Source organism: Corapipo altera, unplaced genomic scaffold (assembly GCF_003945725.1).
Source record: "Corapipo altera isolate COAL_440 unplaced genomic scaffold, ASM394572v1 2b, whole genome shotgun sequence".
NCBI classification, from domain to species: Eukaryota; Metazoa; Chordata; class Aves; order Passeriformes; family Pipridae; genus Corapipo; species Corapipo altera.
Window position 1 is genome coordinate 19007140 of NW_020884874.1, and position 72089 is coordinate 19079228.

General features: G+C 38.7%; 1 protein-coding gene across 3 annotated transcripts; it reads left to right on the forward strand.

Annotated features, from left to right (window-relative positions):
• Positions 1-5105: 5105 nt before the first annotated feature.
• ENPP1 (ectonucleotide pyrophosphatase/phosphodiesterase 1) lies at positions 5106-59536 on the forward strand. Of its 3 annotated transcripts, XM_027632335.1 has the most exons (26): positions 5916-5953; positions 18213-18243; positions 21839-21911; positions 23510-23626; positions 25607-25732; positions 25891-25951; positions 31064-31161; positions 33991-34070; positions 35413-35532; positions 36690-36799; positions 37932-37997; positions 38264-38336; positions 40026-40134; positions 41275-41406; positions 42983-43014; positions 44383-44510; positions 45562-45631; positions 48718-48805; positions 50659-50834; positions 51341-51392; positions 52421-52575; positions 53876-54011; positions 54980-55060; positions 56048-56180; positions 56899-57055; positions 57876-59536. In XM_027632335.1, exons 1-26 carry the CDS (start codon positions 5931-5933, stop codon positions 58041-58043), a joined length of 2595 nt encoding a protein of 864 aa, XP_027488136.1. In that variant the 5' UTR covers positions 5916-5930; the 3' UTR covers positions 58044-59536. The 3 variants fall into 3 exon arrangements, with proteins under 3 accessions (XP_027488131.1, XP_027488136.1, XP_027488143.1); XM_027632330.1 differs by lacking the exons at positions 5916-5953; positions 18213-18243 and adding an exon at positions 5106-5306; XM_027632342.1 differs by lacking the exons at positions 5916-5953; positions 18213-18243 and adding an exon at positions 16140-16175.
• Positions 59537-72089: the final 12553 nt, after the last annotated feature.

Below are 72089 nucleotides of genomic sequence, written 5' to 3' on the forward strand. Positions count from 1 at the left end.
CAACCAGAGTGCAACCACCACCCTCAACCGGACTGCAGTCACCACTCTTGACCAGACTGCAACAGCACTCTTACCAACAGGTTTTTCCCCTCTCTTTTTACTTTGGACTCAGGGGGCCCAATGAACACCACTCTGTTCATGCCCCAGGGTGCTGGGTTATACATTTGGGTTTTGTGGATTAAAACCAATTGTTTGTCTGCATAATCACACTTATTGTATTATTTTATTAAATTGTTATTCTGATTTATAATCTCTCCTTTGAATTGGGTTCATTTCCCCCACCGGTTTACCTTTAAACCAGCACAGCTATTAAAATTGTGTTTGCTAGAGAGATTACACTGATAACAGCATAATGAATTTCTGCTTGGGTAGCATTAAAGTATCCAAACATCTTATAATGTGTATCCCAACAAATACTACCTATATGTTATCATGTCAGGATTTAAAGTTCAAAGGTGCATAGGCATTTTTTTGAAAATCAAATAAAGGCATAAGCTAGGGAGACAGGCAATCACTGTCCAGCAATTATTTCCTGTTGCTAAAAGACTTCTCATATTTTGCTTGTACTGTTGCCAGCAATCTAACAACTGTTAGGTTAACAGTTATTAAACTTGCAATAATATATGCCAAACTAAAACTGAAAGCAGGCACAAGTATGTCACTTTTCAATGACAGGAAAAATATTAGGTGATAGGTTTATTATCCCTACTTTTTTTTTTCTTTTGGAGACCAGTAAAACAGCCTAAAAAATGGGTAATTCTTTGCAAAAACAATTTTCTTTGCATACTTATTAAAAGGGGCATGTTGAGGAGCAAATAAACAGATTATGAAACAAGTAGTTATAAAGCACAAAGTAGTTTTTCCTCACAAAAAGACATTGTCATGGAAAGTTCAGAACCTGACACTTACAACGTGTGTTGAAACTCTAACTTGCCCTTGTATCTTGGATCTTTGCTCAGTTGTGTATCATCCCTTGATGCTGGTTTTGTAGATGCAAATCTGAAAAACACAGTTCAGTCCACACAGTTTAATATGGCCATAAATGATAGGGGATTTCTGACTTCATCTTAGGCATTACTTCCAGACATAATATAACAGTTTTGAGATATACCTCCAGCTTCATTTGTTTCTTTCACTAAGGATTCCTTGCTTTTTTTAAAGTTTGAGACATACTTTGAGTGTTAAATAGAACTCCCCATAAGGATATTTCAGAAACTAAGATAATTACCAGTTTTTCAGTGATTTTTAGAGTAGTTTACAATGCAGATCTCATGCAACAATGCCAGAGAAGTCCTCATAGCAGAAGTTAAGAAACAGAGCTTCAAGTAGGTAAAGAGTCCAGTGTTAACACTAGGCAACAATGGTCTTTAACAAGCAGCTTCAGGCTTTTCTGGGACTCCTGGTCTTTTTATGGCTACAGAAATTTTACTGAGGATTACAGATAATGCAACATGAAATAGTTCCCACAACTACTGGGAGAAGGTTAATATTGCAGTTTAAGGGTCAAGACTCAGCCAGCCTGGAGTTATCACAGGCAACCTCGCAGGATGATACTCCTCTGCCTACAAGCTCAGTCTGTGCCCCCCCACGAACTGCGACAGCAAAGGTCTCCCCACTCCATCTGGAGTGAGTGGATAGTCCACTCACGCAACCTGGTGCAATTTATAAGCCCTGTCACTAGCCCATAGTTCCCATTTGGGCCATAGCCACTTCACATCTGGGGCCAGATGAGAGTACTTGGTATTTGCTCCAGAAGAAACAGATATTTGGTGGAGATTTTGTCGAGGTAAAAAATGCAAGTAGAAAGCATTACAAGCTCTAACATGCAGCAGCATGGAAAACTTCCTATGTTTACCTTTTTCTCCTACTACCTCATTTACATTCATTTGTCTTCACTGTAGTTTCTATCTTGTATTGGCCTTTTTAGCCACCAACGCGCTCTATCTCGAATTGGGCTTTTTGGCCTTTTTAGCCACCAACGTGCTTGCAACAAACGTGGGTAGAGCCCTTCCCAAATCTTCGTTTGCGAAGCCTAGCCATGATGAGCCACTAACAACTGAACAACAAATTAAAATTGACAATCTCTTATGACCCCCTTTACAGATAAGGCCTGGAAACATGAAGCTGGTGTTACTTCTGTTCTCCTTTGACATTTGGTTAGGCAGCTTGATTCAGTCACAGCTGAAGCTGGCAGCTGTGCTGGCAGAAGCCCTGGCTTCCTCAAAAGCTTCCTCAGTCTCTGTTGAAATGGCCACAGCCAATTCTTTGGAATTTGGATTTGCAACCTCAGTAATCCCTGCAGTTAATTCATTGCACAATGATGTCTTTTGTCACGGATTTCTTCAAATGGTATTGGACTGCTATTTAACAACTTCACCCCAAAGCAGCTGTGGATTTCTGAAGATTTAACATTGGAAATGTTTTGTCTCTTCCCCCAGTATTCAATAGATTTCTTTAGATTCATCTGCTATATTCAGCATCAATTATTGCTTTTTAGTTTTCCATTCTCTTCTTGTCTAGAGCACTTTGACACCCTGTCGGTCAGTTGAAATGAGCTTACTTCTCACCAGTAGGTTAATTATTTTCCATGCTGGTTAATTATTATAAGCCTGAAGCACCTTAACTATTTGTACTGTCATAGAAAGAAATTATAGAATCAAGGGTGTCTCATGAACATTTGTACACAGGAAAGTAACTGTTGACGAAAGAACAACTCAGAAGTTAGCTCCAGCTGCAGAATACCCTTTCCTTCTGTGGAAAAACCTCATACATATTTGTCTGCAATGTAGTTATACATAATTTCCATTGGATCATCAGTATGCAACCTATACTATTCAAATTTTTGAGTGGATGAGTTACACGGGACAAGAAATATTTACATTTGACTTAGTCTTACAATTAATCAGAAAATATCTTTCTACATACAAAAACATGAAAATGAAAAATGAAGTTTTCATTATTTGTATAAAAACACCTCTAAACTTCTAATTTTATCAGACTTTTTTTTTTTTGGAAGGGGAAGGCATTTTCTTTATTTTTATAAAGAATTTATATTTTTAATATTTTAACTTAAAACCATGTGATTACAGTATCTTTTCATTTTTATGAAGAAAAAAATAGTGAGGCTCTTATTGTCACTTGTGCTAATTCTTAAAGCCCCATTCACCAAAAAAACTCCAGACCCAAACAATTTGGCTATCTCAGTTTTCATGAGAGTTTTAAAATTCTCAAGCAACCAGTACTCAATTTACAATTTTTAAGAGTTCATATTTCAAAGGCCTTGAAGACATAATAAGTCAGCTGCTTAGTTGGACAGTTGTTCGAAATGCCACACTGACAGACTAAAAGAGCTTCTTAATACAGACTCAAGAGCTCAATTCTCACAGTTTCTGTTGTGTTTTTCTTTCCTCTGCAACCAAGTGAACTATCAGTGTAGAAATTCTCAAGACTGCACCTATGGAACCTCCTAAGATGTCAACAGGCATATGGAGGCAGCTGAGTAGTAATCTTCAACATGCTGTGAGCTGCAGTAGCACTCCAGACCTGCAGTTATGTAAATGCTGTACCTCTGAAATTATTTTTAAAGGAAAGTTGTATTGACAGCTTGATCTTGAAACTCAACTGAAACAGAAAACAGAGCAACAATACCGTGACAGGGATCAAAGTAATTTCCAAAGGAAATTTTCATTTCACTTAGCTATTATTGAGAAAATATAGATTTTTGTCAGAAACTATGGAAGTGCCACTCTCTTGTGAGTACACTAACAGTTAAATCTCACATAGACTCCTCAAGCCCTAGGCAATCAAAACCACCATCACACTAGAAGTGAAAGAGGAAGCCTAATGTCAATATACATACCTGTATATAATAACACTGCAATCGGATATGTCTATCTCGTATTGGCCTCATAAGCCACCAGCGTGCTTGTAACAAACGTGGATAGAGACTTCCTAAATCTTCGTTCCCGAAGCCTAGCCATAATATAATAACATAGTATATTGAAAAATGAGATACTTTTAGCAATTTCAAGCTTAAGCATACTTCGCAAGTCTTGATGCTACTGAACACTACTACATTTCTTAGAGGAAGGAAAAATAACCCACCCCTGGAGCCAGCCCCTGCAGTCACTACCTACACACGTAGGGTGAACTGTCTTTCCCCACGGGCAGTCAGCATAGGTACAAACGCCCGTGGTGCATATTTCTCTTGCCAAACAAGTAGGGGTGAATTTAGTGGGAGTGAGTGGGAAGTAACTCCCTGGAACCAGGTGGTGCTTGAAGGGCACCCAACATGAATTTCACCCCGACAACGCTGCCTCTCCGAGCACGGCCCGGCCTGGGGGCGTTACGCCCAAGTCACCCCAAAGGAGAAGCAATGTCCCCTGGGCGGGTGATGAAGCCGCCTGCCGAGCTGCGCCCCGGTGTGCGGGCACCCAGCTGGCCCGATGCCCTGCGTGGGGGATTTCCGTGGGCGCCCCGCGTTTACTTGTGGACGGGAGAAGAAAACCTCCTCGGGAAAGGGCGATAACTGCAGGGAGCAAAGCACCGTCAGCCTGCGAAGGGGACCAGAACCTGGCAGCGCTCTGGGTGCAAACGCGCACCGGGGGCTGGCTGCGTGCCTCCGGCAGCACCGGAATCGGGATCAGGAGCAGCGCCGGGAGCGGCACCCCCGCCCCCGCGCACACCTGTGCCACCACCACTGGGCGGCTGCGGGGAAAGCTCCGCCACCGCCTCCACCCGCTTCCCGCGCCGGGGGTCGGGCAGCGGAAACTTGCTCCGCGCTCCCTCGTAAACACGGCCCAGCGCCCTCCCCCGGACGCTATTTCGGAACAGCGTGATGTCCTCCGGACCTGCACCGCCTCCTTGCCCTGCCCTGCCCGCAGGGAGGGGCGGCCGCGGCCCGCCCTCACCTGCAGGGAGGGGGGAGAAAGGCCGAGCGGGAGTGACCGAGCGGGGCGGGAAGACAGGGAAGGAAGTAGGGGAGCATCCCGCTCCCTCTGCGCTGCGGCTGGCGGAGGAGCGGGGGCCGCCGACGGCCGCGCTCCCAGGCGGGGTGGGGCGGGACCGAGCCGCTATTAATAGCCGTGTCCGGGCTGGCGGAGGGCAGAGCTGCGGGGACCATGCAGGGGAACGGGCAGCAGGTGGGGAAGAGCCACGAAGACCACCTGGGCGGGAACGCGGCGGCTGACGGCGGGCTGCAGGCTGCGGCTGTGCCCATGCTGCCGGCCATGGAGGTGGCCGAGGAGCCGGACAGAGCTCCGGGCGGCAAGAGCAAGGACCCCAACACCTACAAAGTGCTCTCTCTGGTAGGGGCCGGGGCGCCGCGGGGCCGGGCGGGCGGGCGGGCGGCGGTGCCCGGTCTGACCACGCCAGCGGGTGCGTGAAGAGCGGCGCGGCTGGGACAGGTGTTTCGCCCCGCTCCGAGCTTCAGGAGATGTCGGGGCCTTCAGAGCCTCCCGGCGGTGTCGAAAGAGGGAGACCGCCTTCGGCAGCACGGGCTCCTCGGGATGCCCCGGGCAGCAGAGCTGCGGGACGGTTCCTTTCCTCCCGCTTCGGGAGTAAGCCTCGGCAGGAGCGTGGCACTTGCGTATAGACAGCGACCTACCTGAAAGAGGGATTTGTAACTCTTCACTTGATATATTTTACTCTTTTGACTCAGCGTTCGAATATTTCCAATTCTTTTGTGCTGTTAATGGTTGTCCTGTCTTCCATCACGTGGTTTTCACTGTTTGCTGTAGGGGGGACGCCAGGGAAGACAAAACCAGGTTAAAATAGGAAAACATGGCTAGAAAAACTAAAAAGAGTTGAAGAGCCTAAAGGACGGAGGAAGTGTAAAAACTTGCCTTTCACTGAATTTGAGGTACCATGGGTTGAAAGTTTCTATCCAAATACTGCTTGAAGACACTTCTGGCCCTTGTTTGGAGGCCCCAATGGCCAAAGCCTTTGTTAGCAGGTAGGTCACTTTCCCGTTTTAGCCACGCTGCTGTATTATAATTATCTTCCCTGCAGAGCTGAGAAAATAAGACCTTCCAGTGGAAGGTCTGGAGTGATCATTATGAGGCTAAAATCATTATCAAGGTGAAGGAACTGTAGTGTTCTTGGAAGTAAGCTTTAGTGGAACTGCAGCAGACTTTATTACCCATATATATATATGTATATATACACCCATAAGTAGTCCTCTTTCAATACATTAAAGCATAAGGATCAAAGTGCCTTTCCAGATTTACCTATAGCTTTGTAGTCTGGTTACTCTTTCAAATGAACCATCCACCCATGTCATAGTGATTACATGTTGGTCATAATTCCTGATGTAGTGAGTGATAACTCAGAATGTCATAATAAAAATATAAAAATCTATGGTAGTTTCTTTACAGAATTTTTTTTGGAAACTTTTCATCAGAAAAGCCCCCTTAAATAAAGCTTGTGTTTTGAAGCTTGTTTCATTACTTTGTTGTCTTCTGGGCAGGTTAAGGTTGTGCCATAAAAGCCATTGTGGTTGGATGGTAAAAACAGCTCAACTTTTTTCAGGCTTAGAAATAGATACTAATAGTGGAAAATAATGATATACTATTCAAAATGTAATGTTGTTGCTCTGAGCGTTTTAGGCTCTAATACAACAAAATGACTAGAGATACACAGCCACTTAAAGACTGGAGTTGAGCACAAGTTAAAATGTTTGCAGGTACTTTTCTGAATTAAGTTCTTATTTTCCAAATTGCAGCCATTGCCTGAGAACTGGCAAAAGATTCATCCTATGCTGATTAAAGTGTCACCTAATAAGAAATAATTTAAAACTTGTAAATGTAAATGACCATGCAGTATTCTTTTTGGTGATTGTAAACACTGAGATAATGTAGAGTATTCAGAGCGAAGTTGAAAACCTTTCTAAATACTGCAGGGAATATTGGATTAAGGAATATATTTAACCTAAATGTGTTAGAAAGCAGAAAACAGGAGTTGGAAATACAAGTTTGTTCTTTCTCACAAGCCAATGCATTTAGAAAACAGTGATGATATTCCAATGTATGAAAAAAGTCAATAGCCTTATCTGTTTGCTGTTTATAGTTTCGCATAGTAACGTGGAACTATTAAAGTGTCTAGGTGTAGGTAAACCCCCTTTGCTTGCATTTACCCTAGTTGTATGCACCATTGCTTCCTTTATTTGGGTAGATAAAAAAAATCTGGTTTCAGGTAAGTTTATGTTGAAATTTTTGTAAAAACTGATGAATGTATTTTTGCTCATTAGGGAATACTTGAATTACTCTTTCCATTTTTCTGGAAAGCACAGACTGGCCTACATTCTGCTCTACCTTTACCTGTGCCTGTCACCTGTAGATGTCTGTGCAATTTGTGAACACCACCTCAATGTTCCCAGCATCTGTCTATAAGCCAATCTTACCCTATTACAGAACAACTGCAGAGTTCCCATGTGCAAAAGGTTATAGTCCCCTTTGCACTCTACAGATATGTTTTGTTGGTTGCTCCAGAAGCCTCTGTGTTACATGGCAGTGCTTAGTTGTTTACTGAATGGACGTTGGTTGAGGGAGGGTATAGGTAGGTAAGGAGGTGGTATAGAATCACCCTCACTTCTGGCAATGTTTGTTGTGGCAGGCATAACTTTAAGTTCAGTGGCAGGTTTTCATACCATGCAGGTCACTCTTCTGTTGCTGTTGCATAGGGAGGATTTCACGAATGGTGGGACAGGCTTGGAGGGATTTACTAATCCATGGTGCTTTCCTAAACACCTGAAGCACACCTTTTCATTTACTATCTTGCAGATTTTTGAGCTCAAACCTTTTCTCATCAAAGTCCAGTGAGCTGTCTGTAGTCTCTCCAGTCTCACTCACTGCTGTTGTGTGACTGAGCAGCATGTTGCTGCCCAAGAGCAGCGTAGCCTTTGCTTAGGTTTAAGGGCTTTTTATCCCCACTTGCCAGTAACTCTCAGGCATTGCATTTTGGTCTGATTCATTCATTCCATTAAAATAAAATTTTCCATGCCTGTATAACAGCTGAGATGTTGAGAGGAAAGAAAAGTAATAACATAGAGAACATTTCTTTTTTACAGTTTCAGACTTCCTTTGTCAGAACTGGAAAGCTCATTTAAACTGGCACTGTGGTTAGAAAAATTTTTAAAGAGTTTTTGCAGCTTGAGAGTTCCTGAGGACAAAAAAATTACCAAAAAAAGTTCAAGTAAGGTCCAAACTGAGACATAGATACTTACTCTAAAGAGTAACTTAAGCATTTCAGAATGCTTAAAGATAATAAAGTGTGAAGTTTTAAAAAAATGCTGTGGGAATACACTTAAAATAGTTTGTAAGTCTGTAAATTTTTTCTTTGTACTTTTCTCATTAAGGCAGTCCAGTCTTTTTTCTTTTTCCTAAGGCTAGTGTTTTATGCACATCCCGAACACTAAATAGTCTTCTGAAGTCTTTTGTTGAATTGCTTTCTGCAATTCAATGAGAGGATAGCTAAACTTCATATAACACCTGTGAATTAATATGGTTTTATTTAACAGATTGACAGAGCAACTCTTGGTGCCTACTCCCAGAAAGCTGCTATGTTTTATTGCTGGTTGCAGATGCAGTGAGAAGCAATCCAGGATATTTGGCTGCACTCCTGTGGATTTAGTTACTTTTTCATTTGGACAGCTATTGAATCCTTTATCAGCCTGAAAATCAGACTAAAGTGGTGGGTAGCACAAGGTCTTGTAATCATCTGCAAAGTGAAACCAGTGAAGGATACCATGATACAGATGACATCCTTAGGAGACTCTGCACTGATTTCAGTTAAGTATGCTGGGCAATATCTGAGGACTGGTAAACTAAGAAAGTTTTTTCTTTCCCTGTACTAGCATTTGTTAGATACCACATCAAATACTGTGTCCAGCCTGGGGCCCTCCACACAGGAAATACAGGAAAGATCAATTCAACTGGAGGACCTTCAGTGGATTGCCACCAAGGTGGTCTGAGGTTGGAGCTCATGTCACGTGAGGAGGAGGGGCTGATAGATCAGGGCTTGTTCAGCCTGGGGAGGAGATGACTTGGGTAAGGACATCTAACTGCAGTTTCATTATATCTCTGAGGATATCATCAAGAAGATGGAACCAGGCTCTATGTTGATATGCACAGTGGGAGTATGAGATGATATCTATAAATTGAAATGAGAGGTTCCTACAGGATATGGGGGAGGAGGGCAAAAATCACTATGAGGATAATTAACCATTGGAATGGATTGCACAGAGGGGTTATGTTGTCTTTGTCCATGGAAGTTTTGAATGCTCAACAGCATAAAGCCCTGAGCACCCAGGTCTGAATTCAGTTTTGACTCAACTTTGGGCAGGATATTGAACTGAAAACCTCTTAAGGTCCCTTATCATATCATAGAATGGTTTAGGTCCGAAGGAACCTTAAAGATCATCTGGTTTCAACCCTTCTATCATGGACAGGGACACCTTTACTAGACTAGGTTGCTCAAAACCCCATCCAACCTGGCCTTGAATGCTGTCAGGGATAGGGCATCCACAACTTCTCTGGACAATCGGTTTGTCTTTGCATCCTCACAATAAAGAATTTCTTCTTACTATCTAATCTAAACATACCCTCTTTCAGTTTAAAGTCATTCTATCACTATGTGACCTTGTAAGAAAGGCATCTTTCTTGCAGGCCCCTTTAGGTACTGGAAGGCTGCTGTAAGAGCCTTTTCTCCTCTAGAGTGAACAACCACAGCTCTCTCCACCTGTCTTCATAGAAGAGGTGATCCAATTTTCTGATTATTTTTGTGGCTCTCCTCTGGACCTGCTACAGCAGGTCAATGCCCTTCTTATGTTGAGGACCCCAGAACTGCATGCAGTGCTTCAGGTGGGATCTCACAAGAGTAGAGTAGAGGGACAGAACTGCCTCCCTTGACCTGCTGGTCATGCTTCTGTTGATACAGCGGTTTGCCTTCTGGGCTGCAGGCACACGTTGATACCTCATGTCCAGATTTTCATCTGTGAAAACCCCCAAGTCCTTATTTGCAGGCTGTTCTTAATGAGTCCTTCTTGCAGTCTGTACTCGTCTCTGGGATTGTCCTTACCCAGGTGTAGCACCTTGCACTTGTTGAACTTCATTAGGTTCTCATCAGCTCCCTTCTTAAGCTTGTCCAGGTCTCCTTGGATGGCAACCCTTCCTTCTGTTATGTCAACTGCACCAACTCAGCTACATGTCGTCTGCAGACTAGCTGAGGGTGCCAGGTCACTTTGAGCTTCTCATCCACTAATGCCCCCAAGTCTCTCTTGTCAAGGCTTCTCTTCATCTATTCTCTGCCCAGCCTATACTGGTTCTGGGATTGTCCTGACCCATGTGCAGGACCTCACAGTTGACCTTTGTATGGGCCTACCTCTCAAGACTGTACAGGTCCCTCTGGATGGCATCCCTTCACTTCAATGTGTTGACCTCATCACACAGTGTGGTGTCCTTGATGAACTTACTGGGAGTGCACTCAGACCCACTTGTCTATGCCACTGACAAAGATGTTAACACTAGTCCCACTACAGACCCTGCAGAAGGCCACTTCTCACTGATCTCCACTTGGACATCAAACCCTGGAGCATAACTCATGAGCATGACCATCCAACCAATTCCTTATCCACTGACTGGTCCTGCTGTCAAATCTGTGTCTCTCCAGTTTAGAGACAAGGATGTCATGTAGAACAGTACCAAATGCTTTGCACAAGTCCTGGTAGATGATATAAGTTGCTGTTCCCTCATCCACCAGCACTGTGACCCCATGGTAGAAGGTCACCATATTTGTCAAGCATGATTTGCCCTTAGTGAAGCCATGTTGGCTGTCACCACATCTGTATTTTCCATGTACCTTAGCATAGTTTCAAGAAGTATCTGCTTCATGATTCTGTAAATATGTTTTCAGTTGTCTGTTGGTTGCTATGTTAAGCCTAATGTGTAAGATCTAAATCATAAACCTCATTTATCATAAATGAGGCAGTTTCTGCTGTCTCAGTTGATATCTACCATTGCTGCAGTCAGGAGAGAGTCTAACTATAGAAAAGAGATCTGTTGGATGTCAAGATATTCTATGTGAGTCCTGAAAGTTTTTCACCACTTTCTTCTAAAATAACCCATATCTGCTGACTTTCTACTCATACAGGGAAAGATGGGTCAGGATGCCAGGACTTTGTAGACAGCTGTAGGTTTGTTTGATTTGTTTTTAATTCCTCCGTAGAGATGAAGGTGTGGAAACAACCTTTTCTTACATAGATATCTGGAAGATTACATGCCTCTTTGGTTGTTTTCATATTGATGGTTTTTCTCCTAAATATGTTTGAAGATGCTCAAACCTTTGTATAGGTTAGTACTTTTTTTTTTTTTTAATAATACATTTCTGTACTCTTTCTCCAGAAAAAAAAAAAAAGCAAAGTATGTATTATTTGATATATTTGACAAATTTATCTTATTTTCACTTCTGCACATGCTATTGGAGAAGGAAAGATGGAGAACAGTTAGAGCAGGTGGGAAATTACTTGGGTTTGTTGAGAAGTAGTGCATTGGCCCAGACCCTTCAAAAGCCTGTTCTGCTCTCAGGTTCAGGCTCCTGAGAAGGGTGTGATTATCAGATGAACTATTACTATTGCTGCAATGTGGTCTTGTTTTCTGGTGGAAGGACTGTGTAGAAAGTTGGTTCCAGTCTCACAGATTTTCCTTTTTTGCTTGTCATACAGACTAAGGAATTAATGTAACTTATGTGAGGAGGGGAAAGAGTGACAGGGAAGTCTTCTTGCTGAAACCTTGTGATTTGGAACACGGCTATTCACTTCAACCAACTTTAGTGTGGGTACTTCTATGGGTATCAGTCAGTTCTTAAGCACTGGATTGAAGGACTGATTGTTGTCTGCGTTTGGGAGACCTGTGTGACATGTTCAGTCTTTCCTCTAATCTTCTTTTGACCCTCAGCAAATCATTCGATTTCAACCTTTTTTGTATTGTTTTACTTTATGTGACTTTTTTTTTTTTTTTAATTTTTAAGTAGGGAAAAGTGGTCCTTGCTGAAATTTACTTGCTCCTATGAGAGTGATGAATTGAGCTTAAATGGGATTTGTGTGTTCCAAGAAACACCACACATCTTAGAAGTAGTATTAAAGTGACTGACTGTTAGGTGACTTAATTTTTTTGTCATCAAGCATCCTTTGGTGAAATATGAAGTAAAAAATGACAGTGACAGGATGGCCATATTTTAAATAGACTTTGAGGCGCTTTCAGTTTAGAAATATTAAAACAGTTCTTGGCCAATCTCCAATATTTTAAAATTTTGTAGGAAAGTATTCCAATGTTTGTAAACAAGAGCATCTTACAGCTGTCTTCTGTCAATGTTACAGCTCTCTGGCTCCAGTGGTGACTTGGTTTTAAGCCTGAAGACACAGTAAAAACTGACATTTAACAAAACTTTTTTTATTGCACTTGCTGTTAATATTGCTTAAATGCATTAATTAGAATGCAGTTGTAACTATAAAACAAAAAGACATTGTTATTCAATTTAAGCCATCAAAAGAAAGTTTGGGGTTTGGTGAATTTTAAAATCATTGTAACTTTTAATGTTCCTCTTCAGTCAATGAATTTTTCAAGGAAGACTTTGTAAATAATTCTCATTATACAAAGGTAACTGTAAACCCACAATTTCTTTATTGTTCTTCAAGTGGGTAGCTTCATTCTGGGTAGTGAAGACAAAAATCATAATCTTGCTCTGCTGCTTGCTTGGACAGCAAAAAATAAAGAAATATTTACACATTTAACTCTGAAGGGCTTCCAGGGTTAATTTGTATTCTTGCTTTATTTACACTTTACTTCACAGAGCTACTTGGTGTATCCTATCCTAGATGAAAGAAGCTGATATGAAGTAAAAAATCTTGTCCAAAGAAACACTTGCAAAAATTGAGCCTTTCTGTTTGATTGGTTTTTTTTAAGTATAGAAAACCCCCCCCAAACTAAAACAACAGCAGACCCAACCAACCAAACAAAAACCAACCCCAGCTGAACAACAACAAAACCCCCACATCTTCCCCAAATTCCACTTCTATAAAAATCTTCACAAAGGAGAGTAGAGACCACCTTTGTTTATGCCTTTACTCAGAACTCAGTTTAAATTTTATTGCTGAACTAGGTTGAATTTGGGTGCACAGTCAAAGGGGTGATTGTGAATTGGCTAAGCACACCTCAGCTCACTTTAAGTTTAGGTATGGCTTTCTGCACAGACTAAACAGTGTGCAGGTTAGGTAAACCTCCTCTTGGAGTGCAGTGTGTGTGTGTGTGTGTGTGTGAGAATGCCTTTGGCTGTCTGGACTCCAGCTGGAGTGTAAAGCTTGCAACAGGCTGAAGTACACCCAGATGGGTGACTGGTTCTTCTATCAACGCTGTTGGCTGGTTGCCTGCCTGAAAACAACCACGTTGTGCCTAGGAATTTAATGTGGAATACCTCCTGGTAGGTCAGCCTGTAGTGTGCTAGGATCAACCCTTTGGTCCATTCAGGCAAAACAAGTGAGTGACTGGGGTCATGACTGGTGTCATGCTCAGACTTCCTGCTCCAACGTTCAGAGCTCTTACTCAATTCGCACCTTAGGGTTTCTGTTACCATTCTTTAATTTTGCAGTAATAATCTTCGTCTACCTGTCAGGCATCAGATTGAGGGCAGGTCACACTGGAAGGGAAGGAAAAACTGTATCCAGTAGTGACAACAAGGCAGACACATTGTGGCCTCATTGTAAAGGGACAATCTCACTGTACGTGAGCAAGGTGAGCACAGCAAGTTTGAGGATGCTAACCAAGTTCAACCAATAGTCTAAATTGCCAGATGAGTATATAGTGATGAGACAGATCAAAGTAAAGAAAGGAAGGCCTGTGAATTACGGTCAATAGAATGCTTGGGCAGGATGGACTTGACTGCTGTGTGGCTCTAACACAGTTCAGACAGGGACAAAGGCGCAACAGGCTAAAACAAGGGTGAATGACTCTTCTGGGGCTTCCTCTAGCTTTTTGTTGAACTGTCTTCAAGGCTGGTTGGGGTTTCCCAAACAGTTCTATCAATTGCTCAACCAGTATCGGAGAACTGGCCCCAAGCACACACAGCCAAACTTCTGGGAGAAGGGAGTGTGCTTTTGTTCTGAACACACTTCCATGTACTTCTACAAGGCTCTTGGATACTAAAATAATAAGGAACATGTTAATTCAAGTGGATAGGCTTTCTCTAGGTTTAATTATTGACTTAAACTCAGAACAACTTAGTTACTGTGCTAAAACTTAGATTTCAAGCAAGACCAAAGATACAAGAATTATGCAAAGCTTCCTTTCAACTCCTGCTCTTTAAAAATTTTCCTTTGCTTCCTTCCACTAATATCAGTAGAATTACACAGTGATTTGTTTTGAATCAACTTGCTGTCGAAGCTATGTTTCTGTTGCTTCCAACTGAAAGAAGGAACAGAGCAAAATAAAGGCTTTGAAAACATGAAAGGTATAAGGAGTTTCTCATATTGGAGACAGTATTAAAAATTATTAAGAAAAAAAATGAAATATTTGCATTTATGAAGAAACTCAGGTGAGCATGAACCTTGTTCCAGTTCTGCTGTTCAACGGCACATAGGCAAATCTATGTATATAAATTCTTTCTAATATGTGGTAGTATTGGGGTACAAGTTTGTGTTAAAGATTGTTTGTTTGTTGTTCATAGAATAATAAAAACTATAATGTTGTTATAAGCTGCTTCAACAAAAGTCAATAATCAAGCGTGGCCATGCATGTTCCATTGTGCTGTTTATCTCTGGTAAGTGGGCCAGTTCTTGAATCCTCTTCTGGCTCAAATATGTTTCCATGTTGTGAAGCATCAAAATTTTTGTTTTTTGAGAGGCTGTATTCAAAAGGTGCAGAGATAAATAATGGCTTCTTTGTCAACCCTGCTCTTCATTTTGGGAAAATTGCCAAAGGACTCAAGGCTGAAGATGTGTTTGTGATTGATATCAGTGTGCTTAGTAAAAACCTATCGTGAATAACTGAAACAGTCGAACTTGATGATGTTAAAGGTTTTTTCCAACCCAAATGATTCTATTAAACCTAATTTGTCTCAACTTCTTCCCATACTGCTTTGTGGTTCTGCAATTTTTTGACACTCCTTATATTCTTACAGTGTTTTACAGAATTTCTTCACTTGCTCTTTGAGGCCGCTGTGTCTTCCCGTGGAGGTTAATGTTGCTGTCATAACAGTAACAACAGCATATGCCTTGGAAAAATGGAGTTGAATATAGGTTTACTTGGTATATTTGGTGTTATTATCCATACCCAGTAGAAGCAGCTCCCTTTTTACACTGTTCTTGTTACAACTCTCGTGACAGTACTCTAAACTGAAGCAGCTTTAGCTTTATTCTTGAAAAGGGATTTTTGGAATAGGAAGGGCATGAAGATGGCTCAAGGCCATATTTTCATAATCAGTTTTGCTTTTATTCATGGGTCAAGTGCAGCTTGTTTGGAAAACAGTTTTTAGTTGGCGTAATTACTGGCAGTTTTTTCTCTTTCTATGCAACCATGCATTCATATCTGGTTGCCAATATGCAATTCATATCACATCTGAATGACACGTGGTAGTCTTTGATCTGTGTTCTTATTCTGCTGTGCTGAATTAACGAATCATATTTGAAAGTGCAATATTTACTTTTTTCTCGTAAGATCAGTTTTCAATCCTGTTTATCCTTAGGATTTTTACAAAAATCTGCCTGGTGATTAAATAGCAGAGTCAGCTGCTCTCTGGTTTCTGGGAATTCAGTTTCAATTTGTATTTTCCCTTGTTTTTGGCTAGCATACAGTTGCACTTTAGTTTCTCTCTAAATTCTCCCATGATGTAAAATGCACTGAAAAACATAACAGATACAGTAAAATATGTGTGCTTTGATAGCAGCTTTTGTGCTAATGACTTCCAGGAGAATATGTACCCATACAGTTGAGCAAGCACCAAGTGAGAAAAATATTTTAGATTCCAGCTGACAGATGCTAACTCTGTTCTATCTTTTTGTATCTTCCCCTTCCTCCCCCCCCCCCCCCAAACCAGATGCTTGAATAGTGTTGGAAGGTATTTAGAGAACTATAATATGATGATGTCTTCTGCTGATAATTCTCTGCTGAATGAAGAGTTATTACTCTTTGGTAAGCTCAGTGAAGACTTTTTATAATATCTTACAGTGGCTTGATCTACCTTTAAAACATTCTTGTCCTTTGAATGACCTCGAGTTGTAGTAATATATAATAATAGTCTTGAAAACATTAAATAGAAAGAATGAGAGTAGACCTTCTGTGTGCTGCTTTGAGAAGGAAAACAATAATGCTTATATATTTTTAGAATAAAACTTTTTAGCTCTGAAAAGGTTTTGGGTGTAAGCTCCAGCTTTTTTATCCACTGACTTCAGAATAGTTTAGTCGCTTTTAGTGTTTTAGGACAGCCAGGACCTCAGAGCCTCAGTGGTTCTCCTCCTGCAGGCCTCTAGGTGTGGAATGTGGATAAACAGAAACAAGTCTTTGAAGATCATAAAAATATTTACAAATGTGGAAAGAAATATGAGTGGTGCAAGAAGGAGGTGAGGAGGTGGTCCACTTGGTTCAGTGCTGGTAACTTTTTTTTAGGTGATTTACTTAAGTATGTAGTAGTGCTGGTTGAGTAAAGTATTCACCTCCTTTCCGTTTGGGGAACTTCATTAAGTATGTGCAGCTTTTGAATGAAACTGAGCTGTTGACAGGGGGGTTATGCTTGTTTAAAAATCGTTTTTACAAGCGAGTGTTCCACTGTCCCTGGCAAGCGTAGATAAGGGGTTTTTTTTCTTTATACAGTACGCTTTCTGCGTTTTTAACAGTGTTCTTTTAGAGACAGAAGGTGACCCTTTTTTGCTTGAAATTCATTACTTGTTACTGCATTCTTTACACTTTTGAAGCTGAAATTCTTTCTCAAAGATATTTCAGTTTTAAGGTCCAGGTCATTAGTCACCTATTCTAGGAGCACAAAACAGTGAAAACATAGTATGCCTTTCACTGGTCCCCCAGTGGTTTTGGAAAATTCCATGGTTTTTTGTAATTACTGGCATTACAGATCCAGTCTAGACATCCTCCCTTCATGGATAGATGTGACACAACTGTGAGAACCAATCATGAAGGTTAGACTGGAAAACCATTACTTTGCATTGTTTCTTTGATAATTGCATAGTTTTTAATGGATGTGTCTTAAATCTTGGAGTGACAAGTTTTGTTGGCCATGGAATACCAAGGATGAAGAAAGGGAGATGGGAAGCAACTGAGTACATGGCAGGCAGAGTGAGAAAAATCAACACAGAAAGAAACTTAATTCAGAATGAATATTCCTTAAAAGAAGTATCAATGTATTCTTTGCCAGAGAAAATACAGAATAGAAGAAGGGAGTGGGGGAGATGGACTCAGCTAAGGAAGAGCAAAGAGAAAGGGACAGTAGTATTAACTGTGTAAAGAACAGTAAAATACGGTAACAAAGGGAAGGGGACAGTAGCTAAGGCTGGTGAGAGATTTCTTGGTAGGTCACTAAGACCTGTACAGTTGATGGATCTCTTTGGGATGTGGTGTATACAGCCTACATGCTTGCTGACTTGCTGGCCCTTCCACCCCCCCCTGAAATCACTGCTGAGAAATTCTATTCAGCTGCAGTTCTAGAGATGAGTGATGGAAATGATTCTCCTCTCTAACCATGTTATCATATTTCCATCTACCCAGCTTAAAATAAAAGGCTTTTAAAATGTTTTCAGGATTGCAGTTTTCCAGATGCTCAACCACCTATTCCCAACCACTATAATGTTTACAAAGCAAAGTTTTTATTGCTTCCTCCCACATAAAGGAAGCAGTGATGGGACAGAGATTTATCCCTAGATGACAATGTTTTTGTGATTCCAAAACAAACTTTCTAAAAATTATTTTTAAAACAAAAAAGGACACGTTCTTCTCTGCAGTTGTTACTGTGTTGTTTTAAAACCTTTTCTCAGATACTATATTAAAACTGAATATGACATTATGTCCTAGCAATCTCTCAAGACACAGATCATCAAAATGTTCATTTTCTACTTTTGTGTATTACAATGCCAGATTCTTTAATTTTATTTGCCGTCCTACTTAATGTTGGATTCCCATATTCCTTCTTAATTGCACCTCTTTCTTACTTTCTCTTTTGAGTGGAAGAGTATGGATGAGAGAGAAAGAACAGGTAAGATTTTCTTCTTTTGTTTAAAAAAGACAGATTAAACCTTCAAGGCTGGTGTTAGGATGACAATGTGGTAGTAGCTGGAGATTTGAATTTGGTGCTCGCAGCAGAATGCTAAACAAAGTTCTGGTAAACAAGAACGCATGCAGCTACTTCTCTTTCTGTGTTTTGAAAAAATATGTGATCTTTATGCAGCAGACTGCAGCATCCCAAACCTGAGTTACCTGTATGTAAAATAGTTCAGGTAATATTGGTAACCTACCTGCTGCAGTGAGATCCCATATAGAATCATAGAATGATTTGAGTTGGAAGGAACCTCAATGATCATAGAGTTCCAACTCCTCTGCTGTGGACAGGGACTCTTTCCACTAGACCAGGTTGCTCAAAGCCCCCTCCAACTTGGCCTGGAGCACTTCCAGGGATGGGACATGCACAATTCTCTAGGCAACAGAGATATGTTGCAACACAGAAAGAAATAAAGTAAATTAGTTTGGGCTGCAGCAGTGAGATGTTTTTCTGTATCTAGGCAACCTTTCCAATTGTATTGAATATTCCTCATCATCTGCAGAGCTGACAATAGGTCAACTACTCGTGTAACGCCTCTTACTGCACCTAGTTAGGACTACTGCTGCTGTTGACCAGTGTTAGCTGCTCCTCATTGTTCCAGCAGAACATTTGTCATTTGTGTGGATAATATGCATGTGACCAAAGTCATTCAGGCTCAAGATAAAGCTTCAATTCAAGGCCTTAAACACTAAACTGCAATTGCATGGTATAGTCCACTGGATTAGAGTTGGCTGTCCTAGAACATTGTCAAATGCTTTACCTCTAAGCTTCCCATTTGCATAAAACTTCCTCATTAAGCACTGAAGAAAGAAAGAAAAAAGAAGGGGAAGCTTTAGTGTTTTGCAGTAAGATATCTTTAGGACTAAAATTTAAGCTATTGGGACTAATGTTAAGAAAACAGAGGTTTTAATGTAGTGAGTCAATAGAGTTTCAAAATCTTCATTTATTATTGCATTTAGTATTGCATTTTGTAGTATTTCCTACCCAAAACAGCACTCATGTGCCTCAGTGAACATAATCCTTTTGTTTTGGCCTATTAGAATTATGTTCATAGAAGTGTAAAACTGAAAATCTGGAATACAACACAAAACTGTGATTTTTGTAACATTTGGTGCCAAAATCTCGGGAATTGTTTGGGAGAAATTTTGTGAGGTTTTACCAGTTATATGTTGAGAAGTATTAATGCTATCACTTTGGAGTGGGTTTTATTTAGATTTTATTTTTACATTAATTTGGTGTCACGAATCCATTCCTGCATTAACTACACTGAAATTCCATAAGGGAATATTAATTGTCCATTTAATGGCACTGCAATGTGTTTACCATTCAAGGATGCCTTAGGTGGCTTAAGTCCCATAGGTCATGTAGCTATTTGAAGATATGAGAATAAAGCTGTTGCAGACAGAGTAGCTGTAGGGTTTTTTTGTTTTAAAGCATGTCTGTGCTTACATATCAGAGGACATTCTACTCCTTGATTTTAGTACCAGCTCCTGGTGGGAGCAGAGAAGCAATATATCATTATCCTGAAATAAAATGTGCTCAACTTGGCTTTTTAAAAGCAAATGAATCAATTTGTAATTTTCAAATAACAACAACTACAATAATAATATATAATAGAAGTTAAAAGAACAATAACAGGCTTTACTCTCTCCTCTGATTTTGCTGGGCTTTGACAACTTGCATTTGACATGTTACATACCTGCCTGTGCGCCTGCTCTTATCTGGGTGATGTTTTGTATGGAAGACTTCAAAGGTCCAGAACAATTTACATTAAAGATAATGTTGTTGATATTGACTTAACAGAAAATGTTGTTGATACCGCATGTGTTAGTATGCTGATTTAAAAAAAAAAAAAAGACAAGTACAGAACTCTGCAGTTGTGTTTGTTCTTGACAGCTGAGTTAATGGAGATTCGCATCTTTCTGTAAGTTTTTGCATATCCGACTGCACTGATAATGCTAGATTTTTTCCACCTTATTCTTTTATGATTTTCCTTCTTTCCCTGTCAGTTCAAAGATAGATTTGAACTCAGTGTTTGTTTCTCTGCTATACATGGTGTTGAATAAGATTCCAAACTTGCCTGGTTCAGAATCCTAGGCCAAAGCTTCATGAGGTCCAGTCTGTCATTCCATTTTTTTCCTGAATGCTATATATGTAATATTGTTTATATTGATAATTTGTTTAATGATAATTTGTAGTTCAGAAATCCAGAATAATATCTGAATTTTGATGCTGCATATTCCATGCTTTCTTACTGTCTTTATTAACTTCTTAGTGAACAAAAATGCTCAGTGAACTGTATAGTTGTTAAAAACAACACAAATAGTTTTTAGGTACTGAAGTGCTCACAGTCTTTGAAAAAATTAAGCTTGATAAATAATTAGGTGCATTTTAAAATGGAATGAATTTTTGCCGCATCACAACATGATTCAGGCATCCTACTCAAGAGACTTGACTCAGCAGCTTTTACTGGTGGGAAAGAAGGAAAAAAGGGAGAGACTTCATATAGGGATGCAAGTAAAGTTATTGAAGTATTGCGTCAAAGCAATTCTTCCACAGAAAAAAGTGACTGGAGAAGTGACATGTACCTTCTCCCCTACCCAAAGTTCCCCAAATACTTTTGTATAAGAAAGTCTGCATTATTATAGTGCCTTCTGTTTCATGACTTTGGGCAAGCTACCTTAATGCCTTCTGCACCTGAATGGAATAGCCCTCATTACTGCATTGTTGACTTCTCTTTAATTACTGTATATGCACTGATAGTAAATACACTTTTTCCAAAGAGTTTATGGACCAAATCCAATACTCAATGAGGTTAAAAGAAATCTTTGTATTTGAGGCGGTGTTAAATCTTGCCCTGAAATGCTGGACAAGGATAATATGCTGCTTGTTTGATAACTTTAATGAATCCAGAATCCAAAATAAACATAGCCATATTTTGTGGACAGTGCAAGACACTGTGGTCAGCCTTAATGTGACATGTCACAGTTGCTTACCATGGTGTGGACCCACATCTAGTGTGAATTGGATACTAGGAAGTGGGAAAAGGTTTCCCTTTATTATAGATGTCACTTAAGGACCATGCCTTCTGTTTGAAATCTGTGGTTAACGGCAAAACTTTGTTAGAACAAACAAGGAGAAAGGAAAGATTGGAGCAAGAAAAGTTTTCGGTAAAATGGATATATGTGTAAGAAATATAGAAAGAAATATATCAACATGAAAGCATAATATAAAAGAAATCAAGAAAGAAATGAGAAAGAACTATATCATCATATCTGTGTTAAATGGCTTGATAAGAAATTATATACATAGGCCCAGTTGTGACAATATTCATGTTCATGCACTAGTAATTAATGGCAAATAACAACTACCTGTGGGAGTGAAAACTGCTGGTGAAAACAGTGAAATCAACCTCCTAATCTGCATGTTTATAAATTTCTGTACAATTGCATAGCATTATAGAGAAAATGAGGGATTTCAAAACCATTCAGTGGTAATTTAAGATTACTTTCTTTTCCTTCTTGTCCCACAGGTACTCTGTGTCTGCATGTTAACAACAATCCTAGGATGTATATTTGGCCTGAAGCCTAGCTGTTCAAAAGATGGTAACTAATATGCCTTTTATTTACTAATACTTGCTTTTTTTTTCTTTTTGTAAATTAATTTTTGTATTACCAGAATGCCACCCTTTCTTGCTGCAGAAGAGGATTGGATGCATTGCTTGAAGCAGTATCAGTTAGAGAGTACTGAAAATATCAGAAAATAAACCTCAGGTGTACTCAACACTTGTGTGTACTCACTTGAGCGGTAAACTGATCCTGGTACTCAGTGTCTGATCTGGCAGCTTCCATGTATCCCAGCTGTCACTGTGGTGGTGTCACATGGCTGGCTTTTCTCAGTTAACCATAAAAAAAAAAAACAACCAACAACTTGTATTTCATGTTGTCCTGGAACATTTGTTTTTCATCTTTTCCAGACAATTATGGGGGGAAAAAAAGTTATTTTTTTTACTGGTTAGAATTGTAGCCTGAAAACATTCCTTGTGGAATTCCTCTGTCTATTTTCTGTCCTGAAAAATATGTGGGTTTTTTTGATGGTGAAGTTTCTTCAGGTAGAAGGTTACGAAAGATTTTTTTTTTTTAAGAAATCAAGCTTCGCTTTGTGAACAACTATCAAGAATAATTTCAAAGTTGATCTGTTGAACAATGATTTTTAACTAAAATTCAGATTATTAATTTTCCCCTAGAATATATATAGTATTTTTCTCATTTTACTACAGCTTTATAGCATTGGCTGATTAGTATCTCCTTTTCCTAATATCACACACCTTAAGATTCTTGAGGAGCCAAATGATGAAGAATTTACGTCGCTCCTTTCTGGTGGTTGCACAGGATTAGACAGACTGACCAACTGTTTAAGTTTTGTTAATGCTTCACGTGACAAGTTTCTGGTCTGTTTTTTTTTTTTTCTTTTTTTAATTCCCCTGCCCCCAGCAACTCCAGTCTAGTGGAAGAATGCTATGTCTTTTTTTTCACATTAAAATGGGAGAAAAAATAAACTAGTGAGCAATACAACTCAAGTTTGTGTCTCTTGTATCTGCTTTGGAACAACCCTTTTTGTGTCTTGAGATAGCACCTTCATGGTATAGTGGGATGCAGAAGTGAGGCTTCTTCAGTTCCTCCTCCCCAGGGCATGGGCATGGGAGAGTTGCAAGCATAGGCAATTCAGTTTAGATTCTAATTAATGTTTGATTATTTATAACTGTCAGACATGAAAATGAAGATTAGTGTTCTCTGCAGAAGCATTTCATTGCCTAGGGCACCCACAGTGAAAACGTCCTCCAACAGATCTTCCATTTTCCGAATGGCTGTAGTCAAATATTCCGGTGAGACAGAAAGGCAAGGACAGTCAAAATGGGAATTGTAGTCTTTTGTTTCACGTGTTTCTGCCAGTAACGAAACACCATGTTCTTGCTAAAACAGAACAAAACCCTTTGTTCAATATGATGAAAAATATTTTTGTTCAGTAAGAGAAAATATTCAGTTGGGTCAAGACTTTCCTTTGACTGTCACTGTTTTTGCAGCCATCCTGTAAGTTTGGAATGACCAGCTGTGTCATCTCACAAAGTGACTGTATTAATTTCTTTTGCATGTTGACTGATTTGGGCTCAGCCACTGACATCTAACACTATCCAATATTACAGTGAAAACCTGCAAAGGTCGTTGCTTTGAAAGGACCTTTGGAAGCTGCCGTTGTGATAAAGATTGTGTCAAGCTTGGAAACTGCTGCTTAGATTACCAGGAAACATGTATACAACCAGGTAAGGATGAAAAGGTAGTCCAGGTTATGATTGTGGGAGCAATCTCTCCTGTTCTGTGACAAGAGACAGCTCAGCATATATGAATACTGCTGTGGTCAGGATTTCTTTCAGATGGGCTGTGAATGCAAAGGAGGGGCTACTGAACAGCGGAGTGGTTTTGATGCCAGTGGTCTCCCTCTCTTTGTACTCCTTCCATTGCATTCCTGAGTGGAGTTACAGTGGTGATGGGGTTACTGGGGACTCCTGTGGAAACATCAGGGCTTTGTACAGCTGCTGTTTTACACAAACAAAGCTTGTATTTCAGCCAACTGGACTACATAGGAACTGACATAGCCACTATAATGGCTTTCCCATAGCTCTCCTGTGAGGAGAGAGGCTAAAACAAACTGTGCTGCTGCCTTCCCCCTTGGAAAGCGGAGGAATAACTGCGACTCGAGATCTCAGCCAACTTTTTGTTCTTTGTCTGGGGGTAAGAGAACACTGACCTGCATTGTCCCGGACATCAGGGACAACTCCTACATTCTCAGGCAAGCCCAGAATAGAAATACATTCTGCATATTGTATTTTTCTGTCATTGCCTGAGTGAAAAAGAGAAAGGACAGAGCAGCTCTGTAAAAGCTGCCATCTCTCCTTACCCAGCTATTCAGGCCCTTTGCCATGTTACTTCCCAGCTTGAGTGTGAAGCAAGGGTCATGAGCATGAATCAAGGCAGAATGACAAAACAGATTGCACTGGTGGAGAACGATTGCAAAATGAGTAGCAGTTGTCATGAGTTGCCAGAAAGAAAAGGTCAGATAGGCAAAGGTGTGAAAAATACCTCAGAGAAATTTTACAGGGGAAGTTGTTAGTGCAGGTAGAACACTAAGGGCAAAACTTGACTGTTTTCTCTACTTTGATTTTGCCTTGATGCTTCAAATGCAGCATTCTTTTCAGGTAACTATTTTTCTTCTTGCTCCTCTTTACATGTATTTCATTAATTTCTGAGTGAGACAACAGTGATAAATTTAGAATTCCAATGTATACTTTGAAAACCAAATGATTAAACTAGGCACAAATCCCTGCTTCAACTGACTGCTATTGAAAGGTCATGTCATTTGCCTAAAACTTTTTGTTTGTATATATAAAGTTGCATATGTAGTTGAGATATATGTATATATATTTGTATGTATATATAGTTGCATAGAGTTTACTCTGCTGTCTGTTTCATTACATCATTTTCCCTCCATTAAAAAAATTCTTTAAAAACAAACTGGAGAGTCTATCTTAGCTCTAAGAATGGGAATGAATTGATCTGTGTTTTTTTTTTTAAATTAACCTTAACATCAGTGGAGAATCAAATTCTTGTTTCCCAATAGTATCATGTAACTAGAACCATAATAGATTCTTCTCCCTCTCTCACAGAAGTAAAGATCTATTGATATTAGTGGAGATACTTAAGTTCAGTATCCTGAAAGTGAGATTAACCTCTGACAGTGCTTTTAGGGATTTCTAATTGCTAGTCATGTATGAAAATGCATGAAAAAACATTGAGTGTCCTCTGTTCAAACATTTAGATTTGGCTTCCGTGTCTCTGTTAAGAGCTTCACGTAAATATTCACTCAACTGGTAAATTCATTCATGCTTATCCTCATTGAATGTAAAGGATCTACTTGTGTTTACAACTGATAACAGAATCATAGTATCATAGAATATGCTGAATTGGAAGGGACTTGTCAGGATCATCGAGTCCAACTCCTGGCCCTGCACAGGACACTCCAAGAATCACGCTATGTGCCTGAAAGCATTGTCCAAATGCTTCTTGAACTCAGGGTGTTTCTATTTTCCAAAGTGCCAAAGTTTGCAATACTATGCATGAATGAGAACTCAAGGCTTTTCAGTGAGTAAACATTTGAGACTTAACTTTACACTTGGTTTATTAGTTCTGCACTTACAACATTGTATAAGTCATTGTGCTGTCCTTCTCTCTCATCTGTTTTTTAGCCCACATATGGACCTGTAATAAATTCAGGTGTGGAGAAAAGAGGCGACCAGAATATCATTGTTCCTGTTCAGATGACTGTGTGGAAAACAAAGATTGCTGTGTCAATTATCAAGCTGTTTGTAAAGGTAAATATCCCCAACAAATTCCTATATCTTTCATATGTACCTGTAGTTTTATGAAAGGAGTAAGGACTTTAAAATCATCCAGTAAAATGAAAAAAATCTTACATTTATCAGTAAGAATGTACTGTCTTAAAAAATAAATTGCACTCATTTGTTTTAAGGAGAGGCAAGCTGGGTTGAAGAAGAGTGTGAGGACATTACTGAACCTCAGTGTCCAAAAGGGTGAGGAAATTGTATATTTGCATAGCTCTGCTCTTTGCTTGCATTTCATTTTTGTGATTATTTTCACTACTGTGCCTTCCTGGGATCTACTTGCCTTTCATACATACAGTAAGAGCAATTGCCAGACAGAAGGACACCTGTTCAGCCAGCATTTGGTATGCTTACTAACAGATCAAATTGCTCTATCCCAGCAACACTCGTGTATCCCGGCACTTGCTTGACCTGTAAGACATGCCTATTCCTCAACCCTCCTGTCTCTCACACATATGTGTGGTCTGGGCAACTTTGCTGTGCTGCCAACCTTATTGTTGACCTACATGTTCTCCAGTACCTACTATCGCGAATATTTTGGGACCCATCCAGCAATCTCGGGCTCCTAAGACTGCCTCCCTCCCTGGTCACTTCGAAAGACCTCTTCACTAGCTTGCATTTTACAGCCTTGGAGCTGCAAAATGTGCACAGGTCGCTGTTCCAGTTTCATCAGCAGTGGAACAGCATTACTTGCAAGCTGTCTGAACTACTTTCTTTAAAAGGTGTAAAATGCCATGGGATCCTTGTATTCTCTGTCTCAACTCCCCAGTGGGCCTGCTCCTGCTCCTGCAATTTCTGTATAAACTGTGTGAGGAATGACTTGTGGTTTATGGCATCAGCACTCAGGCTCAAATAATACAGCAAAACTCCCAGGCAGGAAAAAAGCGCCTGTATTTCTTGTACTGTTTTTGCTGTAGGATCTTTAAATTAACTCAATAGCTAAAGTTAACTACAAACTATGATTGTATGTCTAAGCTATTTATAGAAGTGACTTAAATGTTCTTGCTTGAAATGTGCTCTACTGGTAAATAGTTGGTAGGTATGTTGTGGGATAAGTTGAATTAAACTGTGTTCTTGACTGACAAGTATCAAAAAATCAGACCTATTTTCATTTTGAAATTATGCTGTGCTGGGGATATTTCTACTGAAGTAAAAACATCTTATTTTGTTATATCACTACTTTTTTGACTTAAGATATTTAAATAATACTGTATTTATTCACTGGAGTTATAATACTGTCAAAGTACATTTCCTTTTGAAATATTTTATACCAGTTGAGTACTCTTCATTCTGATTCAGAGTAGTAAACAAATGCTAACACTTCACAACCTTCACCAGGACAGAAAATGGAGCTTCTGTCCAGCTTGTAGTCCAAGTCCCCAGCAACCCCTTATGTAGAAAGGTGATAGCCAGGTGATTCTTGAAGCTTTTGTCATTAACTCTTGTTCTGAGCTCAGGAACCATTTGGGACTGCATGCTGGGAACTGACTCTAGGATACTGATTTCCCTAATACAAGGTTAGGAAGTCTTGCCCCTGAAAGGTTGGTAAACAAGCAAGAGCCTTCTACAGATCCACAGTCAAAGTTAATGACGCAAATGTAATAGAACAGCTCCTTTTGGTTAACTTGGTTTTTTTTCTTCTGTTCAGTGTATGAAAGAGTTACATAGTTACTCTACTAAAATTGTTTTAATCCTGGTAAACCCAAAATGTTGCAATAAGACCCAGCCCAGGAAAGGGTGATGTGTGGTCAAAGTGTTGACTGAAGGCTCATCTCGAACTATTAGCACACAAGCCTCTCCCAAAACTAACAGCTCTGTAAACAATCCACTTCTTCCTATGGTGCAGTAGGCAGGAAGGCAGGTGACTTTAGTGCAGTGCTCATTTTGAGACCTCAGGATATCAGTTCCAATTCTGTGCATATCAATACAGCATGTTTTGTGGGTTGAAATGGCTGGTTTTATTCTGCTTTCATTTTAGCTGGGTTTGTTCTTGTTGTGCAGAATAGACAGAACAAGATGCAGCGTTCAATGAGGTGCTTAATCTGAGAAGTCCCACTGACTTCAATGAGATTTGTCAACTGCTTAAAATTAAGTACACACCTAAGTCTTTCCAAGATGAAGTTCTATGTTATTTAATAGAGTTATAAAGTTAATGAACTGTGAGATCTCAGGAGTGATATACTGCTTAAAATTAAGTACACACCGAAGTCTTTCCAAGAGTAGGTTCTATGTTATTTAATAGGGTTATAAAATTAATGAGCTGTGAGATCTCAGGAGTGATCTAGTCCTTCCCATTGTTCTAGGAGTAAAACAATACTCTGAGAATTCAAACCTATTTAAGCAGTTTACCTTAATGCTTAGCTAGGTGGCTTTACTGATAACTTTTTCCTGTCTTTTTGTCCTTGTGTCTTTTGCTGTACTTTAAGCCTATTACTGTTTGTTCTGTCTTCACTGAGCTGGAAGAACAACTGATTCCTTTCCTCTTTGCTGATCTCTCTTTATATTTTAAGATGCTATTGTACCTCCTGTTGAGGCTTTGTCTACATTTAGTGGAAAAGAAAGCTTTTCTTTCTATGCTTTATGGCTGTATATAGGCTGTAATGTATGAGTATGTGTGTGGGATAGGAAGTTTTCTGTGTAGTATGTTAAGATTTTCAAGGGGACTTCCTTTCCTTTATTTTTCTGTTTTTTTTTTTTTTTTCTCTTTCTTTTAATTATGGCCTAACCTGCCTGCAATGAGGCAGGTCAGCTTGGCAAAGTGTTCCGTGGTTCTGGGCTCTTGATCATCCAGCTTACTAGACCACAGTAAGCCTGTGTTGCCTGCATTGTGTTTCCATAGAAGCAGGTTTATAGGAGGGGATAATTGCTACTGCATTTCCTTCAGTTTGGAGTCAGGATGTGACTGTGGTGTACCTATTTATCCAGGAGCTGTTAAACATGCTTGTCATACCATTTGGACACAGCCAGAATGAATCACTAGCAGGACCAAAAATTGAGCCTCCCAGATCTGCTTGCTCATGGCAGCACATTTCTGAAGTAGCAAGTGCAGTCTTGGCTACTGACAGGAAAAAGTCATGGAGATTGCTGATATACCTTGGAATTGAGCTCATGTCAGTTTGTCTGGGCATTTTACTGGAGCTGCTCCAAAGAGTGCAGTTTATCATGGTATGTCACGCTTTGCTTCCCTGATCACCAGGGAGGTCACTAACTATATGAGTTTTGGCATGTGTAGAGTGTACAAGAAGTGAAATGGCCAACTACCTCGTTGTGGCAATGGTCTGTTTTGCCAAATTTAATTTTACATGTGTGAAGGGGTCAGTAGCTAGATTTGCAGACAACCAAAACATGTATTTAACAGCTGGTTTAGTTGTAAATGCCAAACCAGAAACAGTTGCGTAAAGTCCCTTTCTAAGGAGTTGTTTTAAATTTGGTGGGGTTTTCTGTTTGGGCTTTTTTTTTTTTTTAAGTTACACTTGTTGGTAAGTAATATTGAACAATCTTTGCCTCAAAGTTCATCTTCTATTTCAGGGAACTTTGTAGTGAAGATTTTTAGACCTCTGTATTTGAGTGAATCAATTTATTGAGTGAGAGGGGGCATGGAGAAGGTGTTTGCAAAAGGTGCAGACATCAGAAACTTTTGTGCAAAAAATACTTGTAATGTTGGGCAAACGTAATACATAATGTTTCCCTACTCTGTTCTGCCAAAGGGCTTTAGTCTTGGTCTGAAAATCATTCATTTCTTGTTCCCAACTAGTTACCCCTACTAGATTTTCAGAAGATGATGCTAAATGTGCCATATAAATTAAAAACCAGGATGCAAACATGCATCTTAGAAATGCAATTAAATGTTTTGTTCTGTCTGGAGTGTAGGGCAGGCTGTGTAATGGTTCTGAGTAACAAAATCCTTTTGGCTGAACTGTTGATTAAAAATTGTTGATTAAAATTTTCTTAAGATAGACATGTTTTGGTTGCCTGACTAATCTTTAGCTTAATATAGTCACATTTGTTTAATGGACATAAGGCTTATAGGTGTTTCCCTTGTAAATGACTGCTTGGATTTTTTGTGGAGTACCACACCAAAGAAATTGTTAACACTTTATAAATAATATTTGTCTTCTATCATCACTGTTTTATTTTGGGAAACTAAAGTGCAACAAAGTTAAAATATTCATTTTACCATTTGCAAACATAAAAGGAAACATGCAATTGACATGTAAAATATATTAACTTCTTTTATGGGAATCTGTATTTTCAGTAGTTATTGTTGCACTGCTGTGGGGTTTTTTTGGTTGTTTGTTTTTTTTTTTTTTTCCTCATGTGTCCTCATATCTATAGGTCAAACCTAGGTATGTTTTCTTCAAGGAAGAAGCTACTGATGACTATTCCTGTCTGTGATGCAATGTTTTAAGTACTTACAGTTGGAGAGAAATTGTTTGAACAGGGCTGAAGCTGGGAAAAAGTTAAGACTGGAAAACATAGGTCCTGTGGAGACTGGAAAGGCAGATTTTATTTTAGCTTGTTCCAGTGAAATCAGTTTCTGAATTTATCTGTCAAGTTCCAGACAGAAATACTGTTACAGTGTTTCCAGTCACAGGGCCACATTGAGTTTGGAGATGGGTAGTACTTCTGGTACAGTAAGCAAATTCTTCTTGGTTGAATAATCTTTATAAGATGAAAGGAAAAATGTGTGTTTATAATTGCTGATTTAACATACCCTGTACATTAGACTTGCTTACAGTTTTGTGTTATATATTTATATATATATAAATCCTCTTTTTTTTTTTTTTTTTTCAACTGGATTACAAGTTGTTCAGGAGTAAAGTGAATAAAGGAAATTTTATTTTAAAATAAGGCTTCCCACTGCCTTATTTCTTTCCCTGCTCTTACCTTGGGGTGGGAAAGGGGGGTTGAAGGGGTTGAAGGGGCTGAGCATTGCTCCAGTGGGACTGATTTCAAGATAAGGAGTATCAAACCCACCAGATGGATTACCTGAGCATCTCATGTTATGGGTGTGTTTGAAATCAAACCTTGTCATGACTTTTCTATACATACCCTACTGCATTCCTCAATGTCTTTCGGTAGGGCTCCTGTGCCAGCCTGCAAGCAGAGGGACCAGACAGCTTGTCTGGTCACCACTGTGCCAACCTGCAAACCTTCCTGCTTGGGACAACTTGCTTCTTTGGCCTGGTTTATAGCCCCATAATGAACATTCCAACTATTTGGGGGAAACTTTCTTGAAATAAGTGATAGGAAATTATTTCTCAGAGTCTGTCTTTTAATATTTAATTTCTGTTTGTTCAGATTTACCAAGTCTCCAGTGTTATTATTTTCATTGGATGGCTTCAGAGCAGAATATTTGCAGACTTGGGGTGGACTTCTCCCTGTTATTAGCAAATTACGTGAGTAGTTTATTTGTCTAAGAAATATTATGATGTCTTACCTGAAAAATCCATAGATGCAACTATGCTTACTCTTTAAAATCCTCACTTTTCTTCCATGAATATGGAAGTAGTTGTCCTAAATAACAACCATGCACAGAGGACTTGAGGTGTGGGAGAGTGTAAGGGCAGAAAGAGAGAGGGCATGAGGAAAGGGCCCTTTGGATTTTTGGTGAAATCTTCTAAATTATTAGGTAGCCCTGTTATATTTCAGAGGTGGATGTTTTTTGCTGTGAGCTTACTTTATTTCTTTGAAATAGAAATAGACCCTTTTTACTCTATAATGTATATAATCTCATATTTAGGTGGAATGGTTTGGAAAATGGAAAGCGAGGTAGAAAGCATTTAATTATATTTGAAAAAGAAGACAGAGAAAAAAGAGATTAAGAGCAGATGATATAGAAGGGCTAGTAGAAATGTGATGAATCCAAGGAAAACTTCATTTAACAAACATTTCCAGAAGAAATGAGAACCTCACCAGTACATGTTTATTCCCTAACTTTTGTAGTATCTTAGTTATGTAGGCCTAAGTAACTTTAGTTACTTTTCCTGTTTCTGTTTTGGCTGTGGTCTGTAAAGAACTGATGGTATTTCTTGTCTGAAAAATATGCCAATTTTCTTGACTTCATAAATTACTACCTGGGGTGCCTGGTTTCAGTTTGACTAAAAATAAGTGAGTAAAAATACTTGCTTTTTTATACAGTGGTTGTCACCACTTGATATGTTCCAGAGGATAACAATTCACAGATGTATTTGAGGATGGGTTTTTTTTTTCCTTATTTCGTTCCCTGTTAGCATAAAATAAGGCATTTGAAAAGTTTTCCTTAGATGCAGTTATAAAAAAATTAAACTGGAGAAGTCTTCTTGAGCAGTGCTAGGAGAAGCTGGCTATTACAAATTATTATAGCTCTGCCCTAGATAAAAGATAGCAGTGCCACAAAGCATCTGTGGGACTTCTAGTCTGTGATATCCACTTCTGTGTGTAAAGTTTCTTTGGTCTGGATAGGCTACAGTGCGACTTCTCTCATTGACTTCTATAATAATCTTGTATTTTTCTTTGTACTGAATCTATGATAAATTCTGACCAATACAAATATCTTACTATCTTCGTCAAAGTCACTCCACTTCTCCAGAACTATAGAGTTTGTGATGATTTTTAAAGGATTCTAATATCAGAATGCCTAGTAATACATGTTTTAGACACAACAAAATTAGGAATAATCTGTGAGGAAATATTTCTGCATTATGTTAACATTTCTAAATTACTCTGCAGCATTTTTTGGCAATGTGCTAGAAGGTTTTTACAACAGAGTATACTACAGGATTTTCAACTTTCTCCTTTTCCCCCTCTTCGTAAAGTGATGGGTGAAATACTCAGATAAGGCAGATTTTCTTTGGTACGAGAAAAATAGTTTCATGAATGAAAACTGGTGTCACTGAGGTGTGAACCCAGGCATAGCCTTACTGTGTCATATGGTGTTCAGAGAAGACTTTTTCACACGCTTCTATGCTATGATATTGCAAGTTTAAGATAAATCGTCCTTTTGTATTAAATTGTCTTTAACTAAGGCAACAAGCCAAAAAGATGGAAAATCCCAGGAAAAAACCCCTAGGATTTTTGGCAAAAATTTTCTAAGTGTATTTTTCTCTTACTTTTAAAAAAGACCAAAAAAAATCAACCTCTCCACCCACCTCCACCAAAAAACTACAGTTTTGGAAAACAACCTCAAGAACAGAATTGGAAATGGTTGAAATGTGTTAAGTGTGTTGCAGTAATAAAAAAGATACAAGTGATGATTTGTTACTACAGAATGCAAATGTGGGAGAGGATGTCTATGGGACTTGAGAACATTTATTTTTCTGGCTTCTTTCTCTCTTGATTAGCTCAAATTGATTATTTCAACTGAAAAGTAATCAAAGCCTCAATTCAATGAGTTCAAAGTGCCTTGATGCAGCACATTTTATGTTATTAAGCCTTTCATTTCTATTTTATTTATATTATATATAATTACCTATAGGCATAGTGAAGATGATGGTCCAGTGGTGTTCTTTCTATAGGCTCATTACTTTTGGTTCTTTAGCTTCTGTTGAAGCAGTTTGGGTTATCACATAGCATTTATTAAGTTGTTAATGAAGACTTTTTCTTTTCTTTCTGAAAACTGGGGCCCATACGTTTGGCAGTGGAAATTTAGGCCCCTTAAATAAGGTTTTCTCAGTTACTTTGGCCTGGCTGACGACTCCTCATACTGACAAATACAGTACACTAATCTCTTTTAAACCATATGGTTTTATATCAAGATAAAGAAAGCTTTGAATTTCATTCTAAAATACGAGCTTATTTTTATATTTTAAAAGCCCCGCAAACAAAAAATGAGAGTATAAAATAAGCAGTGATTTGACACATGACTGAGAGTGCCAGTGGCCACTTAATCTCTGGAAGCATCCAGGGTGAAGTTGGTCTCAAGCTGCAGACTGAACTTACTGCATACCAGGGCAACATTGAAGGGTTTGATTTCTTTGATTATTCATTCGTTATCTATGCATGCTTTTCACAAAGACTGTAGGTTTTGCTCATGCGACCATTGCAGTCAGTGATTAGGAATATATAAAATTCATGTTAATAGCTATTTAGTCAGCTTGTAAATGAAGGTGGGAAGAAAAATTAAGCCCACAATTTTGAAGAACAAAAACTTTCTGGAAACATGTGTTTTGGTGGTTTGTCTTCATGAGAGAAACTTGCAAGATTTTTATTTCTGTAATGTTGCTCATTTTCTTTCTTCCTTCCTCTAGAGAAATGTGGAACATACACTTCCAGTATGAGACCAGTGTACCCTTCCAAAACCTTTCCCAACCATTACTCCATTGTCACAGTAAGAATTCCTGTATATTATATGTTTCCACACTGAATAGATGGTTCACTATCAAGTTGTCTCCAAGGGAGTAGTATATTTTTGATGGATTATTAAAATAATAGTATTGCCCTTCAGAATAGGAAAGTGTATATATTATATTCTTTATGTAATTTAGATTAAGTCATTATATAACACTACAGCTAAGTGGCCAGATCTAATGTAAGTAAATCCAATCCTTTCAAGGATTGGATAGCTGTGAGAATTCCCATACAGTGGAACATCACATGACTTTATAATTCCTTATTTGTGTAAATATTTCCACTAAATTGCAGTTCACTCTCTTGGAATGGGAGCAGCCTGACTCCTTTATATTGCCAGCCTTATTCCACTTCTTTAAGGTAGCATGATGCAAAGTAGAGTATGAAATGAGAGATCTGAGCATCATACTGATGTTGACTCTGTCTGTGATGGACTGTACCCAAGACTGCATAGAAATGTCACAGAACTGATCTTGCAAATTTATCACCTCCTACATATGGAAAGAAAAACTAAAATGGAGGTTTTTAAGCAGAGTTGGAATTGAGGAGCTCCTTATTGATTTCATCATGCCAGAACTAAAATTCAATCAAATACTAGGATCTGCACCTCCTGTCTTATCTCTCTAGTTTGTCAGGACATTCGGTAAGTGAGGAGAACAGGTTCAGGAATGAGATGCTTAATTGTGCAATCCTTGAAAATCTCCATGACTGAATATGCAACTAAGAGGCATTAAGCATGCCCTGCAACCATGTGAGGTGTACAGTACAGAGCTTTGTCTCAACTTCCTATTCTTGTGAAAGGTAGCAGGGTCCTAATGGTGGTGGTGTTTTATCCTTTATAAATGTCAAAAGGAACTAGTCTGCTTAAAGGCAGAGCACAAGGTTTCCTTGTGCTACCCAAGAACTGATGCTCCTGAACACTTCCTTCCCTGCAACAGGTATCCCAGCTAGAGCTTTTGCTCCTGCGATGGAGGTCCAGCATAGGTAGTTGCTTTGTCTTTGGTACTAAAGATACAACAAATGTGTGAACTCATAAGATATCTTTCAATTTGATCCCAGAAGAAATTGCTGGCCTATTTTTCGTTTTGTCTCACTGAGAAACAATTAAGAATTGGAAGGCAGAGAATTGGAAGAATGAAACAATTAAGAATTGGAAGCCATGGCACATGATGCTGTAAAATTTGGGTCTTGAGGTACTGGTGGAGTAAAAGTCACATATAGAGTATTCCATGTATATACTTGTCTAAAAGACATGTTTTTTCAGCCAGAAGGTTCTTTTTCTTTATAACATTGCAACAATTGCAACAAACTCTCAATTACAGGGACTGTATCCTGAATCTCATGGTATAATTGATAACAAGATGTATGACCCCAAAAGAAATGCATCCTTCACCCTTAAAAGTAAGGAGAAGTTTAATCCACAGTGGTACCAAGGGCAGCCTGTAAGTATTAATACTCTTCTGAGAATGTACATCAGCCTGCTATGTTACTTAATATCACTTGAATGCATAGTGATGTTGAAAGAGTACAGAGGGTACTCCTAAGTCAGCCAAGAAGTGTTACTCAACATGATTAGGATTGCCATACTAGAGCTGCAAAATAACAAATGAAACAAAATGTAACAGATTTTGTTGAACTTAAATGGAATTTTCCCAGAGGAGAATGAAGGCTTAAAGTAACTAATAGAGATACCAGATCTTGTTCTGTTTTAATATGAGTGGGCTTGCACTTAGCTTCTCTGAGAAAATTGACAGACCAGTTAGTTTTAGTAATAAGAATCATTAGTAAAGGTTTATGCTCTGAATAAATTACTGCTAAGTCTAAAGATGTGGTTTTAAAAGAAATTGTCTCGGTTCAATCATACACCTATGCAAAACTGCTGAGACTGCCATCAAAATGAAGTGACATGGAAAAGTTTGGGTGAGCGCTAGCCTGAAGAATAACAAGGGACCAGATGCAACTATTTACTATTGCAGGGAAGACTAGGTTGTTTGTGGGGTTTGGTTTTTTTTTTGGTTGGTATTTTTTTTGTTTTGTGTTTTTTTGGTTTTTTTTTGTTTTTTTTTTTTTTGATTCTTGAGGAAAGAACACACTGTTGTAGACTTTGCAGGCTACTGAGAAGAGAGCGATGTGAGTCAGGCAGAAAATACATGGAAGGCATAAATCTGCAAACCATGTGATCAGCAGTAAAACCAGAAGAACTGACCACAGTGTTGCTTCCATATGTCAAGAGTATGTGGGATGTAGGTCTTTGGAATATTCCTACCTCTTCTTGTGTCACTGTTCTTGAGACATTTCCCCTTCCTGGTGTTCAGCGATGGGTCTACCATTGCATTCTGCTAATGGTTCCTATTCCTGCCCTGGCTCCCCCTCGTGTAGCAGCAGAAGGGATGTGAGTGCCTGCAATAAGGAATCAGGCTACAAAGTGTATCTGGGCTGCAGATAGTGGTGACCTGCAAGATTGACTGGAGCGTTCCACTTAAAGTTTTAGTTTTTGGTCTTGCTAAAGGGTGCAGAGTTAGTGAAGATGGCAGTGGGGTCTGTCAGATACTCAGCTAATTCAGTGACCTGCACTAATGACAGCAAAATTCTGCTGCAGATTTGGCTGACGGCTGTGTACCAGGGTCTGAAAGCGGGTACATTCTTTTGGCCTGGGTCAGACGTAGCAGTTAATGGAACGTTTCCAAGTCTGTATGAAAAATACAATAGGTATGTGCGCCTGTGTCTCGGGTGAATATTTGATTTTAACTATTATAATGGGACAGATGCCAGAGAAAGCATAATTTTTTTTTCGTGCTTTCCAAACAGTTGTGTGCAACATGGAATAAAAAAAGCTAAAATCCAATTAACTTTGTTTCAGTATAATGCAGAGTCTTTGTCTAATAATCTTTTCATTCCTCAGCAAATGTTTTAAAGGTATTTATAAAAACCTTTTTTGGGTGTGTAGAGTATTTAAATCCAAACAGTGGATGGATCAGGTCTTGATGTGACACTGTCCGTGGACACTGAATTTTCATAATTGACTGTGATAAACTATTCCAATTTAAAATTATTTTAATTGCAAATTTTGAAAATATTGCACATTAAGGCAATCATATGTTAGTCAGTGATTGCTCTTCACTACAGTTGAACATTTTCTGCTTAATGAAATGGTTTATCACCAGTTATTTAATAGTCTCAAATCTTGCCCAAGAAATCAGACTTTTTATTTCTGTCTTCCTAGGACCATTTTCTCTTCCTACATCCTTCATATAGGATGGAAATTTTGTTTCTTGTCTCGTTACCTACATTTTTTCCCTGGGAACTGCTACATTGTTACTTGAATTTGTGTTACGTAGCTGAATACTAATTTTAGGAATGCCTCACATTGTTAAAAGGTCAATATGCTTATTTTTGGTCTGCTTTAGTAATTGATGTAGAGGATCTACTTGTGATGTAGTATGAGAACTTGTATTCAACCTGTTTAAGCATAAAAAAACCCCCTAACCCCACCCTTAAACCAAAGCTTTTTCATAACATAATACAGGAATGAAAACATGCATGTGACTTTGCACCTTGAAGCCAATTATCCACTTTGTATAATAAATGCAAGCAGTACTGAGAGCTTTACTCTAATTGTATTGCAATCAATGGGGACTGTATTCAATTAGCTTTAGATCAGGCCATAAACTCCTGTAGAGTCACAGGCAATTAGCATAGATAAATTTGCATCCTGCTAAATAGCCCTCAATGAATTCACTTTTTTTTCTACTAAAATACACTGACTTTTCGTAATATATGGCTAAAAGTTTTTAGCTCTTGGAAATGCATAGTTGGTTGATATTGTATTATTCTGATACAGCTCAATCCCTTTTGAAGAAAGAGTGGTAACTGTCCTTCGCTGGCTGCAGTTACCTGAAGATGAAAGGTAGGTATACAATGGCAAGTGTAAGTTCCTGTTAGAGTGGAATATCTTATCCATGATTCTAATAATGTTAAAATATTATTTAATGCCCATTTCTATGACTGAAAACTTTTTCTATGAAATTGCATTTCTCTATTTCCCTTTAATGTGTTTTCCCTCCGAATGACAGCGTTTTTTCCAATATATTATCTCCATTGTTTAAATATAATCTCTTCAAACTGTCTCAACATGTATGTAAAATATTACATTTTTGGTACTGTTTGATATAGACCACACTTTTACACTCTGTATTTAGAAGAACCAGATTCCTCGGGCCATAAGTTTGGACCAGTAAGCAGTGGAGTAAGTAGTTTTGTAGTTTAATTTTTTTTTTTAATTTGAAGCTTTGCTCTTACTCTATAATTTCCATACTTAATGTTATATTAACCAAGGTTATATGAAGAATGCTTATTAGGAAAAAAAATGATGAGTAGACAGCCCATCCATAATTAACATTGATATAAAGTATATAATAAACAGCCTGTTTAGTAAATCTAGTTTTTATTTTTTTTATTTTGCAAAACATGCAAAACATGTTTGAGTATGTCTTGTATGTTGTTTTATCTGCTCCTACTAATGGTTTGTGTTGATTTTTGGTGGGAGGGAGTAATAGGGACATAAAATTTGTATATTTTCAACTTAGCAAGAACAGAGGTTTTCATAGCAATGTATGTGTTTTGATGGTTCAGTATTCATGTTATAATTGTCATTCATTTCCACTCAGTCCCTGTGCCAAGCTTAGATGAATATTGGTCTTATCTCCCTGCAGTTATACTTTATGCCTTTTCTGAAAGAGGCAGATAAAAGGAACATTCACCCCATCACAGTCCGTGATTTATTGTACTGTTTTCAAGAGTACTAAATAGCTTTACTTTTTAACAAACCAAAGTGAAAAAATGGAAAGAAAAAAGTTCTTGGAAATTGAGGAACTTTGTAAAATTCTCCCATCTTGAATGGTCAGGAAATTTGGGCATTATAACTAGGTATTTAACTTCAGTGGTGATAACAGTAAGAAGCTCTTGCCAATTTCTCTTGAACTGTGAGTGGTTACTCTTCATGTAAGGAAGTAGCAGACACAATTGGAATTGCAGTATAGGGGACATGTTTAAATTGGCAATCTTTTTCTTTGGTTAATAAGGAGATTTAAAGTTCTGTGTGTCAGAAACGCTCTGGAGAGCAAGATCCTGAGGATTTATATATAGTCTCTACAAGAGCATCTCATCTTTGTTTGCACAAAGCAAGACAGTTTATACAAGTAGTTCAATGAGGTAACATCTACCTCATTTTAAAATATTTTTTTTTGTATTTAGCAAGTATTCAAAAGTAGCTCCAATGCTGTATCTATGCAAGTGAGCTTGGACACCAGAACCTGGTCACAAACAGTGCTACACTGGTAGCTCATTCTTTGGCTTTTTCAGTTTCTTTAAACTAGTTTGAAAAGATATTAGTCTTGGAGCACAATTTCAAGGACAGTTTGCTCCAATGTCTCTCCCAACAGACATTTTGAGGAAGAGTGCTACAGGTTTGACTTCCTCTATTCTATTCAGCACATCAGTATCTGCACCCTTGTGCATTCCCTGTTGGCCTTGGTTGTGCCCCTTGTAATGCAACAAGCATCCTCAATTTCATGCTTTAAAACCCCTGTCACTGGTTGGTTTGGTTTTCTTTTTGAGTTTGTTTTGTTGTTTTGGGTTTTTGATTGTTTTTTTGGTTGGTTGGTTTGTTTGGTTTGGGGGGTTTTTGTTTGTTTGTTTTTTTTAAGCATCTGCAACTGAAATAACACATAAAAATATGTAGCTGTGTCATAGTACGGTGTGGGGTGCACAAAAAATTGGATTAAGACCTGTGTAGTGTAGATATAACCAGTCTTCTGTAGATGGAGGCAACTCTGAACAGTGCAGGTGATAGGCAGTCTGCAGGCTCTCGTTTTTATTTAGCTATATTTAACAGTATTTTTAACACTTATTTTACATTCCTATTTTTGTTCTGCAGGTCATTACAGCATTACAGAGAGTGGACAACATAGTAGGGATGCTGATGGATGGTCTAAAGCAAATGAACTTGCATAAATGCCTGAATATTATTTTTGTATCAGATCATGGTAAATTTGATTTTATGAAATATATCAGAACTTTTGAAGGACTGTTTTTGTAAAGTAATATTCTGAGTTTATACTTGCATGTTTCTGATAAGATTAACAAAGCAACTAATACCTATAAAATATATTTTATATTAACCAGATGATATAAGAGAGAACCAATGTAAGTGAGAATCAGATTATTTTATGAGGGGGTGAAGAAGTGGAGAATATGGGGGGGGATTAAATAGTTTTTGTATTTTATTTCTTTTTGTGACCATTACCAGATGATAAAAGAAATAGAATAAAAAAATTGAACTGTAAAAAGTAGATTTCATTTTATTCTGTCTTTTAACTACACTGCACAGTTACAGTTTGAAGACTGCTGAAGAACCAAAAATACAAGCCATATCTTCCTTTCAGTTGTCAGTTCCCTCATCCATTGTTAGAAGGCTGTGAATGCAAAACTTTATTTCTGTAATAGCTTTTCTGTATATCTGGAATTATTTCTATAAACTAGGTATTTTACCAAATTTTTTTAATGTCTTTTTCTGACAAACAAAATATAAGCTCACTTTCATGCAACACAAAACTGACTTGCAAAACTCATTGCCACAGGGAATGATGCAAACCAAGTATCTGTACAGGTTTAAAAAGTATTTATGAAATTAATGGAAGGTAAACCTGTCAAAAATTATTAAAAGTAAGAGTTCAAATGCAATATGCAACTCGAAGTCCCTTTGGCTTCTGGAAATTGATAAAGGTCACTGGGAGAAAGACCAGTCCATAATGCTGTACTTATTGGGTGTTTGTCTAGACATGTTACTGAATACTATTAGGTTGGATACTTGGCTAAATTAATATTTGGTCTGACCCTTGCTTCTGTTGTTAGGCTTGTAAGATTTCTTTTCCCTTCAGATAAGAAAAATTGTACGTTCATTCAATTGGAGAGTCTTTCTCAACTGAGGAAAGAATTGATTGTGTTTGTCTGTGTGTAGTTTTTTTTCTTCTACATGCATCTTGGATCAGATGTCTTGGGATTGCTGATAAAGAGTGCAGAGAAATTACATTTCTCACTTTTACAGCTGAAGTTACCTGTCTCCATAGCAAGGCTGCTCTACATCAATATTGCCACTTTAAAATAAAATTTATTTCCTTTTACAGGGATGGAAGCGGGGAGTTGCAGAAAAACAGCATATCTGAACAGCTATCTGGACAATGTTCAAGATTTCATAGTTGTACCTGGTCCTGCAGCTCGCCTAAGACCTAATAATGTTCCAGATGAGTATTTCTCTTGTATGTAGTTGCTAAACTAACTTTTGTTATTTGGTTATATGTTTTTTGTGCTTTATAAATACAAACTTAAGCTCCACATATTCCATGAGTAAACTTGAGTGAATGCCAGCTAGGGTCAACCTGAGTAACAATGAAGAGGAAATACTGGGTAGTGCACCTGTGTTTTTAAAGACTATTTGACTTTTCAAGTCTGAAAGTGTATTTGAATCCTACAGGTTGCTTTTATGAGCTGCCTCAGAGTGACCAACTGCAAATACCTCCTGCCTTGTGAATGCCATTCCTTTGAATAAGATCGTTGGTGCTCAAGACAGTCTAAAAATCCTCTCCTCATGTCTCACCTCATTTCCTGATTTGCTAGCATGTGTATAAATTTGCAATATTTCTGTCATAAAGGAATGTTAGATTGTTACCATAACTTGCATATTATTTTGAATATTATAATATGTTTCATAGTTATTAAAAAAATGACCCAATGTCCTGACAGCAGTTGAGTAAACTGCAAATAAACGTAAATGAGATAATAAAACTGAGTGAAAATCAATGAATGCTTACAAATTTTAAACTTTGATTAGTTAAGCAGACTCATTTTAGATGGTTGTTTAATACCTGCAATGTTTGGTACTTATGAATTTTGAATGCAAGTTTCCTTTATGTTGTTTGAGTGTTTCTTTTTTTTCTGTCTAGATTATTGTTCCCTGTCCTCTTTAAAACTTGTAGGTCTCAACCCCAGTGATTTTAAGTCCTGTTTACTTCATTGCTTAATGGTATTCTAAACTGCTTTAAATGTTTAATCAGAGAATGTCGGAATCAAATACTTATTTCCTGCTTTTGACATGTGCACTGTTTCAATGAAGTAGTGTAGCTGTCTTTGTAGCACTGCATATATCTCTGTAGGAATTATGAATGGTTCTCTTGCCAGGATAATGGCTTTATGTACTTTAGTCGAGTATTGGGTATCAGACTTGGGACAGAATAACTGTGTGAAATGTAGTGGGCCTGTGTTATACAAAATGTTGAACTGCATGATGGAATGGTCTCTTTTGGCTTGAGTGTAAGCATCTGAATCTTAGCCAGCTTGCACTTGGCTGTCTTTCTAAGGATGCTTGCCAGATGAAGCTGCTGTCCTGATAGTTGCATTTGTTTCCTTTTCTTTATAAGTTTATTAGCAAATAGGAAAAATCCATCTTGATTAACACAGCATTTAATTGCCTCTTTTGTACAAACTTACTTCTTGGATTATTCTTCTAATATTCTGTGGCTAATATAGTTTAATATTTACATATAGTTTAATATGTAACTGATAGTCTTAACTAAAGTTTAACTAATATAGTTTAACATTTGAAGCTGTAAATAAGTAAGCAAAGAGAAGAGAGGCTGAACTAAAATTTCATTAAAGCAAGGCTTTGACAGTTTAGTGACTATTTTGCTCTATATGGTTTTCATTCTGGAAAAAAAGTTTCTTATGCCCAGGAATTTTTTGAAACTGAGCCAATTATATTATGTGGTGGGAATGCTTTCATTTTACATCTGATTTTTTTTGACTTAGGTGACTAATACTTACCTATGATTCTTCCAGTTAATTATGAAGGCATTGTCAGAAACCTCACGGTAGGTGTTGTCTTATCTGTTGTTCTAGCTTAATGTCTACTGACATTTACAGGTATTTTATAGTGTCAACTGTTTTCTGGACTTTGAATCAATGACAGGATGAGAGGACATAGTCTTAAGCTGCACCAGGGGAAGTTTCATTTGGACATTTGGAAGAATTTCTTCACAGAAAGGATGATTAAATATGGGATGGACTGCACAGGGAGGTGGAAGTCACTCCAGGGAAGTCACTGTCCCTGGAGGTGTTTAAGGAAAGACTGGACATGGCATTTAGTGCCATGGTCTAGTTGACATGGTGGGTTGGACTCAATGATCTCAGGGGTCCTTTCCAACCTAATTGATTCTGTGTGTGGTTCTGTGTGTGTGACCTTCCATAACAACAGCAAAAGTAGTTCCATACGTGGAAAGATCAAAATTGACTAAGGTGTCATCGCTCTTGGGTTGTGCATTAACTAAGGCTTTGTGTTCATTTCTTTTCACTAACTGTTTCCTGTTGCTCTTCAAACTGGAGAAACTGTGTATCTGGACCATAGTACCTGAGGGCCAAGTCAGGATGAAGTTCAGCTCTGTTGTTAGGGCACGCATAAGATTTTTTTGCTCACACCTTTTTGATAAACAGCTTTGAGATAGGATATTGAATTTTTTGTCACTTATAGCTTAGTGAATTTGTTTTTCCACTCTGTCCCTGCTGTTGTTGAGAGCTATGCTATTTGTATGGATGACTTCACTGTTCAAAAATTCCAGTATTACAGTAGGGGTTTTGTTTTGGTTTTGTGTTGTGTGTGGTTTTGTTTTTATTTTATTTTTTTAAATCATTAATGCATCTTAGTTTGTGGAAAAATCTTTTTGTCCCTGAGTGACTTATCCTGTGCAGGGCTAAGAGTTGGACTCGATGATCCTTGTGGGTCCCTTCCAACTCAGCATATTCTGTGATTCTTTGAATCTAAAAACCATTTGAATGTTTATTACCTTCTCTAGTACAGAGGTATAGAATTATTGCACTGGATAGTCTCCTACTACTTGTGAAAGTATCATGATGTTTGTCTTAATATAATTTGTTATTAATTCTAAACACTACTGTTTGGTTCTGTACAACTGTAGGCTATAAGAAAAAAAACCAGTAAATTATGTCCATAATCCAGTATTAAATATTCTTCTAATAACCATTGAATCCAAAACCAGTCAGTATTTAAGTATTCATTCATATTTATGTTGGAGACTGGATGACTCCAAGCCTCACGGGATCATACCGTTCTTAGTGCAAGATATTGCAGACCCTTTGCAATTGATGTACTGTATGAGAACTATGTGTGACATAAGTAAATTTTGGTGAAAAGTACATTTTATGTTTTAATTTCAACATTTCAGTGCAGAGAACCAAACCAGCCTTTCAAAGCTTATATGAAAAAGCTGCTACCCAAGCGTTTCCATTATTCCTATAATGACCGGATTGAACCACTGCACTTCTATTTAGACTCCCAATGGCAGCTTGCTCGGTAAGTTAGAGTTTGCAGTACTTCATTATACACCAAATAACTTCTTGTTTTCTCATAGCTTTGTTCTTCCAGATGCTGAGAGTTCAATGATATCTATTGGAGTGTGGTATTCTTGTTTGTCACAGCAAAGGGGTGTTGCACAGAAACAGTGCACGCTTTTCTCCACAGGTTTTGCTGGCCTGGGGAGGCTTAATTCTAAACTGGCAGCTATAGATATTCTCCCTGCTGGGTATGGAGATAGTGGCAGGTTAGAAACTAAGGTCCTTATTGTCAGACACTTGAGCACATCTTGCTGTGCTTTAGGAATTTCCAAAGTGAGTCCATGAAATCAAAGCATGTAATTAATTACTTGGTTGAATCAATCTTGTCAGTCTTTGAACTTACTGACTCCACTACTGTTAATTACCTTACATGTTTTGATGAAAGAATTTACAACTCCCAGAATAGTGGTATCTCCTGTAATAATATAATTTTGAACACCACTGTGATGATTCAGGGCTTTCATCATGGAAGAATTTTTAAGTCCTGTTGTATAGCACTGTAGATGTGTGCAAGTTGTGCAAATGAGGTTTGAGTTACTAGAACTGTATGTGTTTAAATAATATATATGGACTTAGTATAGATTGGAGGTTTGTTTTTTATTAGACTGTAAGATGCCCGGCTGAATGATCTAAATTACATTAGAGATTTTATAAAAAAAGACTATTAAGAATCACTCACATAAAGTAGTGTAAAGTTCTGTTACCCCAATGACAATGAAAATCTATTATCCTGAGAACAAATATTCAAATATTTTGTTCATATGTCATGTGGTATTTGACTTCAAATGACTCTGATGGGCACATGAGAATTCCAAAGGGATAATATTTGCAGAGAAAACTACCATTCTGATTTTAAGGGTATTGTCTTCCAGAGCTTTAAGACTTCTTATTCCCTATGGATGATCCTCTAAAAATCTTTAAATAGAGAAGTAAACAAGGCATCACTGAATGTGTTTTAGACCAATATGATTTATAAAGTGTGAGTTATATAAACTGTGTATTTTTAATAGAAAACCATTTGAGATTAAAAGCTGCACAGGTGGATTCCATGGCTCAGACAATCGCTTCCCCAATATGCAGGTGAGATTTAAATTTGTGTTAGTTCTTATTTTTTGGCTCCTATTTCCAGGTGTTGTATTTGCTGGGTGTTGGGATTATTTTTTCAAAGATCTGTGGCATTATTCCATCTGTAATTAAAGAAATCAAGCAATTATAGGATTAATATTGCTAGGTAACCTACAGAGGGTGGGATTCTGTTGTTGTAAGAATTGGTCAAAACCCTACAGGATTTACCCCAGAGATCTTGCTCTGCCAGTAAGAGTATAAAGGTATGACTAGTTGTTTTGTTGTAGCATTAAAAGCAGGAAAAGAGAACTTATCAAATCATCAAATAAAATAATTGTAGATCTTAAGAGAATTCAGATTGTAAGGGAGCTCAGGAGGTCTCTAGTCTCACATCCAACTCAAAACAGAGTCAACTCTCAGATCAGACCAGGTTACTCAGGGCTTTATGAAACTGTGTCTTTGAAGCTACCAAGAGCAGAGGCTCCACAGCTTCTAACCAACACATTCCACTGCCTAACTATCCTCCTGTTATAAATGTGTTTAGTTACTGCCATCCAGAACCCTTCTTCTTTCAGTTTGCCTGTTGTATCTCTGCCCCTTGCTGAGTAGCACTGAAGAGCACGGCTCTTCCTCCTCGATGACCTTGTTGTATGTACTGGAGGACTGCTTCTGAGTCTGCCTGAAGCAACCTCTTCTCTGTGCTGAACAAACCCTATTCCTCTTTGCAAGACAAGGACTTCAGCCCCCAGCCACCTTGGGGGTCCTCCCCTGAATTTATGATGATTGTTTATTGATGTCATTCTTATATTGAAGGTGCAGTATCCTGATGTAGTCCAAAGAAATGCTGAGCAGAAAGGGATAATCCCTTCCCTCAGTCTGCTGGCTGAGCTTCTGTTTGTACAGTGCAGGATGCTCTGCTGCCAAGGTGTGCTGCTGGCTCAGATTTGCCTTGCTGTCCACTGTGTCACTCAGACCCTTGCAAGGGAAGTTGTTGCTTAACCAGTCAGTTTCCTGGTCTGTAAACCTAGAGTTCATTTGATTTCTGAGTTGCCTAAGAATAGAAGTTACAGGCTTAAACTGCAATAAAGAAGAGCTCATTTGGTTATTAAAAACTTTCTTTTAAACGATTTATGAGTACATTAGTTTGCCCTGGAAGTCTGTGGAACTTTTATGACAGGTACTACCTAAAAACTGGTCAGACAAGCATCTTTCAGAAATAACATAATTACTTTTGATTTCAACTTTTAAAAAGTTGACTAAATTATCTTCCAGCTCTGTAATTCTATCTGTCATGATAGAATGTGTATCACTGTTTTGAGGTAGTCTGTTGAGGAGAAAGCATGTTAGTCATAAAATAAGGAAAGTCCTGAAATTCTTCTCTTTAATGACAAATGGGAAGAGATCATAGGAAAATGTGAAATCAGATTCTTAGTTTCATCTGATTTGGGGAAGTCACTTAACCTATCCCTGCTTTAGTTTCTGCTATCAGTAAAGTGAAAGGCAATGCTCTTGATTTCAGGAAGCTATTTTCAGGATAGAATTCACAAACAGTTGTGAGGTACTTGGAATTATTACAGTGAATATGTGTAAACACATCTATAAAGAGAGAAAATTGTTGAAAACAGGTTTTATGAAAAGACCTACATAGTCCATGTAACACAGAGATTTCTCTTAAAAACCTTCTTTTCCTGTGTTGTAGAATTATATGGTGTTGGCATTAAACTGTTTTTAAGAAAACAACCATAAAACATGTTAGCCAAAACAGTGTTAATTTTGTATCAGTTTACCCTTCCAGACCTATTCTTCTTCCCTGATTTGACAATGGAAAACCTGTTGATAGTGTATCTAGTAATGGGTTTCAACCAGCAAGGCCATGTGATGCCAAATGACAGTTTAACATATTGTCTCTCTCTGATACAGTTGAACTGTGTAAATTTTTTCAGTATGCTTATTCAAATGTTTTGCTGACACTTGGGATTGTCAGTTCATAGCATCCCTAACAGGTCTTAAGACATATATAATTTGTCCTTATTGTGGCTAACATTATAACAGCATAGATTTTATACTCTGTAATTACCAAAATCAAGAGAAAGGAGGTAGCATGTCCTTACCTCACCTAGTTCAAATTAGGCTTGTTGAGTAAATTATTAGCCTACAGATTTTAGTATCAATAGTTGCAGAATGACACCCTGCATTATGCTTTAATCTTGAAAAAAGCTGGTAGAGTTGAGTTTTTAACTTCTGTGAAATCTGAGACAATTGCATTTTTTGCAAAAAGCTTAGAGATCTTACCCAGGGAGATGCTATAGAGAGTAAAGCATCCATCACTCATTCAGTATCTTGATGCCACAGATGGGTATAATCTGTTTCATTTCACTAAAAAATAAACTGAATATCTCAGGATAAGTTTTAAAATAATATTTTTGGCAGCAGTTGAGTTAAGCATTTGTTGCCATTCTCTCCTTGTTCTTATTCACACAGCAAACCCTACTGTATGCTAGTGTAAGCTTTACATGGCTGCAGTGTCAAGTAGATTGGCGAATTAAACCAGAAGGAAAAGAGCCAGCAGGAAAAGAACCAGAAAAGTTTTTGAGCTGGCTGTGTTCCTGGATCAGGTCCAGTACAGCTCAGGAAATGGTGCAAGAACAGCTGCAAACCAGGCGTAGAAGCCTATGACCTTTTCATTGCTTAAACCACTTAAAACATTGCTACCAACAGATGTTTTTATAGCCTTAAGTTAAAAGCTTCCAAATTGTTTACAGGACATGAAATGTGATGGTTATTTTGGATCAACATTTCCATTAAATCTCTTACAGCATTTAAGAAAATGCTTCAAAAGCAGAGAAGAGCAAGGGTCTTCATAAATGGCTAAAGGCAATGAAACAGAATTGCGTTTCCTAATACTCTTTTACTACTTTTAAAAGTTATTCTTATACATCTACTTGTTTAAAAGAAAAACTTATGCTTTTGACTTGATCTGACCTATGTTGGTAAAGTAAAGATTAAGTTCTTGGAAGAAAATGCTCTCTGATTATGAAGATACTTTCCATTTCAACTTGTCTTAAACGGAATTCCACTATACTTTTCTCTGTAAATCCTAGGCTATCTTTATTGGTTTTGGACCAGGATTCAAGTTTCGTACTCAAGTTGATCCATTTGAAAACATTGAAGTATATAATTTATTGTGTGGTAAGTACAATGGATGAGGGTCATTTTTGTTCAGTAAAATGTGGTATCTTTTGGGTATTGTAAATCTTTTAGTAACAGATTTTAAGTGTCCTTAGAAACTCGTCCTTAAGACTTGCTGCTGATTTTCACAAATAAAAAGCTGTTGTTTTTCTGAGAAAGGTCTATCTCTAAATGACTAACAGCAGTTTAGAATCTCCTGGTCAGGTCACCTTGTATGTCTCTTTCCCATTGATCTGTGTATTCCTCTGGCTGCTCCAGAGCTGACACTTTGACTCACCACTACTAAAACTGGCTACTTCACAATCTCTCTACCATCAAGAAGAAGGGATATTTCTCTCTCATATCTCACTAGAGGCTTTATCAGATTAATCACTCAGGTGACCTTATTCAGGCAGAACAAGCAGAGTAATGGGTATGGGTGCAGCAACCAGGCAGCTCATTTCCAGAAAGCCTACATCAGTCACACCTTCTTTTTATGCAGGTTCCTTGTATTTTGTCATGTGTTTTCTTCTTTTTCACTTTACCATATTTTTAATTTTAGTTCCTTAATTTAAACAGGTTTTTAATTCAGATAAAATTTAGATTTTTCTTTTTTTTTTACTTGTTTCATGTAAAAAACCCTTCTCAAATTCCTCATTTATGTGTCACTTGTTTAATTTCTGTATTGTATCTTTTAATACTAGCTTTGAATGTTTTCCTGCTCATTCTCATTGTCTAATACAACAGGTGTTTCAAATATGTGGATTTTTTGGTGTTCTGATGGACTGCAAGTGTTTTGTTAGTCTGTAGTCCCAAGATTCGCCTTGGAATCTTGCTCTAGAGCTAGTTGTCTCTGCAATACTCAGGTTTCCAGTTTCTGCCCTGTCTATGGTGTCACTCTAGAATTCATGACTCGGTGCTATTCCATGCAGTCTGTTTCTGTATCTGAGGATCTCAAACTGTCCGCTCCATATACAGATGTTCTTCACTTTATTTTCTAACACCATGCAGACCACACTGCGCCAGAGAAGTGGTGTTTTTTTTCTGAAAATTAGATGTGTTGCGACCCCCTTTTTTTCCCTTCAACAGTAACAATGTTACTGTTACTCCTTGTTGCTTTGTCCCTTCTTCATTATGTTTCTCCAAAAGTCTATCACTACATCTACTGCTTTCTGTTCGTTTCTGTTCATTTATTCCCCTTGAGGAATACTACTATTTCCTGTCTACTTCCCTCTCTTGTTAGAACCTGTACTGCATCTATGAGAGACAAAGAATTACCAAAGGGTTTGATCCAGAAAACGCTTAATGGGAGCATGGCAAATGCTTGAGATCAGTGGCAATATTCAAGTATACTGTATTTAAACTGTGTGTTTAAATTGTTTGCTGGAATAGGAAACAAGCATGTCTCTCTCAGCCTTGTATGCTTTTCTGTCTTCTCATATCATGGTTGATATTGAAATACCATCTTGTGCCCCCCTGAGCTGTTCTGTGTATGCTGTATGGAAGGGGTAGAGTGCTTACACTGAAGTGAGTTCAGTGACAGATCAGATGTTTTAAGCGCACTCATTGATGTTTAGATTTCCTCCATTCTGTACAGAAAGCATTACAAGAATAGGATGTATAAAAGGCAGCATGTAAACTTTCTGATATAAAATTAACTGAGGGAACTTCACCTTATAAACAGACTAATACTGTCCTGAACCCTTATTAAAAACATGCATGGTCCCTTTTAAAGAGGTTACATTGCTTTCCTTGTTAGGTGTTATGAGCAGCAAGAAGTGCAGCTTTATTGACTCATCCATACTTCTAAGCACAATACAATCAACTATTACAATCTTTCTCCTTCTGCTAATATCACTTGAATTCTTTCATAGATTTGCTTGATTTGAAACCAGCCCCAAACAATGGAACTCATGGACGCCTAAACCATCTATTAAGGAACCCTGTTTATAACCCCCACCATCCCAAAGAAACAAACCATCCTTCTGAATGCTCTGTGGTGGGACAAAGAGCCTTTTCAGTGAGCCCTGGCTGCTCCTGCAGGACAGCAGTAAGTACTGAAACAGTGAAAGTCGTGGAGGCAGAAGTCTGTGTTGTATTCAAAGAGTAAGCTCTGCCTTCACCAGATATGTTTCACAGTCCTTTACTATTCATTTCAAAATCAAATCTTGCTTGGGGTTAGCAGGTGCTAGCCTGTATTTGTGTATTAATTTTTGCAGTTTGCTTACACATTCACCTTTGAAGAGCATGGAAAAATGTCACAGAAGCTTGATGGGGAAAGCATTCAGTTCTTACTCACTTCACTGAGTTATGTTGAAATTTCTGTTCTGTGTTTGACCTGTGGTTTTCAAGTTTGTAGATGCAGACAAATGCAAACCCCATTTGTTTCTGCAAATTCCCTGTTGCTCCTCTTCAGTACATGTCAGTGAGTTCTGTATACGTGTGACTTGCAAGACGTCATGCAGTTACATGCAGTACTTTAAGTGTAATACCAACTCAAGGTATGCTTTGTAGAATACTTTGTAGAATCTCACTGCTTTTACTTTATAATTATAGGATTTGCCAATAAGGGATTTTAATCAGCGTTTAAATCTCACTGAAGCAGAAGGTAAGAACTTTAGATGATAATAATATAAGTTAAAAATTTAACAAAAAATTTATTAACCATCAAATATTTTGTATTTTTAAACTTCTGAGGAACTCTTATGTAAATGATGTAAAAATTCTTTGAAATAGCCATTGGATCTATAGTCCTGTCTGGAGAATTTGTGGATGCCCCATCCCTGGAAGTGTTCAAGGCCAGGCTGGATGAGGCTTTGAACAACTTGTTCTAGTGAAGGGTGTCCCCGCCCTTGACAACAGGGTTGGAACTAGATGATTTTTATGGTCTCTTCCAACCCAAACCATTCTATGGTTCCAATGTTTTTGAATGCAGTCCTACTGAACAATTTGTTCTCAAATAAATGTGTGTCCTTATACATGTGTCTTTATGGCATATGTATAATCTGATACTTTTGACTTTTCCAGCATTGAAGTAATGAGCATTCCAGAATGGGAAGCTAAAGTGGTGTAAGTGGAAATACCTGATAAGAAATCAATGCAAATACTGATATCATAGTGGCAGCATACTTTTAATGAAAATACATTTGAAAATCCAGCCAGCTTCACTGTATTGTTTGTTTAGATCACTGTATTTCTTAGTCCTTTAAATGTCACTTTTACATATGACTTTATGGTTTCTACTAAAGTAGTAACTTCAAATCACCAGAATTGGTTTCTCTCTCATCTAAATGTTACATAGAAGCAGATCTCACATTATATATTTAAATTGAAACAGAAAGTCAACAAAGACTTTAACTTTGCAACTCAGATGAACCTCCTATTTTAGATGGCAAAATGTTTTGGTTTAAATATAAACTTTATTTGTGCAGCCTAAGTTTAAATGATTACATTATACTGGCTTTGTCATTTTTACCTTAGCACAGAAACTGTGCCTTTGATATAAGAATGAAATTTTTTTGTTCCATTACTGTGATTTCTGTTTGTTTGGCAATTTAAAATTAAAGGTGTATAAAAGATGAAGATACTTAACAACCAGTATTAACTGAAAAGTAATAAGCACTATTTCTGTTGCAGTTAAGAAGACAGAGAAACTTACTTTACCCTACGGACGGCCCAGGGTTCTGCAGAAAAGACATAATTACTGCCTCCTTTACCATTCCCGCTATGTGAGTGGATACAGCAAGGACTACAGGATGTCTCTGTGGAGTGCGTACACTGTTAGCAAAGATGTAAGTATATGAAGAAAGGTTTGTAGCAACCTTGAGAAGTAAAATGCTTGAATGTCAGTAATTCCTGAATGCTCCTTAGATTCGTGTGTGCTATGAGTCACCATGGTGGTGGAGTCACCATCCCTGGAGGTGGTCAAGAAATGACTGGATGTGACACTTAGTGCCATGGTGTGGTTGACAAGGTGGTGATTGGTCAAAAGTTGGACTTGATGATCCTAGAGATGTTTTCCAGCCTCAATGATTCTGTAATATTACCTCCCAGGGAACTAAGTCAAACCACATGAGATATAAAGAGGAACTTCATGAGAGTTTTTCTTCACTTCACTATGCTGATAAGGATTGGCTTTGACTCTTTTTCATTTCTTAGAGTGTAACAGTTTTGCCTCCAGACTGAGCAGATCCACCAGGAAGTGAGGAGTCCATTGGCATTGATATAGAACCCCTATGAGTCTGCACTGGCTTACTACTTGGCGGTATACGTCTGCTATAGCAGTCTGTCAGTGCTATCCTGAAACTGTCGTCTCAACATAGGTTTCCTGGTCTTAGTGTTTGTAATGTGGCCAGATCCTTTTGAAAAAGTAATCTCTGGACTGTCTTGAACTGTTCATGCCCTGATATGATCCTTCTCTCACAATATAATCCTACCTGGGGAAAAAAAGAGGTGGAAATAAATCAGGTCTTTGCTGTCCTGAAACCTATGCTAAGATACACCTGTTCATGCAGAGCACTGATCTGGTGAATGGAAGTTTTTTCAACTTGGCCTTTCCTATTCAGAGGAAAATTAGAAGCCATATGATGCTTAGAAGGAATTAGGATAGTAGAGGATGCTTTTAAGTTTGATTATAGGTTTTAAATAATGACTGTTATAATTAAATTTAGCTAAACTCTGTCAAGGTTTGCTTGATCCTAAATATTTTGAGGTTAGTGTCATGAAGCAACCAGTTACTGTAACAAGTGGCCCACACATCTGCTTGTGTCTCTGATTTCTAGCCTGAATGAACAAGTACATTTACTGTAAATCAGATGTCTAATGGACACCTCTAGATTCTCTTTTGGAAGATGTTATTCTCAATTTGGCTAAAATCCTGCAGTTCTGTTCACTTCAATTCCAAGATATATGAAGTCAGTGGAAGGGCTTGTTTTCCGCTGACAGAAGAGGAAAAATTCTTGAGTTTTGCTTAAGTCCCTTCACGCTGTTAAAGGCAGTTGCAGCTAAATATTTAGAGTTCTGCAGTCACTCATAACAAGAGAATTATTGTAAGTCATCTTTTAACAATGATACTTTCTTCTTGTTCAATAGGACAAATGGGTTTCTGCTACAGAAAATACCTCCAGCTGTTTACACAAAGATGTTCGTATTTCACAGAACCATAACCAGACATGTTTGTTTTATAACAATCATCCTCACCTCACTTACAGTTTTCTTACTCCTCCAAGTAAGTAGTTTGCCTTCATTATATGGCTTATCTCGTTTAAATAATTTGTAATGTAGCAGATTTAGTGTTTTGTAGATATTCTTGATAACGAATCAGAGTATGAAGCAGTAGTTGCTGGATTGTTGCAGTTCACTTCAGCATATGAGAAAGAAAAACATTTTAAGCACTTAAGCATCCAATGGATTGTCCAAGGTTACTTAGTACTTCCCAGAAGTTTTGAAACTTATCAGGTTTCTAAACTGGTGTCTCATAGAAGAAATTGGAAGGAACATGTAAAGATCGAGTAAAGTCTAGCAAGCCAGTAAATTGCAAATTCACTTAGTATGACAGGTGTTAGTTAGAACTACCCAAAGTAAAATGTGGGGGTGTTTCATAAAGTAAAAAACTGCCTTGATAAGTTTATTTTCTGTTTGAAATATACTGTTATGTGCCATATGTGGTCATTAGTGTAGAAATTCAGCATTGGTCTGAGGAACATAGTTCTGATTCTCAAATATATTACAAAATACTTAGGTCTTTAGAAGTGGATAAATTGTTTGTGAACTGTCACTGATGTGATTTGGAAGCCTTTTCTCTTTACCATGTAGAGTACCAAGTAGTAGGTTATTTAAACATCTGCGTCAAACGTAATTTGCAGAGTTCCAGTAGAGTTCCTATCTTTAGGCATAGATTCTGCAGTCAGGGTGGTTGGTCTGGTGATTGTGAATTTTATTCCCTTCCCCACAATTCAGAAACCTATTCGGATATTTTTAAATCCCACAAAAATTCACCAACTGTATATCTCAGAAGTGAAATTGCTGCTGCTACTAAGATAATTTATTTTAGGTGGAATCCAGTATGTACTGAAGTTAGCACTTAGACCCACATCAGGTTTGGAAAGTGAAGTTAGGTCAGCTCCATCTTAATGTTTTGAGAATGCAAGTTTCAAGTAACAAATCCAAGTAATTAATTGCCTTTTTCTGCTTCAGATTTTATGACAGATGCAAAGAACCTTCACTATGATGCTTTGCTTACCAGCAACATTGTGCCAATGTATCCTGCATTTAAAGGTATTTTATTTGTATGCACATTTTATGTGCACAGTTGAATATAAGAAAAACTGCTGATTTTTTTGATTACTTCCAAGCCATGCAAATGTTCTCTGGTTAAGCTGCCTCTGTTAAATGAGACTTCTTGCGACTGTATACCTCAGTGAAAAGTTCCTTGAAGTAGGATTATCATCCTTGTTAAAAAGGCCCACTGTCGTGAGCTAATGATTCCTAATCAACTGGCTCATTACATGGGAACACAGTGTGTCTCCATTTGATCTCGAACATTTTTTTGCGTTTTCCTATGCACCTAAGCAGGGGTTTATATCAAATCTGTTCTAGAGAATCCAGATACCATATGTAGTTACGGGAGTTATATTAAGTTGCATTTTATGCTCTCAGTTACTAAGGAAACGCGAAAATATTCATGTCTCTAGTAGAAAAGTTATGAAGACCTGGGCTTTCCTGGGAGAGAAGGAACACGAGATGGCTGGCTGAGAGAGAGAAAGCATTATCCTGGGGTGAAAAAGAAGGCACTTCTGGACAAAAGAGATATTCTGTTTTGTAATGGAATATTGTTCAACTGTTAATTGTAATTCAAAATATTATATAGGTTAGATACTTACCAGCTTATAGGCGTGGGTGTACAAGCTAGCCAAGCCAGCTTGATAGTGAGGCAAGACACAGGTGGGCATGGTCTTCTCTGGCCTTTCCTCCTCTAGTCTCTCCATGATTTGGTTTCCAAGGAAAAAGCCAAGGCCACAAGGGAGCAGCACCACTATACCTCAGTCAGGTTTGTGGGTAGGGTGACTGTGAAACCACAACACCAGGAGATACTGCAGTCCATGCTGCTGCCCAGTTAGATACAACCTTCATAAACTAAACACCTATAGAATTTATTATTTTCCTAGCTTATATGTCAGTTTACACTCCACTGAATACTCTGTGGGGTTGTATTAGCAGCTTCTATCTTGGAGATTATTTCACTCTTCTATTACTGTGTTTCAGTGTTATGGAACTACTTCCATCAATACCTGCTACCTGAACATGCTGCAGCCAGGAATGGTGTCAATGTAGTCAGTGGTCCTGTGTTTGATTATGATTCTGATGGGCTCTATGATACCCCAGAAAAGTTGAAAAGGTGAGAACATTTCCCATTCTAATCCTATGTTTCTTCCTTCCATTAGTGGTCTGAAAGTATCAAAAGTGGTCTAACAAGTATCTCTCTTTTGAAAGAAATCTTGTGGAGATGGGCCCTTGTCAGGTTATATCAGTTCAGAGAGACAGACAAATGGCTCTAAGCAGATGCAGAAAAGTAAAGCTAAAAAAGAAGCAACAAGTACAAAAAGAAAATGCACCTCCAAAATGTGTCATCCTAAAACCTGAAGGTGAAGTGTAAGAGAAGCTGTTTCATGTACAAGAATGTCTGCGAGCCTGAAAACTTAGGACATTGCCTCTAGGAGAGGATGAGGCAAGGACTTATCCCTAGTGGCATGGTTGACACTTCCTGAGCTGGCAGTGTTCCACTACAAGTTGTGAGTTATGCTACTTAGCAAAATTGGTTCAAGCCAGCAGGCGGATGGGCTTGAGCTGAACTCTTCATCAGCTCTTCAGTTTTACACATTTTTATGACAAATCAGTTTGTCATATCTCATCAAACTTGTTACTTAAATCAGCCTACAAGACAAACTTGATTTGCAGAATAGTAATATGGAGTTTTCCTTCCAGATCTAACCTTTCTTTGGGAAAAATAGGTGAATTGCTAAAATTGATATGCCAGAATACAGCTGATTGCTGTCATTTGTTCTTTGTGCAAGTATGATTTGGTGGATTTAGAGAAAGATCTTTTTGTTTTTCAGATACCCTGGTAATTCAGAAGTTCTAGTTCCATCCCACTTCTTCATTGTGCTGACTAGCTGTAAAAATACTTCTGAAACTCCTCTAGAGTGTGAAGGGTCTCTAGATGCCTTGTCTTTCATTGTACCTCACAGAGAAGACAACAGTGAAAGCTGTGCAGTAAGTAGTCTCTTCAGTCCCCCTGAACATCTGAAGTCAAGCTTGAGCTTGTTTTGGTTGCATATGGTGATTAACTACTTAAAGCCTGTAAGAATGGTACAGCCTATCATGATCATCTTGAGAGAGAAGACAATATTTTTGTAGACAGAATGATGTTAAAGTCTCTGTGTATGATCAGATGTGAAAATAAAAGTTCCCTGGTCAACGAGCAAAACTTTGAGCTAGCAGGGTGAAGTCAGAGTATACTGAGACCATCAGTGTGATATATACATAGACTTCTGTAATACAACTATCCAGTCAACAGCTGAGAAGGATAGAGAGCTTCTAGGGGGAGTCACCCACAACGAAAGGTCAGTGCAAAGGCATATGCATTCCCAGAAGAAAACACAGATGTTCCTGAAGAGTACTGGTTGCTTCTAGTTCAGGTACCTCGGTATTGTGATGGGAACGTGCATAGCTCCACTCCATATACACGAGAAAAGAAGTGTGGAAAGTGTATAGACCTATCCTGCAGCAAGGGGTTACAGAAGTCACTACTCAAGTCAGGCACAACTCTCAGAAATGGCTTTATCAAAGAGATGGTGGATAGATCTGGTGTAGCTGCAAGTTTTGTATACTTGAGGAAGTAACAGCAAGTACTGAATTCAGACAAGCTTCTAAATTTTTATAATCCTGCACACTCTGTTTGTTAGACGTTTGCCAACAGTTACTGCTTTCTGTCTTTATAAAACATCAACATTTCTTTTGTTAATAGTTTAAATGTATATCAGGAAAAATTTTTACAACCCTTTTTTTTTTTTTTCCTCCTCTGTCCCAATAGGATGGCAAGTCTGAGTCCATGTGGGTTGAAGAGAGAATGAAATTTCATACAGCTCGGATCAGAGATATAGAATTAATTACGGGACTTAGCTTCTATCAAGACAGAAACCAGCCAGTATCTGAGATTTTACAGTTAAAAACGTATTTACCAACTTTTGAGTCAGTTTGATTTTTCCTATGGAATGTTATTATCCATTTCACAACTGATTTGTAAATAGACTGTTTTTAATTAATGAAAACATTTTTTTTTAAAATAAGCTGGAACATTTATTGAGAACTCTTGACCAAAATGCCAGTAGGGAGGAGAGTGGGTGCCATATTTGTATCTCAGGGACTCCTGATGGACTATGCTTGTGACATAGGATGGCAGCTCCTGTCATTACCACTTGGATGTGGTAGAGCCTTGTCCATTATTATGCTAACAGCGTTTGGTCATCATAGTCTGAGACATGAACACAAATGTTATCTTTGATATGCACTGGAGAGGGAGAAATTCATAAAGCATGGGTTATGATCAATATGCTACTTTAAAAATACAGATGATTAGCAAATACAGTTCTGGTAAAGAACTACATTCTTTGTGACCATTGAAATCTGAACAACAGCACTTCTCATTGCAGTTTTCCTTGAAACGTGAATTACAGTCTGAGTTTTGGGTCTCATAAAATAATGCAGCATTATGGTGCAAGAAGCTGTAGTTTGGTTAGTAAGACCGGTAACTAAAACTTCCACTGCACGGAAAAGACTCCTGGCTACAGGAATTCTGTGGGCTGGGAAGCCTTGGCGTGTCGGTGCCCTCTGGTGGCTCCAACACCAGCGGCGAATTAGATGCACAATTTGCATGTTGTACGTGCATCCTCAGAACGGTATAGGATGCATCAAGTCACCTGTAAACGAAAAGAAATTGATTCAGGGATATTTCTGAGCTCCTAGAAATAATTATCTTATTTCAAACTGAACTTGAATTTGATTAAAAGATTTCACTTTATTGAAGCAAAGATGTGTTTCTTAGTTTGGTACATGATTTTGTCAGCTGTGGTTTTGAAATCGCATTTTTGAATGCGGAGACGATGTCAGAGATGCAAACTCTGAAGAACCATGTAATGAGCTTTCTTGGAAACTTTCAGGCTACACAAACAGCTGCTACAGGCACTCAGGAGTGTAGGAATTCCCTGCTTTTCCAGTACACATGCTATTACCTTTGTAATTCTCCCACTCTCTAAATGACCCAACATTGACTCTGTTATGTATGAAATTTGGCATAGTCAATTACACATTTGTGTTCTCACTTAAAAAGAAGAAAACACAGCACGCACAAGTATGTCAGAAGAAGGAAGAGCCTGTGACTGAGCAGAGAGACATTTTACCTTACAGCTTGGTCAGGGCATGTTGGAGGCTGGATTCAGAGCCTGCTGAAGTCAGAGGAAGCTTTTCCATTAACTTCAGTTTGAGTGGGCTGAAATTCTGGGACCATTTTTCTTTTAACCAAATATATTTTCTTGATCTTATGTTATGAGTATGATTTTCTTTTTCCTAAAATAGTTTCACTGTGTGAAATCCAAATGTGTTGTAGCAACCTCACATTATGATAGGACTGTGACAGCATTATTCAATGTAACTGCTTTGTAACATTGCCTGTGACCAATAAAACTGTCAGAAGTAGTATGCTGTTCATGACCCTTTCTGTACCAAATGTTACTGGTGCAGATACAGAGCACTATTTCACATTAATTTTTGGGTATGGAAAGGGAGTTGCTTCAATCCTTGCTCTCTGATTTGTAGATAACTTCTCCAGCTGGAATATTAGTTACATTTATTATTGGAAGGGGAAGGTAGGAGAAAGATTGTCAAAGGCTAACCTCTTTTTTTTTTTTTCTAGAACTGGTATTGTCTCTGGAATGCAAATAGAAGAGATGTTGACATCTTGAGAAAGTGATGCCAATTTCAGTTAAAAGGCAGGGCTAACCTAGTTCCTGGGTAAAAAGGGAAGAGGATAGGCTTCAAGCAGATGACTGCTAGTTTGACCCATGGAGGATTTTGGAATGAAAAGCAGTTGTGAAAGCCACTATGGTCATCAAGAAAGGTTTGTGATATGGCTTTGTCAGAAATTGACAAGTCAACTTGACAAGGAAGAGAGTTACCCTGATTTAATCTTAGTGTAAGTAGCTTTGCTCATTTAATTTCTTCATCTTTGATTTTTAAAAACATTTATAAGGATGGTATCAGAGCATATGAATAAACGCTAGTGCTAGTCCTGATATCCAGTGGCTGGTGATACCCCAGGATGACAGATACCCAGCTATGTTCTGGAAGGCCAGTGGGCCTTAAGGAGCAATGCTTACAGCCACCATCAAACTCATTTCTGAAAAAAAGCCTACAGCTTTGTCCATTTGGATGTAAAATGTTTCCTGTTTCAGCTGATATATTGTATCAGAGCTCCGATAAACCTTCCCAGTAAGTGAAGTTGGAAGGTGTCATAGCAACAGTGTTGTGACTTGACCGTCAGTGTTATTCAATGTAACTGCTACTTTGTTGTGTAGCCTGGCCATTCAGGTAAAAAAAGACAATGGCGGGGCAGAATACAGGTCATCGGTCTGGATGTGCCTAGCAGTGTCATGTGTCACCAGACCTTCCCAGGGATGGCACCAGGAGCTGCTGTAGTCTGCAACTGATACCCACCAATAGCAGGGAAGGTGCTGTCTGTCTCCATCTCCTAAGCAATGATGTTTTCTTAGGAAAAGGAAGGGATGTCTGAGGAGAGGGGTGGTAGGAGCCTTCACAGATGTTAAAGATTGTTCCAGGGTAGACAGAGCTAATCTGGTCCTTGTGACGTTATGCTCAGGGAGAAAAGAAAGACGGCTTGAAGTTATAATAAGGAACATCCATTGTAGGTATGGGCTGTCTAACTGTGGGATGAGTTAAGCAGTGAAGTGGACTGGTTAGGGAATGAAATAAGTCATGAAATGCAGGCAAGCAAACTTTAATGTACCTGAGAAGCTGATAGCTCTGGGATGGTGAGGTAGGAGTGAGCAGTGGAAAAGAGGACACCTCAGGATGGTTTTGCTGCTGAAAAAATGTATGTGGAGTTGTGCCTTCAGAGGTATTCAGGTAGCACAGATATATCACTGGTGGCTGCCATCAGTAACTGAGGTAATTTGCTACTAATGTGTTTTGGGTTTCTTACTCTTATTTGCCTCAGGATCCAACGTGTTTTAATAAAATGAAGCAATATCTAACTGCCTGTGTTTCAGATAGGCCTGTTCTGGTACATCTCTTCTTGACACAGCCAACATCCACTAAACCACAGTGTCCAGCCTAGTACACAACAGGCATCTGCTAAGAGCACCTTCCAGAGGCTGCCCTGTGTCATCCAGTGAGTGGGTGGCCTGGGCTCCTGCCTTTCCTTAGTCTGAGGAGATTCAAAGTACAAAATTATCCCTTTAAATATAAGGTTATAAACCGTACTTGGCAAGCTGGGAGGAGCTAGCTCTCTGCTGCATGGGAGGACACCCACTTTTCCAGGAAAATGAGATTCATGGGGACCAGAAGACAAAAAGGAATATAAAGGAAAGCCTAAATCTGTGCCTGTGGTTAGGATAGTCATCTAGGAGGAAAGATTGCATTTCTGACTTCCCTTCTTCCAAAATCTGCAGCAAAGCTCAAACCTGTTGCTAAGAAGGTATGTGTGCCAGGATGAGTTGCCCATTGTACTACTCCGGAGTGGATGCTCAGGAGTGAGAGCACTGTGAGAAACTTCTGCTGCAGGTTGCAGGGCAGCTGCTGTAACACTGTGCCCACAGTGGCACCACTAATGAGTTCAGGAAACCAGTCCAGGGCTCATGACAAGGTCTATATTCAGTGCTTTTACTACTGTGCTGTGGTAAACTGTTTTTGCCCTTTTGAGGAGTAGAGGGACAGAGTCAGTATGAGTTCAGCAACTTACTAAAGCAGAAGTTTCCAAAGAATTTTGTTTATTTGCCAGCAGCAGCAACATCTCCTGCTTACTCTTGTATACCCTGTGGCACTGTCTGGGAGGTTTTGGAGCACCACGCTGAGGTGGCTTGTGTACCATGAGTGGTATGTCTGCTATAGCTTGGGAACCTCTATATTGCGGGAAACCAATCCAGGTTTGGCATTCTGTGACTCAGACTCCTTTGGAAATAAGTTGAGTCCTTCAGTGAACCACTGTGAGTCATCACACCAGCCTCAAGCCTCAGGAAAGGCTGCTATGGAGACCATGGACAAACTTGGAATAATTATGGAAGCCTGGCAACAGATTTTGGAGGATACCATTGCAAATTATTGTATTTCTCCTCAACCACAACATGTGTTATATTCGTGTTGCCATTTTTTGCAGTTTTAGTCCTTCCTATTTTTAGTTTACCGAAGTAAAACAAATACAGAGGAATGGAAGTATTTTGAGTCACCCCAAACCTCTGCACTGATCTCCCCCTGATCAGAAGACAGCAGAATTGCCATTTGGTCATGTCCATAAGGCACATATGCATGGCTGAAAGTCATAGAATTATAGAATTATTCAGATTGGAAAAGATCTCTAAGATCTAAGACCAGTAACCCAACACTGCCAAGTCCACTATGAAACCATGTCACTAAGTGCCACATCCATGTCTTCTAAATAGCTCCAAGGATGGTGATCCAACCACTTCCCTGGGTAGCCTGTTCTGGTGATTGACAGCCCTTTCGGTGAAGAAATTTTTCCAATGTCCAAACTAAACTTCCCCTGATTCAGCTTGAGGCTGTTTTCCTCTTATCCTGTCACTTGTTACTTGGGAGAAGAGACCAACACCACCTGGCTACAACCTCCTTTCAGGTAGTTGTAGAGAGCAATAAGGTCACCTCTGAGCCTTCTTTTCTCCAGGCTAAACAACTCCAGCTCCCTCACATGCTTGTCATAGGACTTGTGCTTCAGACTCATCACCAGCTTCATTGCCCTTCTCTGGACACACTTCAGCAACTCAGTGTGTGTCTTGTAGTGAGGAGCCCAGAACTGGACACAGGATTCAAGACATGGCCTCACCAGTGCTGAGTACAGGGTGCTGATCACTGCCCTAATCTTGCTGACCACACTACTGCTGATACAGACCAGGATGCTCTTGGCCACCTGGACACACTGCTGGCTCATGTTCAGCCACTGCTGATCAGCACCTCACATCCTTTTCCGTCAGGTAACTTTCCCGCCACTCTACCCTAAGACTGGAGGATTACATGGGGTTGTTGTGACCTAAGTCCAGGACCCAGCACTTCATGTTATTGAACCTCATACAATTGGCCTTGGCCCGTCAAATCCAGCCTGTCCAAATCCCTCTGCAGAGCCTTCCTGCACTCCAGCAGATCAACGCTCCTGCTCAGCCTGGTGTCATTTGTGAACTGACTCTGAGTCCCCTCATGCAAGTCATCAATGAAGATGTTAAACTGGACTGGTCCCAGTACCGAGCCCAGGGAAACCCCACTCATGACTGGCTGCCACCTGGGTGTAACTCCATTCACCACTACTCTCTGGGCTCAGCTGTCCAGCCAGTTTTTCACCCAGTGAACAGTACTCCTGTCCAAACCATGAGCAACCAATTTCTCTAAGAGAATGCTGTGGAAAATAATGTCAAAAGTTTTACTAAAGTTTAGGTAGAATACATCCACAACCTTTCCCTCCTCCACTGGGCAGGTCCCCTTATCATAAAAGGCCAGGTTGGTCAGGAAGGATCTACCTTTCATAAACCCATGCTAACTGGGCCTGATCCTCTGGTTGTTCTGTATGTGCCGTCATCACTCAGATGATCTGCTCCATGACTTTCCCTGGTACCAGGGTCAGGCTGACAGGTATGTCGATCCCTGGATCCTCCTTCCAACCCTTCTTGTAGGTATGTGTCACATTTACTAACTTCCAATCTAGTTGGCAGAGGTCTCTGCATTCAGGGCACCCTGGCAAAACTGCGCTTCAGCACCAGTCTCTCTGCGCCTTGACAGAGAATTTGTTTATGTCTCTTCAAATCCCTGTGCTGCATGCGTTAAGTTTGCCATCCTGCATCTGTACCAGAGCTTAGAATTTCTGTATGGCAAAAAGCGTGCTTCTTAAGGACAATGAATTAATTTTTAAATCTTGCACCTTCTGGCTGCAGAAGATGGCACAGCCCACTATAAAAAATTAATAATGCTCTTTGTTGCAGTGCTGTAACTAAAATTGCACTTAGCCTTTTTACACCAGAGAAAGGAATGATGTACACTTGCTTCTCCTGTTCAAAATAAATTGCTTATGGAAATGCAGTTTGATAATCATGTATGGATACATTTTACTTCGAAAAAATAGTGAACACAACTGCATTTGCTGGTGATATCTGGCCCTCTTCTGGCCTGATGTGGGATAACTGGTTAACAATGTCTTTTGCTCAGTGTACATTTTCTAATGAAATATGTCCCCAGGACAGCAGAAATCCAGGTAAACCACATGAAAAATAATAGGCTTTCCTAGGCTTCTTATGAAGTACTTCCCACTCTTGTAATTAGCTAACCCAGTACAACTTTTAGTGATGAGATCATGGGGAAACCTGAATTAATAAGGTGCAATGAATCAAAATGCTGCAAAAGAACATTATGCTATGACTTTCTATCACTGAGTAATTTTTTCATATAAATTCTGTATATCCTGTGTATCAAACATGCCAGTAGAACTAATTACACTACAGATGTTAGCACTTTCTTATGCAAGTGATCTAAACTCACGTAAAATGTGCATTGCTAACTTCCACTCTGCTGGCTTCAGCAGAGCAGAAATGCAGTATGATTCTGTATCAACCACTTAATCACTGGGGAAAACAATTGTTCTTGGGATGTCTTGCAGAAATGGATGTCATCTTGGAGCTTACTTAATATAAACCTGGTTGTCCATAGCTTTCTGAAAAAAAAAAAAAAAAAAAGAAAAAGAAAACCAAAACCAATAAAAGCATGACTCCAGAGTCCCTGCCCCCATATGCTGCAAAATCAGAACAAATTGCAGCCAAGATAGCCTGATACAGATGGGAAATGGGAGAGGTGGGTTGGTATTATGACAATGAATGCTTATGACTTCAGAGGAAAGTCAGCTAATAGGTTGGATGGTAAAGACTGTTTTCATTAAGTCAACAAAATTAGCTGCAGATCTCAAGTTTCAGAGAACAGGACTTTGATATGCTGTTCACATGGAGTAGAAGAGTTCAAACTTGGGAAGATCAGAAAACACCCTGAGGAAGAAAGTAGAGCTGTAGCTCTTGGAGAACAATTGATGACATCTGCTCAGATTCAGCAGTTGGTTTCATGTAGCTTCTTGACCTGTAGCTCTTTGAATATAGGAAGTGTGGAGATTCCCACAACATCCACACTGAATCCTTCACAATGACAATTTGCCAAAAAATCATCCATGCTAGAATAAAGCTTTTGAAAGATGAACATTTTTGTTATCAAACACATGATGGTGAACCCAAATTATTACAAGAAAAAGCCCTACCTAAAAGAAAAAGTCATGTGGAGCTTAATATCAGAGTCCATAAAAATTACAGAGCTGTAAATATTTCAGCAAGACTGCAAATATTCTGTTACTGAAAGGGCATCAAGAAGTGGGTAGTGCTTTGGGAGTTAGGTGGAATAGGTCTATCGGTTGTGAAAATCACATGGCTTCTTAAAAGAGAAAAAGCCAATAATCAAAAGGCTGTTTTGGCCCAAAGGACTTGGATAAATGTGTAAAAAAGAAATAATTCCCACTGTTAGAGAAATTTTGAGGACTTGGTAAATGGCAAACTGTTTCATAAAGTCCCATCTTTAAAAACAGAGTGTGCATTGATTTTAGCTCTTTCATTGGAAGATGGTTTTCTCAGATGTAATATATAGCAGATATTGATGGTATAAGAGGTGACACTTCATGTAGCTAATGGTTTTGTTAGGGTGTGTGTACGATAAGAATTTCAAAACTGTCCTAAAAACAGCTAGAACATCAGTGTTAAGGCTGAATCACAATGCAAAATACTTACGTGGGGAATATTATGCTCAGGAAAGAAGTTAACCTGAGCATGTTTTTAAACCTGCTTGACTGAGCCACTACCTTCACATCAAAAAAAGGAGCAGAAGAATTTCCGTGTAAAGAAAACTGTGTAAGGAAATGTTTGCTAACCTGGATTCTCAAACCAACAATGTGAGAACAATACTTGTGCACAAGTAGTTACAGGATGTAACTCTTGGCAGAGATTTAGAATCTGAAGAAATTGGTCAGTTAGGACCAGGCTGATGGTGAGCACAAAGTTGGGCTATCCACAAGACACCTTCCTTTCCAAGAAGGGGGTTTACACTAGGAGAGTGAAGAGTTTTTTCTGACACCTACCTGACCTAGTGGTACTGGTATCTCAAGGTCTCTGGGTCCTGTGCCAGGTCTGAGACTTACTGAGCATTTCCAGCCTGGTTAGTTAAGAAAACACTGCCATAGGTCTGAAGTTCTGTGAAGATCCCTTGTTAAAAGTTGTTCACCTGGGAAAGGTGATCTGATGAAATGTATCTCTAAAAAGTCTCTGTTCTTTGCTCATGCAGATGAGGTACATAGTGCTGTTAAGGAGCAGAGTAAGGAAAAGAAATCTCAGGTGAATCTCTGGTTCTGAGTGACTAAAAATGGCCAGTCCATCATTGCTAATATTGAATAAAGATGTTATTCAAATGAGTTGTAGAAAACATCTTTACTTATGAAGGAAATGTATGCACCTAACAAACATACAGCATTTCTTACCACTTTTTTGAATCTAAGTAGTGTAGCTGTCCATGTACCAGGCTCTGCTCCACAATTTGTCTGGGGAGTCAGCTGCAGCATAAAGCATGCAAGAACAAGGCACAGCAGCCTTCTGGCCCATTTGTATGTTCAAATCCATTTCACAGTAATTGGGTCTCAAGTACGGAGGTGGATCAGAATTTTTTTACAGTAGGTTTGGGTTAAATTCAGAGCATCAGTCTCAAAGACCTGTTTAGGAGACCAAACCTACACAAAATGCATATGACTCATTGTCTATACATGTTGAAGAAGTCAGGAAGGAAATTGTCCCTTTCAACAACTTAACTTAAAAGCTTATTGTAACATAATTATTCAAATGTTAAAAAAAAAAAAAAAGTATAAGTGTATAAGATAATGTCATGGACTTCTGACAGATCCCAAAACCTATGTGAGAATCGGTACCCAGAGGAGGAGAAGCAAGTTCTGCTCATCTTAAAACTTGAACCTTGGGGCATTGGATAGTTTTTAAGAAGCATGCAATATAAAAAGGAAGACAATTAAAATATACTCTTCTTTATTATTGTCTTTAATTCATAAAGCCTCCTTATGGATTATTTTACCAGGTACCTTATGGTAACAATTACTGTGATGTATTGTGTCATATTATAGTAATCTGTTCTTCCAGGATGGTTGCTATTGGGAAGTCAGACGCTGCCCAGGGAGGGTTTGCAATGGCTCCTGTTCTGCTGCCTGCTGCCAGTTCAAAGCATTGCAACAGACCAAAGCAGAAGAGAAAGGAGATCAGTGAGGCCTCATCCCGTGACTTGCAAGCTGGTTCCAGAGGAATTTTAACCATATGCTTGGGTTTTATTTTCTGCATCTTTATACAGGTAACAACGTTGCACAAAGCGTATTTCCTATATCTAAGTAATCCATGGTGCTCAGGCAGAGCTGTGTGTTTTAATACACTTTGAGAAAATAAGAAAGATTTCCAATGTTCCAAACAAGTCTACGCTTAACTCACACGATTTTTTTCAAGTGAGACATTAAATAACTACCACTAAAAAGAGCATAATGAGCTTCTCTCGTTTCATCCTACGGAGGCAAAGTTTGTACTCAGAGGAAAAGGCGGCTGCAGCTGCCGCCGCTGCGGAGCAGCCACACGGTGTCAGTGTGATGCAGGGAAAGAGCCCGATCTCTTTGCCGTGATCCGGCTTAAAGTCTGGCAGAGCCCTGCGCCAACCGAGACCCCAGAGACTCTTTGTAGTACCCAGCATAGGCCGTATTTGCTGTTTCAGGAGCTGATAGTCTGATACTGGTTCAGGTGGTGTATTAAATGCTAGCTAGGTTAAATATGAGAATATATTGCTGTACTTCCTACACCATCTATTAACACCATCATCTAACAGAAACTATATACTCCATAATTGCTTCATCAATAAAGTCCTTTTTATCTAAATGAACTCATGAAATAAAATGACAGACTGACTTGTACCTCCTCCTTGTTTTGGAAAAGCAGACAGACAAAATACAGATGTCAGTGTAGGACAGGATATTTCTATGCAATCCTACTAGCCCACAAGTTGTCCTGGTATGGATATACAGAGCAAAAAAAATATTCACAGACTAGTTTAATGAAATCTAATAAATAATCTTAGAGAGATCTTAGGCCAAACTGTTAACTATTTGGAAGAAGAATCTGCTGCCCCCCACAATCAGCAGTAACCACACAGCACAAAGTGATTTTATCAGTCAGAGTCACAGTTGCACATTCGGCTCTGATTTGTGTTGAGAGGGCCATCGTATATGTCTGTGTGTGGTTACTAGCGAATATACATATTGTTTTTAAATAGCTTTGTGATAAGGTCTATGGAGAATGCCAGGCAGGAGCCAAAGAAAACATTACACAAATGGCTTCTAATTTGCTTTTCAACTGTATGAAATTAAAACACTTTTAAGGACAGAAGATTTTTGCTTTGTTTCTGCGTATAGAAAATCTACTATTTCTTCATACAGAAAACAAGTTTTTATCCAGATAGTCCTTGCATTCTTAAGGCTGGCTGTACTTCCAAGATTTGCCATGCTCATTATATTCTTGCAAAAATCAGGAGAACCAGAACTAAAAAAATCCCCATTGCACATAGTTATCCAAAGGGTAAGATTCACATTTGTAGTGTGGAATGTTGTATTAGAGGACACATTGATATTATAACTGTATCCTCATGAAAATAACTACACATTACAGAAAGCTGCAGTGAGAACTTGTGTATATGTGTGTGTGTGTGTGTGTGTGTGTGTGTGTGTGTGTAAGGCTAGACTTCATAGGATATCCTTACACTAGATGTTTCCCATGCTGACTAACTCTATGTCGGGCACTCTGACTGTTAAGTGAAGTGGGATGGCATTGTCAATTCTCCTATAACAGCATTTCCTGGTGTGTGTAATTAAATAACTGTAAAATAAAATGGCACTTCTAGAGCGCTCTTTAGTATTGCTATGGATCATAAGGATGAGCAGCTGAACCTATAACCAAGCAAGCAAAGCCAAATGTTGCCTTCCCTTGAAATGCTGATCCCAGCTGGCTTCCCATAGGCATTAGCCATGCCAGGATCCATTCAAGGTCACTGACTGGAGCATATCCTGATCTATGTAGTTCTTTTCAAAGTGACTACTTATTGGCTATGAAGATATGGCTGGAAGGATCAACGGAAGGAAAGAAACATTTCAATTCTATGCCATCTTATAGAAATCTTCAGAATTACAGGTGAAGAAAACCTTTAGTTGAGCAGATTCCCTGAGGGTGACTACTGCAGCTATCATGCTGATGGGAAAACCCATTGAGAGACATTCATGGCAGTTCCCAAGATAAGATGAACTGACCTCCTTCATTAACTCCTACCACATTAGATTTCAGAAGCTTGACCAGCTTACTGACCTTGGACTTTTGGACTTCACAACAAGCCTATCATTACAACAGTATATATAAATGGAAAAGGCCAAATATGGCTTTTTATTTATTTCCATTGCTCTGTATGTTTGCTCTCTTGTATATGTGGTATTCATAAGCATTAAGTCAAAACAAATGCTCTTTTCCCCTGAGATCAATGACCTTTAACACTTCTTTAGGTGGCATGATTTGGAAAGTTGTGAAAATAAGTATTGTCTCAGCAAGACTTTACTTTTACTCTCTGGTTTTACAGCGTGTAGTGGTCCTCAACTGTTCTCATGCTTTTCATCAAACAACATTTGCTCTTGATCCAGGGATAAGAAGGTGTAAATTTTGCACAGTAATATCTTTCTGTTTTGCTCTTGTTGACTGTGAAGCTGGACCCCAGAAGGACAGTTATCTGTTTAGCTGATCTGTTTTCTGTCATTTTACCATTCCTTTTCTCTTGCCAGGCTCTCTATCTGAGAATGGAGCTGTGTGGTAGCAGAGCATTACAGATGTTGGCTGTTCTTGAATCAGTGAATGGCTTAGTGCATGTGGTGCTACCAAAGTCTGAGAGTTAGGGCAGAGTAAGATCCTTTAGTATGCTAAATTGGGAAGCTCATGATGACATGAACCTCATAAGAAGACATTAAATGTCTTCTTCTTTGGTTAAGAAAAAATATTTGGGTATTTTTTAAATGCATGATTTTAAAAAAAAGTGATTAAGAAATCATACTTCACACCATATCACAGTGCATTAAGATTATATCTAATACATTCCCAGATGTTAGTGTAGAGTTCGAATACTATTTCTGATTGATTTTGAATCCTTGTCCATCACTTTCATTTACCAGATACACCAGTTTATCACTTCCCTAGTAGGTTGCACTTGATTGTACCTTTAGCTGTTTGCAGAATACTTTCTTATGCAATTTGTGCTCCTGCCTGTGCTTATTGCCCAGCAAATGCCACAGGAGCCAGCCTGTGTCCTCTCAGGAGCCCTCCCAGGTATAAAGCCCCATGCAGTTCCCCTAAAATTGTACAGCCTCAGGATTTAGGGTCACAGATGGTTTAAACCAGTCTGACTGCAGTTGTGTCAATTAACTAGGCTGACCTAAGCCCCGAAAACTGGCTGAAAAGCTGCTTCTTAGCATTTAGCTCAGGAGCAGGAAAACATATTTCATAGCTGCTGAAAGCTGTTAAATACCTGCTTTTAATAGGACTAATTTAAACCAGCAAACATTTATTTGGACTGTGCATTTCTTTCAGTGGCTCAGTTAATGGGGCTGAGTAATAAATGGAGGCACCACTGGACTGTGTTAACATTGCTGTACCGCCTTAGCAACCTTTTGGTCCTGCTCAGGAGGCTGTAAAATGCTTTATTCCTCGCAACATAAACACTATTATACTACTATCAGGGCTGAATTTACTTACCATTAAGCAAATGTAAATAGTCCTGCATTTGGCACTGCCCCAATAACAGACAGGAGCTCAGGAATGTTGCCACAAATACACAACCAGATGTTTTAGGGGGAGGATATTTCAGAATCAGCCCAAATTCCCTACTGTGGGGATGTGGGCTTGGACCAGTGCAGAGAAGAGCTGAAAAAGCCAGGGCTAGCACTAATGACTGCAAGCAGTTGTTCTCTGATGAGGGAGCAACATTGGATCATGCAGTAGAGATGGGACCTTAGTCATGCTTCTAAACTCTGTTCAAATGCTAAATGTGTTGAAGGCTTTAGTACAGTTTGGGAACAGGTTCCTTGAAGAAATTCCTGGTATTTCCTGGTTCTAGGCAGGCTGAAAAACACTGTGAGAATGTAGTGGCTTTTGGTATGTCCATTTATGGACATGAATCAAAGGAACTGCAGGGAGGAAAAAAAGTGGAAAATGAGAGGAAAAATAAGTTAACTGAACTACTTCCTCTCTCGGATTCTTCTTGGTTTTTGGGCAAAGCCTTACACTGGTATTTCATCCCAACTTCTCCTTGCTAACTACTTCCATATGTAGGCATCAGTTAAAGCTGCATTTAAGCACTGTTTTCAAAGAACTTACGTTTTTGGTGGTATGATGCAAAGTCAGAATGGTTGAATTATTATATTTTTAGATGAGAATATTACTGTTCCCTCTTATATTTAATGTCCTTTTCAGTGTAATGCTATGACAGTTTTCTTCAAGTGCGATGTCTGAAAAAGCTATGCTACATAAAAAAAAAATAAAATTATCTAGTTAAGAGTACTCTATTTCTAGCTGTGTCCAAAAGCCAGTTTTCTCAGCTGAGTCCTCGTCTTTGTGAGACAAACAACTGGATACTGTTCAAAGACTTATTTGTTCCTATGTGGTTATGGATCATTAAAAGTGGCTCATTCTTGAAGAGGCTCTTTACTAGTGTCTTTTGGACATTTCTTAGCTCTGAGGAATCTGACAAATTTCCATCTGGAGAGTACAGCCTATTTCATATGAAAGGGCTATAATCCGTGTCTGTTGTTCACATCTGTATTGTGTTAGAAAGCTAAGCTGCAAATCCATGCAAAAGTGTTATGGTACAA

Excerpts from the sequence above, each read along its gene's own strand:
- ENPP1 (XM_027632330.1), top strand. The coding sequence starts at position 5,121 with ATGCAGGGGAACGGGCAGCAGGTGGGGAAGAGCCACGAAGACCACCTG. Across the intron at positions 21,912-23,509 it reads GCCTAGCTGTTCAAAAGATG|TGAAAACCTGCAAAGGTCGT; the intron begins GTAACTAATATG and ends CCAATATTACAG. Across the intron at positions 48,806-50,658 it reads AGTATATAATTTATTGTGTG|ATTTGCTTGATTTGAAACCA; the intron begins GTAAGTACAATG and ends ATTCTTTCATAG.